Consider the following 72089-nt stretch of genomic DNA (forward strand, 5'->3'; position numbering starts at 1 on the left):
TCCCTACCCAACAACGGGCTCACAGTCTAGAAGGGGGAGACGGACAACAAAACACGTGGACAGGTGACAAGTCGTCAGAACAAATAAAGCTAGATGCACATTATTAACAAAATAAATACTACAAAATAAATAGAATAGTAAATATGTACAAGTTACTATTAAAGTCACTTTAAAGCCTTTATTCACCTTGCCCCTCCTACCTCACTTCGCTCTTCTCCTGCTCCAACCCAGCCCACACACTCTGCCCCAGCGCTTAGAACAGTGCTCAGCGCTTAGAGCAGTGCTTCGCACATAGTAAGCGCTTAATAAATGCCATCATCAGCATCTAATGCCAACCTTCTCACTGTCCCTCCATCTCCTCTATCTCACGGGTGACCTCGAGCCCACGACCTGCGACGTCCTCCCTCTTCATATCCGACAGACACTTGCTCTCCCCCCGACCCCCGTTCAACGCCTTATTGAAGGCCCATCTCCTCCATGAGGGCTTCCCTGATTAAGCCCTCCTTTCCTTTTCTCCCACTTCCCTCCGTCACGCTGATTTGCTCCTCTTATTCACGCCCCCGACTCCCAACACTTACGTACATATCCACTGCAAGCTTATCTTAATAATAATAATGATGGCATTTGTTAAGCCCTTACTATGTGCCAAGCACTGTTCTAAGCGCTAGGAGGGAGACAAGGTGATCAGGTTGTCCCACATGGGGCTCACAGTCTTCATCCCCATTGTACAGATGAGGTAACTGAGGCCCAGAGAAGTTAAGTGACTTGCCCGAAGTCCCACAGCTGAGAAGTGGCAGAGCTGGGATTTGAACCCATGACCTCTGACTCCTAAAGCCGTGCTCTTTCCACTGAGCCACGCTGCTTATTGAAGGCCCATCTCCTCCAAGAGGCCTTCCCTGACTAAGCCCTCCTTTCCTCTTCTCCCATCAATCATCAATCATATTTATTGTGCACTTACTGTGTGCAGAGCACTGTACTAAGCGCTTGGGAAGTACAAGTTGGCAACATATAGAGACAATCCCTACCCAACAGTGGGCTCGCAGTCTAAAATGGGGGTCTCCCAGCACCACACCACTTATACACATAACAAAATTTATATTAATGCCTGTCTTTCCTTCTAGGCTCATGGAGGACAGAGAATATGTCTATTCTATTGTACTCTCCCAAGCATTTAGTACAGTGCTCTGCACACAGTAAGCGCTCAATAAATGCAATCGATTGATTCAACTATTCAGACCTTTCTCAGCAGCAGAACCGTCTGATCAGCTCATCGCAAAATCCTTCCCAGGCCAGACACCATCTGGACAGGTGGGTTTTTTTATTTTGTTACTACGTTTGGTGTTGTTCTCTGTCTCCCCCTTTTAGACTGTGAGCCCACTGTTGGGTAGGGACTGTCTCTATATGTTGCCAACTTGTACTTCCCAAGCGCTTAGTACAGTGCTCTGCACACAGTAAGCGCTCAATAAATACGATTGATGATGATGGGAGAGATGGGAAGAGAAGCCAGCCCCCTCCCTCCCCTCCAAGGCCCGAACCCCCAAACCACAACTGAATCACCAGATGGTTTGTGCCTAGATCTCAGTGCCTTTCTGAGTTAAACGACGGGATTCCAAACCTATTAAAACATCTCCGGCTGAAACGTGAAGAAGAAAGATGAAACGAGGCCAGGAGAAAAGTATTTCCACTGGAGGACTGGGAAGAGAGGAAGTGGGTTCGAATATTTCACACATAGCAGGTCATCATCTAGAGTAACCGTCCGCTGGGCAAGAAAGGAGGATGGGATTGCCCTCTAGAAACCATCTTTGTGTGTGTGTGTGTGTGTGTCAGCAATCAATCAATGCTATTTATTTATTCATTCATTTGTATTTATTGAGCGCTTACTGTGTGCAGAGCCCTGTACTAAGCGCTTGGGAAGTACTGAGCTCTTACTGTGTGCAGAGTACGGAACTAAGCACTTGGGAGAGGGCAATACAACAGAGTTGGCAGACACATAAGAGTAATGATAATAATAATAATGGCATTTATTAAGCACTTACTATGTGCAAAGCACTGTTCTAAGCACTGGGGAAGTTACAAGGTGATCAGGTTGTCCCACGGGGGGCTCACAGTCTTAATCCCCATTTGACAGATTAGATAACTGAGGCACAGAGAAGTTAAGTGACTTGCCCAAAGTCACACAGCTGACAATGGACAATTGGGGGAGCTGGGATTTGAACCCACGACCTCTGACTCCAAAGCCCGGGCTCTTTCCACTGAACCACGCTGCTTCTCTACACATCCCCTGCCTACAGTGAGTTTACAGTTTAGTACAGGGCCTGGCACACAGTAAGCACTTAAATAACATAATCAGAGAAGCAGCGTGGCCCAGGGGAAAGAGCTCGGGCTTGAGAGTCAGAGGTCATGGGTTTGAATTCTGGCCCCACCACTTGTCAGCTGTGTGACCTTGGGCAAGCCACTTAACTTCTCTGTGCCTCAATTACCTCATCTGTAAAATGGGGATCACCTTGCATAGCCCCCCCCCCACGCTTAGAACAGTGCTTTGCACATAGTAAGCGCTTAACAAATACCATCATTATTATTATAGTTTAGAGAGGGAGGTAGACAAATACCATCATCATCATCATTATTATTATAGTTTAGAGGGGGAGGTGGACAAATACCATCATCATTATTATTATTATTATAGTTTAGAGCAGGAGGTGGACAAATGCCATCATTATTATTATTATACTTTAGAGGGGGAGATGGACATTAATATAAATCAATTCTGCAAGGGCTCAATTGCACAGTAAGAACTTCATTTCATTCATTCAGTTAGTGCCCCCGATCCCCCGCGTCCCCGACCCCTCTACGCCCCCCTTTCCTGCACCGCCGCCCCCCTTATAATTAAGCGCTTACTATGTGCCAGGCACTGTTCTAAGCAGTGGGGGGGGCCATACAAGATAATCGGGTTGGACACAGTCCCCGTCCCACATAGGGCTGGCTCCCAGTCTTACAACCCTACAGCGCTGATTCCCTGAGCCCTCGGTTCTCTGGGCCCCGGACCACCTGTGCCCGCATTCTTTGGACCTCCGACCCCCAGGACCCCCCATTTTCTGTGCCCCCCATTCTCTGAGCCTCCGGCCCCCTGTGCCCCCAATTCTAGGCACCCCTGGCCCCCTGTGCCCCCATTCTCTGTCCCCCGACCCCCGGGCCCCCCCATTCTCTGCGCCCCCGGCCCTCTGTGCCCCCCACTCCCTACACCCCCAAACCCCTGTGCCCCCATTCTCTGCGCCCCCGACCCCTTGTGCCCCCCATTCCCTACACCCCCAACCCCCTGTGTCCCCCTTCTCTGCCCCCCGACCCCCTGTGCCCTCCATTCTCTGTCCCACGGCCCCCTGGGCCCCCCACTCTCTGCGCCCCCGGCCCTCTGTGCCCCCCATTCCCTGTGTCCCCCATTCTCTGCCCCCCGTCCCCCTGGGCCCTCCATTCTGCCCCCCGACCCCCTGGGCCCCTCATTCTCTGCGCCCCCGGCCCCCTGGGCCCCCATTCTCTGTGCCCTCCATTCCCTGGGCCCCCCATTCTCTACACCCCCGACCCCGTGCCCCCATTCTCTGCCCCTCGACCCTCTGTGCCCCCTATTCTCTGTGTCCCCAACCCTCTGGGCCCCCATTCTCTGCCCCCGACCCCCTGTGCCCTCCATTCTCTGCTCCCCGACCCCCTTCGTCCCCCATTCTCGGCGCCCCCGACCTCCTGGGCCCCCCATTTTCTGCGCCCCCGGCCCTCTGGGCCCCCATTCCCTGTGCCCCCCGACCCTCTGTGCCCCCATTCTCTGCGCCCCCCGCCCTCTGCGCCCCCCATTCTCTACACCCCCAACCCCCTGTGCCCTCCACTCTCTGCTCCTCGACCCTCTGTGCCCCCCATTCTCTGCGCCCCCGGCCCTCTGTGCCCCCCATTCCCTGTGCCCCCCACTCTCCACCCCCCCCAACCCCCTGTGCCCTCCATTCTCTGCTCCTCGACCCTCTGTGCCCCCCATTCTTTGCCCCCCGCCCCCCTAGGTCCCCATACTCTGCCCCCCAGCCCCCTGACCTCTCTACTCTCTGCACCCCCGGCCCCCCCACCTCGCCGGCTCACCAGGACACAGTCACGATCCGGATCCTCTTCTTTTGGGGAGTGGAGGGGGGGGGGGGGTGTCCTCCTGCTCCTCCTGACCCTCCTCCTCCTCCTCCTCCTCCCCTGGAGCCCCCCAATTCCTGCGCGTGGCTCCGCCCCCCGCCCCCACCTGCGCCCAATTAACAGTGCGTGGCACATAGTAAGCTCTTGACAAATGCAATCATTATTATTTACGCACAAACCACCGGATCCTCTCCCCAGCTGTGCCCTAAATCATCCTCATCATCATAATAATAATTTTGGTATTTGTTAAGTGCTTACTATGTGCCAAGCACTGTTCTAAGCGCTGGGGGAAATACAAGGTGATCAGGTTGTCCCAGGTGGGGCTCACAGTCTTATTCCCCATTTTCCAGATGAGGGAACTGAGGCCCAGAGAAGTGAAGTGACTTGCCCAAAGTCACACAGCTGACAAGTGGCGGAGGCGGGATTAGAACCCGTGACCTCTGATTCCCAAGCCCGCGCTCTTTCCACTGAGCCACGCTGCTTCTCTAAATGCCTTTGCCTGGCTTTCCAGCCCTCCCTACAGCACTCAGACAGTAGTGCCAGCTCTCAGTACAGTGTCCAGTCAATCAGTGGGGTTGATTGAGGGCTTACGACGTGCAGAGCGCTGTCCTAAGCGCTTGGGAGAGTGCATCACCCCAGAATGACAGATAGGTCCTTTGCCCATGATGAATTTTTTACAGGGCCCGGTCCAAACTAAGCACTCAGTAGATAGCACTGATGGATGGTAAAGCGTGGATGAGCGAGACGGAGACCTCTTTGGGGTGCAAGGACGGGGTCCAGTCTGGTTGGCATCGTCCTCAGTGCTTAGCACAGAGTAAATGGCACTGTTCATTCATTCTTTTATTCATGCATTCAATCGTATTCATTCATTCAATCGTATTTAGTGAGCGCTTACTGTGTGCGGAGCACTGTACTAAGCGCTTGGGAAGTACAAGTTGGCAACATATAGACACAGTCCCTACCCAACAACGGGCTCACAGTCTGGTGGGGTGGGGGGTGGGGTTGTTAATGATGATGATGATGGCATTTGTTAAGCGCTTACTATGTGCCAAGCACTGTTTTAAGTGCTGGAGTGCTTACTGTGTAAAGAGCGCAGTACTAAGCGCTTGGAAAGTACAATTCGGCAACAAATGCACAATGCAATAGAGTCAGTAGATGCAACATTATTCATTCATTCAGTAGTATTTATTGAGTGCTTACTGTGTGCAGAGCACAGTACCAAGCGCTTGGAAAGTTCAATTCGGCAACAAATGCACAATGCAATAGTCGGTAAATGCAACATTGTTCATTCATTCCATCGTATTTATTGAGCGCTTACTGTGTGCAGAGCACTGTACTAAGCGCTTGGGAGAAGACAAGTCGGCAACATATAGAGACAGTCCCTACCCAGCGACAGGCTCACAGTCTTGAAGGGGGAGACACAAAACAAAACAAGTGGATAGGTGTCAAAACCATCAGAATAAATAGAATTAAAGCTATTTGTTATAGTGTTCTTTCCCAAGCGCTCAGTATAGTGCTCTGCACACCGAAAGCACTCAATAAATACGATGGAATGAATGAAAGAAATAGGAACCTCAAATGCGTGTCTACCCCCATGCCCTCACCTTGGCCTGAGAGAACAAGTAAGAAGCGATGCTTCCTCTCCCAATCACCCATTTCTACAGCTTGTCGGCTGTGTGACCTTGGTCAAGTCACTTACCCTCTCTGTGCCTCAGTTCCCTCACCTGTAAAATGGTCATTAAGACCATGAGCCCCACGTTGGACAACCTGATTAGCTTGTAACTACCCTAGAGCTTAGAACAGTGCACGACACATAGTATGGGCTTAACAAACACCATTTAAAAAAAAAAATTAGGAGACCTGGATTCTAAACCTGCCCCTGCCCTGCTGGGGGATCTTGCCTGTCCTTTTGCTTTACTGTGCCTCAGTTTCCTCATCTGTGAAATGGGGATTCAACCTCTAGACTGTGAGCCCACTGTTGGGTAGGGACCGTCTCTATATGTTGCCAACTTGTACTTCCCAAGCGCTTAGTACAGTGCTCTGCACACAGTAAGCGCTCAATAAATACGATTGATTGATTGATTGACTGTCCCCTTTAGACTCTCATCCCTGTGTGGAGCAGGGACTGTGCATGTTCTGACCCCCTTGTAGCTACTCCAGGGCTTAGCAGATTTATTATTATTATTATTATTATTATTATTATTATTATTATTATTATTATTATATTATCATCAGGCAGAGTATGTACTTGGGAGTTTATTTATACAAAATACCCTGAAAATAAATCCTTCTCTCTCAGGATCAAGATCAATAAAACTCCAGGATATACCAACCGCAGTCTAATCAAATGAATCAGGTTCAATCAACTGCTCTATCACCCTACATCTAATTAAGCATTTAGGATGGATTTAGGGAATGCAACTTTTATTTTATCATCATTATGGTATTTGTTAACCGCTTGCTATGTTCCAGGCACTGTTCTAAGCGCTGGGGTAGTTATAAAATAATCGGATCCGACACAGTCCCCGTCCCGCATAGGGCTCACAGCTCTAACCGTACATTTTACAGAGAAGGGAAGTGAGGCACAGAGAAGTTAAGTGACTTGTCCGAGGTCGCACAGCAGACAATTGGCAGAGTCGGGATTAGAATCCATGACCTTCTGACTCCCACCCCCGTGCTGTATTCACTAGGCCATGCTGCTTCCCAAGAGCTAATCGAGGGAAAGGGAGTTCAGCTGATTCTATAGGGTTTGCCGGCCTCCCCGCCACCTCCCTATTGACCTTACACATTCCCTTGGTTTTTCACAGGTTTAGGGGATTTGGGAAAAAGCCAAGTGACCAAAGAGGATTTTTTTTCCTGGCATTGGCTAACACGTCGGTGGAGGGAAATGTGGTTCCAATCTACAGGATGAAGCAGGGTTTGAAACCAGCTTGATTGAAAGGGTGGGGGGCTCTGGTCAGGACACCCCCGGGCTGGGGCCGAAGGGGAGCCTAGAGGATGCATCATAGACATTATAATAAAAATAATAAGGATGATGGTATTTGTTAAGTGCTTACTATGTGCCAAGCACTCTTCTAAGCACCAGGAGAGATACAAGGTAATCAGGTTAGAGAAGCAGCATGGCTCAGTGGAAAGATCCCGGGCTTTGGAGTCAGAGGTCATGGGTTCCAATCCTGGCTCTGCCAACTGTCAGCTGTGTGACTTTGGGGAAGTCACTTCACTTCTCTGGGCCTCAGTTCCCTCATCTGTAAAATGGGGATGAAGACTGTGAGCCCCCTTTGGGACAACCTGCTCACCTTGTACCTCCCCAGCGCTTAGAACAGTGCTTTGCACATAGGAAGTGCTTAATAAATGCCATTATTATTATTATTAGGTTGTTCTGTGTGGGGCTCACAGTCTTCATCCCCATTTTCCAGATGTGGTAACTGAGGCCCAGAGAAGTGAAGTGACTTGCCCAAAGTCACACAGCTGACAAGCGGCGGAGGCGGGATTAGAACCCAAGACCTCTGACTCCCAAGCCCGGACTCTTTCCAGTCATTCATTCAATCATATTTATTGAGCGCTTACTGTGTGCAGAGCACTGTACTAAAGGCGACGCTCAACTTCTTGCTGGCCCTGAGCGCCTCCCCTCCCCAGAGTCTGAGCCCACCTCACCCGCTCTAGGAAGCTTTCCCTGATTCAACCCTCCTAGAATCCTGAGCCCACCTCACCCACTTCAGTAAGCTTTTAAATAATAAAATAATAATAATGGTACTTGGTAAGCACTTACTATGCGCCAAGCATTGTTCTAAGCATTGGGGTAGATATAAGTTAAGTCTGAGCCCACCTCGCCCTCTCCACGAAGCTTTCCCTGCTTCCCCCCTCCCAGGAGTGTAAACCCAACTCACCCCCTCCAGGAAGCTTTCCCTGATCACCCCTCCGAGAATCCTGAGCCCTCCTCACCCCCTCCAGGAAGCTTTCTCTGATTGCCCTTTCCGAGAATCCTGAGCTCACCTCACCCCCTCCAGGAAGCCCCCCATGATTATTCCAGCCTTCAGCACCCCGCCCGCCCACGACGCTGACCTTCCCCGGGGAAGAAGGGGAAAACCCAGCCTGGACTTCTGTCAGGATCCCCCGTGTTCCCCAATGGGGGTGGGCACCGGTGTTTTAGAGAAGCAGCATGGCTCAGTGGAAAGAGCCCGGGCTTTGGTGTCAGAGGACATGGGTTCAAATCCCGGCTCCGCCACTTGTCAGCTGTGTGACTTTGGGCAAGTCACGGAACTTCTCTGGGCCTCAGTGACCTCATGTAAAATGGGGATGAAGACTGTGAGCCCCCGTGGGACAACCTCATCACCTTGTAACCTCCCCAGCGCTTAGAACAGTGCTTTGCACATAGTAAGCGCTTAATAAATGCCATTATTATTATTAGACGTGCCCACTCAGCAGCAGCAGCCGGCTGTGTGACCAGTGTGACCACCACAGGCCCAGTCCCCCCCATCTTCCAATACCCCCAGCCCCCACAGCCCTCCCCCGTCCAGTCCATGCCAGGAGGGTGTCTCGCCAGCCAGATGGTCCCCCTTGGCTCCGTGGGGACCCGAGGGCCAGGATGCCTGGGAACCCAGTGTGCGGGAGTGGTGAAGGTGGGCAGCGGGGAGGGGGGAGTCCAGTGGGCTTGCAGCCATACGGGGTCAGACGTCAAAGTGGCCACTCGGCCGGACAGATGACGGGCCGACTCCCCCTGCGGCCCGGGCTCTGGCCTATTGAGGCGCTTGGCGGGTGTTGTCTACCAGCAAACTTGGCATGACTCGTGTCTCTCCCCACTTCAATCCATACTTCATGCTGCTGCCCGGATTATCTTTGTCCAGAAACGCCCTGGGCATATTACTCCCCTCCTCAAAAATCTCCGGCGGCTACCAGTCAATCTGCGCATCAGGCAGAAACTCCTCACCCTGGGCTTCAAGGCTGTCCGTCACCTCGCCCCCTCCTACCTCACCTTCCTCCTCTCCTTCTCCAGCCCAGCCCGCACAGTCCTCTCCTCCACCACTAATCTCCTCACCGTACCTCGTTCTCGCCTGTCCCGCCATCGGCCCCCGGCCCACGTGCTCCCCCCGGGCCTGGAATGCCCTCCCTCTGCCCATCCGCCAAGCTAGCTCTCTTCCTCCCTTCAAGGCCCTACTGCGAGCTCACCTCCTCCAGGAGGCCTTCCCACACTGAGCCCCTTCCTTCCTCTCCCCCTCGTCCCCCTCTCCATCCCCCTCATCTTACCTCCTTCCCTTCCCCACAGCACCTGTATATATGTATATATGTTTGTACTTATTTATTACTCTATTTATTTTACTTGTACAAATCTATTCTATTTATTTTCTTTAGTTAGTATGTTTGGTTTTGTTCTATGTCTCCCCCTTTTAGACTGTGAGCCCACTGTTGGGTAGGGACTGTCTCTATATGTTGCCAATTTGTACTTTCCAAGCGCTTAGTACAGTGCTCTGCACACAGCAAGCGCTCAATAAATACGATTGATGATGATGATGATGATGATGACTGACTCCATCTTGTGCATACCAACAGTAACCCTTTATTTTGTGCAGACCGAAAGCACTCCAGTGTTTGTAAAGTAACATCAACCAAAGCGGCCCCTCTCTGTCTGGAATGTCCCCATCCTGCGTTGACCATTATCTCCCGATAACATCTTGTAAACAGGGATTTTAACACTAACCAAGCCATGACAAACAACCGGTTGCACTTTAACTCGGGATCTAGGAATGCCAAGGCCTCACGGATGGCACTACTCTCAGGAATCCTTTGTGTAGCTCGGATTTGAAACCCAATAAAAGAGGAAGAAGCGGCTGGGATCGGGGCTGCTTGTCACTCGCAGGTAGCCACTTTCCTTCTTTGCCGCTCTATCTGAACTCACGTCTCCGAGTCCCCTTTTAGACTGTGAGCCCACTGTTGGGTAGGGACTGTCTCTATACGTTGCCAATTTGTACTTCCCAATGTGTGCAGAGCACTGTCCTAAGCGCTCAATAAATACGATTGATGATGATGATGATGAGTCATTTTTCTTCTCTGCGTCACCACCCTGGGTACAAGAACCCTGCGGCCGATTTACACCGAGTTAACCTATTTTGCACCCTACTTGTCGATAACAGCGGGGAGGGGGATCTAGGCCACCCGGGGCGATGGACCAGGGGAGGGGGCTGCACCTTGGGACCTGAGGAGGTGGGAGAGGGTCTGGCTGCCCCCCAAGACCCTAGGAGAGGGGATATCGGGGCGCGGGCAGGGCTGTCTTTGGTCAATCTCAGGCAGTGTCGAATCTCACGTCCTTCCCATCGCGGGGTCGCGTCCCACGTGCTTCTTTAGCCTCTTTTTCCCCAGGCCCTTCTGGGCGCCCCCAGACCCATCCAGTGCCCCCCCTCCACAGCCCGTCCCCTTCTTCAGGGTCCAGGGCCACCGGAGTTTGTGGCAGGAGGGGCTCCCGGGGCCAGCAGCTTCACTGGGCCCACCTTGGAGGAACAGAGCCGGTGGGCGGCCTTCACTTGCCCAAGTAGCCAGGGTAGGGCGGGGGCGGGGGCAGATGAGGCTGGGGCATCGCCGTGTAGGGGGGCGGAGGGTCCCTGGGGGGCACAAGCTCGCAGTCGCAGCTGTAGGGTGGGGGGACCGCTGAAGGAGGAAGAAGAAGAAAAGAAAAGCAAGTCAGCTCATAATAATAGCAATAACGATGGTATCTGTTAGGGGCTTATTACCTGACAATAAATTCATGTGTCAATAAATACGATTGAATGAATGGTACTTGTTAAGCACTTACTATGTGCCAAGGACCGGGGTAGATACAAGGTGATCAGGTTGTCCCACGGGGGGCTCACAGTCTTCATCCCCATTTGACAGATGAGGCCCAGAGAAGTGAAGTGACTCGCCCAAGGTCACACAGCTGACAAGTGGCGGAGGTGGGATCAGAACCCACGACCTCTGGCTCCCCAGGCCGTGCTCTTTCCCTTGAGCCACGCTGCTTCTCTGAATGTGCTTCCTTCTCTGAATGAATGTGTCGAGCACTGTTCTAAGCGCTGGGGTAGGTGCCAGCTAATCAGGCTGGACACAGCCCCTGTCCCACGTGGGGCTCATAGCCTTGATTCCCATTTTAGAAATGAGGGAACTGAGGCCCGGGGAATAATAATAATATTCATTCATTCATTCAATCGTATTTATTCATTCATTCATTCAATCGTATTTATTGAGCACTTACTGTGTGCAGAGCACTGTACTAAGCGCTTGGGAAGTACAAGTTGACAGCTGTTACTATGGGCCAGGCAATGTCCTAAGTGCTGCGGTGGATTCCCGCAAATTGGGTTGGATGCAGTCCCTGTCCCACGTGGGGCTCACGGTCTCAATCCGCATTTTACAGAGGAGGGAACTGAGGCCCAGAGAAGTGAAGTGACTTGGCCAAGGACAAGTGGTAGGGCAGGGATTAGAACACACGACCCACTAGGCCACACCCCCCGCTGCCTGAATGGGGATGTGCAGGGAGCCTGCCCCCTGCCGGCTGGGTGGGGGTAATAATAATAATAATAATAATAATAATAATGGCATTTGTCAAGCACTTACTATGTGCAAAGCACTGTTCTAAGCGCTGGGGGGATGCAAGATCAATCAATCAATCAATCATATTTATTGAGCGCTTACTGTGTGCAGAGCACTGTACTCAGCGCTTGGTAAATACAAGATGGCACCATATAGAGACAGTCCCTACCCAACAGTGGGCTCACAGTCTAAAAGGGGGAGACAGAGAACAAAACCAAACATACTAACAAAATAAAATGAATAGAATATTTACAAATAAAATAAATAAATAGAGTAATAAATATGTACAGGCATATATACAGGTGCTGTGGGGAAGGGAAGGAGGTAAGATTGGGGGGATGGAGAGGGGGGCGAGGGGGAGAGGAAGGAAGGGGCCCAGTGTGGGAAGGCCTCCTGGAGGAGGTGAGCTCTCAGCAGGGCCTTGAAGGGAGGAAGAGAGCTAGCTTGGCAGATGGGCAGAGGGAGGGCATTCCGGGCCCGGGGGATGACGTGGGCCGGGGGACGATGGCGGGACAGGCGAGAATGAGGCCTAACGGTGAGGAGATTAGTGGCGGAGGAGCGGAGGGTGCGGGCTGGGCTGGAGAAGGACAGAAGGGAGGTGAGGTAGGAGGGGGCGAGGGGATGGACAGCCTGGAAGCCCAGGGTGAGGAGCTTCTGCCTGATATTGGGCAGATGATCCGGTTGTCCCACGTGGGGCTCACAGTTTTAATCCCCATTTTACAGGCCCAAGGTCACACAGCCGACAAGTGGCTGAGGCGGAATTCGAACCCATGACCTCTAACTCCCAAGCTCGCGCTCCTTCCAATGAGCCACGCTGCTTAGCCCGCCCCCTGCTGGTTGTATAGGGGGAGGGGGAGCCCGCCCCCTGCTGGCTGTATGGGGGAGGGGAACCCGCCCCCTGCTGGTTGTATAGAGGGGAGGGGAGCCCGCCCCCTGCTGGCTGTATAGGGGGAGGGGAGCCCGGCCCCTGCTGGCTGTATAGGGGGAGAGGAGCCCGCCCCTGCTGGTTGTATAGGGGGAGGGGAGGGGAGCCCGGCCCCTGCTGGCTGTATAGGGGGAGAGGAGCCCGCCCCCTGCTGGTTGTATAGCGGGGAGGGGAGCCTGCCCCCTACTGGTTGTATAGGGGGAGGGGAGGGGGGAGGGGAGGGGGGGGAGGGGAGGGGGGGAGGGGAGCCCGCCCCCTGCTGGTTGTATAGAGGGAGGGGAGGGGAGCCCGCCCCCTGCTGGTTGTATAGGGGGAGGGGAGGGGGCAGGGGAGGGGGGGAGGGGAGCCCGCCCCCTGCTGGTTGTCTAGAGGGAGGGGAGGGGAGCCCGCCCCCTGCTGGTTGTCTAGAGGGAGGGGAGGGGAGCCCGCCCCCTGCTGGTTGTATAGGGGGAGGGGAGGGGGGAGGGGAGGGGGAGGGGAGCCCGCCCCCTGCTGGTTGTCTAGAGGGAGGGGAGGGGAGCCCGCCCCCTGCTGGTTGTCTAGAGGGAGGGGAGGGGAGCCCGCCCCCTGCTGGTTGTCTAGGGGGAGGGGAGGGGAGCCCGCCCCCTGCTGGCTGTATAGAGGGAGGGGAGGGGAGCCCGCCCCCTGCTGGCTGGGTGGGGGGACTGGGCTGTCCTGGGCCCCCGTGGTCCGGCGGCCCCCGTGCGGGCCGGGCCGGGCCGGGGATGGAGGGTTAGGGGGTAGGGGGTAGGGAGGGGGTGGGGGGTGCCGGGGCTCACCGGGGCCGTGGGGCCCGGGCCCGCGGGGCGCAGGGCGCGGGGCTCCGAGCCCGCTGGGGCCGCTCCCGCTCCCGCTGGGGCCGCCGGGGCCGCTCTTCAGGCAGACGCAGAGGCAGATGGCCACCCCCGCCATCACGCCCAGGATGAACACGATGCCGAAGACGATGCCCGCGATCGCCGTGCCTCTGTCCGGGCGGGAGGGGAGGGAAAGAACACAGGCACAGTCATGGCACAGCAGGAATCAATCCATCAATCAATCATATTTTTAGACTGTGAGCCCACTGCTGGGTAGGGACCGTCTCTAGATGTTGCCAACTTGGACTTCCCAAGCGCTTGGTGCAGTGCTCTGCGCACAGTAAGCGCTCAATAAATACGACCGATGATGATGATATTTATTGAGCGCTTACTGTGTGCAGAGCACTGGACTAAGCAGTTGGGAAGTCCAAGTTGACAACACCTAGAGACAGTCCCTACCCAACAGTGGGCCCACAGTCTAGAAGGTGGGGGGAAGGGAACCATCGCTGCTATCGACTGAGCGCTTATTGGGGGCAGAGGACTGTACTGAGCGCCTGGGAGAGGTCAGTTGGGCGGAGATGGTAGACGCCTTCCCTGCCCACAGATCAATCAATCGTATTTATTGAACACTTACTGTGCTCTTCCCAAGTGTATCTACTTACTCAGATACAGATCTAAGTAGCAGGAGCTGTACTGGGCACCTGCTAACAATAACAGGGATTGGTAACAAATACCATCATTATTCATTCAATCGCATTTATTGAGCGCATACCGTGTGCAGAGCACTGTACTAAGCGCTTGGGAAGTACAAGCTGGTTTCACAGCGTGGCTTAGCGGAAAGAGCACAGGCTTGGGAGTCAGAGGTCACGGGTTCTAATCCCCGCTCTGCTGCTTGTCGGCTGTGTGACCTGGGGCAACTCACTTCACTTCTCTGGGCCTCAGTTCCCTCATCTGGAAAATGGGGATGAAGACTGTGAGCCCTAGGTGGGACAACCTGATGATCTTGTGTCTACCCCAGCGCTTAGAACAGTGCTTGGCACATAGTAAGCGCTTAACAAATGCCATCATTATTATTCTCTGGGCCTCAGTTACCTCTTTTAAGACTCAATTAAGACTGTACGTCCCACGTCGGGCAGGGACCGTGACCAACCTGATTATCTCGCATCTACCCTAGCGCTCAGTATAGTGCCTGGCACATCCTAAGGGGTTAACAAATACCATTTTTTTTAAAAAAAGACCCAGACCGAAACCACAGTGTGTGTGTTTGTGTGTTTGCCTGCAGCCAAGAGCACTTGACAGGTCAAAAACTCTTGAAGGTCTGCCGGAGTCTGAGAAATTCCGGTCAGAATCCCTCCAAGTACCACTCGGAGGGAAAGCCGAGCTCTCCGGGACGAACTTCCTCTTTGAGGAGACAGGAAAGAGAACCGCTCTTTGTCCCAGTGAAGTCCAGAGCCCCACACTGGCTACAATCAATGGTATTTATTGAGTGCTTACTGTGTGCAGAGCACTGTACTGAGCGCTTGGGAGAGAACGACACAACCGAGTTGGCAGACACACTCCAGGCACGGCTGTTCTTTTAGTGGTATACAGTGATCTGCTAGGGACTGTCTCTATATGTTGCCAATTTGTACTTCCCAAGCGCTTAGTACAGTGCTCTGCACATAGTAAGCGCTCAATAAATACGATTGATGATGATCTGCACACAGTCAGCGCTCAGTAAATACGATTGAATGAATGAATGAGTGTTAGGTGCTTACTATGTGCCAGGCACCATACTAAGTGCTGGGGTAGTTACCAGCTAATCAGGATGGACACAATCCATGTCCCACTTCCCAAGCATTTAGTACAGTGCTCTGCACATAGTAAGCGCTCAATAAATACGATTGATGATGATCTGCACACAGTCAGCGCTCAATAAATACGATTGAATGAATGAATGAGTGTTAGGTGCTTACTATGTGCCAGGCACCATACTAAGTGCTGGGGTAGTTACCAGCTAATCAGGATGGACACAATCCATGTCCCACTTCCCAAGCATTTAGTACAGTGCTCTGCACATAGTAAGCGCTCAATAAATACGATTGATGATGATCTGCACACAGTCAGCGCTCAATAAATACGATTGAATGAATGAATGAGTGTTAGGTGCTTACTATGTGCCAGGCACCGTACTAAGTGCTGGGGTAGTTACCAGCTAATCAGGATGGACACGATCCATGTCCCACTTCCCAAGCGCTTAGTACAGTGCTCTGCACATAGTAAGCGCTCAATAAATACGATTGATGATGATCTGCACACAGTCAGCGCTCAATAAATACGATTGAATGAATGAATGAGTGTTAGGTGCTTACTATGTGCCAGGCACCGTACTAAGTGCTGGGGTAGTTACCAGCTAATCAGGATGGACACGATCCATGTCCCACTTCCCAAGCGCTTAGTACAGTGCTCTGCACATAGTAAGCGCTCAATAAATACGATTGATGATGATCTGCACACAGGCAGCGCTCAATAAATACGATTGAATGAATGAATGAATGTTAGGTGCTTACTATGTGCCAGGCACTGTACTAAGTGCTGGGGTAGTTACCAGCTAATCAGGATGGACACGATCCATGTCCCACTTCCCAAGCGCTTAGTACAGTGCTCTGCACATAGTAAGCGCTCAATAAATACGATTGATGATGATCTGCACACAGTCAGCGCTCAATAAATACGATTGAATGAATGAGTGAATGTTAGGTGCTTACTATGTGCCAGGCACCGTACTAAGTGCTGGGGTAGTTACCAGCTAATCAGGATGGACACAATCCATGTCCCACAAAAGCAGCACTGCTCAGTGGAAAGAGCCCGGGCTTGGGAGCCAGGGGTCATGGGTTCTAATCCCGGCTCCGCCACTTGTCGGCTGGGTGACTTTGGCCAAGTCACTTCACTTCTCTGGGCCTCAGTGATCTCATCAGGAGAATGGGGATGAAGACTGTGAGCCCCCCGTGGGACAGCCTGATCACCTTGTAACCTTCTCAGCAGTTAGAACAGTGCTTTGCACATAATAAGCGTGGTTTTGACCCTCCTACTCACCCCCAGACTACGGTTAATGCATTTTCCGTGTTGCACACGTGTTGGATACCCAACACGTTCACGCTTTAATGGACACACTAATGACCTGTTCCTTTACCCCGAAGCGACTAATGCAGGCACGTGGCATGCCAACCTTTTTCTTAATTCATAACTCTCCCGCCGATTAGTATCAGAATTAAAAACAACGCTCACACCTATTTGCGTGTAGATTGTAGGTTCCCAAAACAAACCAAAGGAAGCATTTCTTCCCCCAGCGGGGGTGGCCATATGGAATTTGTTCCCACAGGAAGCTGAGCGGCTGAAAATAGCGGGAGATGGAAGAGGCCAGAAACAAGGAAGCTTTGATTCATGCCGGGTCATGGAGTGGGGAGAGCCGGGGGGTGTTGGATGATCCGGGCTCGGGGAGAGTCGGCACAGTGCCTTGCACATAGTAAGCGCTTAATAAATGCTATCATTTATTATGGAGAGGGGAGAGTCAGGAGGGTGGGAGGGTCTGTTCTGGGTCATTGGGAGAGGGTCAGGGATGGATGGAGCTCTATGTGTTGTCTCTATGTGTCGCCAACTTGTACTTCCCAAGCGCCTAGTACAGTGCTCTGCACACAGTAAGCGCTCAATAAATACGATTGATTGATTGATTGGACGGGGAGAGTCAGGGGTGTTGGAGGGTCTGTGCTGGCTCACTGGGGGACAGTCAGGGATGGACAGGCGAGAGTCAGAGGTGTGGGATGGTCCTTCCTTCCCAAGCGCTTAGTACAGTGCTCCGCACACAGTAAGCGCTCAATAAATACGATTGAATGAATGAATGAATTGGGGGACAGTCAGGGTTGGACAGGGGACAGTCAGGGGTGTTGGATGGTCGGTTGACTGTATTTATTGACAGCTTACTGTGTGCAGAGCTGTGAACTAAGTGCTTGGGAGAGGACGATGCGATTATAATAATGGTAATAATGGCACATATAAATATTTATATAATCAATAAATACGATTGATGATTTATTAAGCACTTACTATGTGCAAAGCACTGTTCGAAGCACTGGGGAGGTTACAAGGTGATCAAGTCGTCCCCCGGGGGGCTCACAGTCTTCATCCCCATTCTACAGATGAGGGAAGTGAAGTGACTTGCTCAAGGTCACACAGCTGACAATTGGCGGAGCCGGGATTTGAACCCATGATCTCGGACTCCAAAGCCCGGGCTATTTACACTGAGCCACACTGCTTCTCATATAAGCAAACTATGTAACAATATATGTTTGTACAGATTTATTACTCTATTTTACATGTACACATTTACTATTCTATTTATTTTGTTAATGATGTGCATCTAGCTTTACTTCTACTTATTCTGATGACTTGACAGCCATCCACATGTTTTGTTTCGTTGTCTGTCTCCCCCTTCTAGACTGTGAGCCCGTTGTTGGGTAGGGACCGTCTCTATATGTTGCCGACTTGTACTTCCCAAGTGCTTAGTACAGTGTTCTGCACACAGTAAGCGCTCAATAAATACGATTGAATGAATGAATATAAACATATATGCATATATATGTATATATATGTGTGTATATATATATGTATATATATGTGTGTATATATATACATACATGCACACATATATATACATATATATGCATATATATTCATACAATTGATTGAATATATATACGATTATACATATTGAATATATATACGATTGATTGATATATACATATATACGCATATATATACGCATATATACGCATATATATACGCATATATATATATATACGCATATATATATATATGACTATATAACAGACACATTCCCTGTACATATTGAGCTTACGGTCTAGAGGTGTGATTCATTCATTCATTCAATCGTATTTATTGAGTGCTTACTGTGTGCAGAACACTGTACTAAGCACTTGGGAAGTACAAGTTGGAAACATATAGAGACGGTCCCTACCCAACAGCGGGCTCACAGTCTAGTAGGGCGAGACAGACAACAGAACAAGACATATTAACAAAATAAAATAAATAGAATAAATATGTACAAATAAAATAAATAAATAAATAGAGTAATAAATCCGCACAAACATATATACATATATACAGGTGCTGTGGGGAGGGGAAGGAGGTAAGGTGGGGGGGATGGAGAGGGGGAGGAGGGGGAGAGGTGATCCATGCTGTGTCAGATGGGGAGAGTCAGGGAAGGAGAGTCTCCCCCTTCTAGACTGTGAGCCCACTGGTGGGTAGGGACCGTCTCTATATGTTGCCAACTTGGACTTCCCAAGCGCTTAGTACAGTGCTCTGCACACAGTAAGTGCTCAATAAATACGATTGATCGATTGATTGATCAATCAATCGATCAATCATATCAGTCGTATACTCCCCTCCCCTGAGAGGGGAGTATCAGGGGGTTTGGATGGTCTGTGGGGGTCACTGGGGGGACAGTCAGGGCTGGAGAGGGGAGAGTCGGGGGGTTGGATGGTCCGTGCTGGCTTACTGGGGGACAGTCAGAGGTGGAGAGGGGACAGTCAGGGGTGTGGGATGGTCTGTGCTGGGTCACTGGGGACAGTCAGGGCTGGAGAAGGGACAGTCAGGGGTGTCCGATGGTCCGTGCTGGGTCACTGGGGGACAGTCAGGAGTGGAGAGGGGAGAGGCAGGGGTGTTGGAAGGTCCGGGAGCTCCCCCTTTCCACCCTCCACATTCCAGGTCCAGGCTGGTCTGACCGGTTTGGAGAGTGGCCCTGGCCACTGCAACTGGGAGCGTCCCTCCGCCAGTCCCCCTGGGGAAATCAGTTCCCACCGGGAACCCTGACCACGGCCCTTCCCACAGGGCCCGAGCGCCATCCCGACAGGGCTCCGGGCCCAGCCCCCCGAGGCCTACGGACCTCACACATGGCAGCCTGGCCCATCTCCAGTGACCAGGAGCCCCGGGACCCAAAGGAGCATGGCTACAGCACATCCACACATCCGCCAAACTAACTCTCTTCCTCCCTTCAAGGCCCTACTGAGAGCTCACCTCCTTCAGGAGGCCTTCCCACACTCAGCCCCCTCTCCGCCTCCCCATCCCCCCCATCTTACCTCCTTCCCTTCCCCACAGCACCTGTATATATGGATATATGTTTGTACATATTTATTCCTCTATTTATTTATTTTACTTGTACATATCTATTCTATTTATTTTACTTTGTTAGTATGTTTGGTTTTGTTCTCTGTCTCTCCCTTTTAGACTGTGAGCCCACTGTTGGGTAGGGACTGTCTCTATGTGTTGCCAACCTGTACTTCCCAAGCACTTAGTACAGTACTCTGCACACAGTAAGCGCTCAATAAATACGATTGATTGATTGATTGATTACACTATTTATTTTATTTGTACATATTTATTCTATTTATTTTATTTTGTTAAAATGTTTTGTTTTCTTCTCTGTCTCCCCCTTCCAGACTATGAGCCCACTGTTGGGTAGGGACTGTCTCTATATGTTGCCAACTTGTACTTCCCAAGCGCTTAGTACAGTGCTCTGCACACAGTAAGTGCTCAATAAATACGATTGATTGATTGATTACACTATTTATTTTATTTGTACCTATTTATTCTATTTATTTTATTTTGTTAAAATGTTTTGTTCCCTGTCTCCCCCTTCCAGACTGTGAGCCCACTGTTGGGTAGGGACCATCTCTATATGTTGCCAACTTGCACTTCCCAAATGCTTAGTACAGTGCTCTGCACACAGTAAGCACTCAATAAATACGATTGAATGAATGAATGAATACAGCACGAGCCCAGCAATCAGAAGGACCTGGGTTCTCATCCCGGCTCCACCACTTAATAATAATGAGGGCATTTATTAAGCACTTACTATGTGCAAAGCACTGTTCTAAGCACTGGGGAGGTTACAAGGTGATCAGGTTACCCCACAGGGGGCTCACAGTCTTAATTCCCATTTTACAGATGAGGTAACAGAGGGCCAGAGAAGTTAAGTGACTTTCCCAAAGTCACGCAGCTAATTGGCAGAGCTTGGATTTGAACCCATGCCCTCTGACTCCAAAGCCTGGGCTCTTTCCATTGATCCACGCTGCTTCTCTCTTGTCTGATGTGTGCCCTTGGACAAGTTATTTCACTTCTCTGGGGCCCAATTCCCTCCCCTGTAAAATAGGGATTTAGACTGTGAGCCCCACGTGGGACGGGGACTGTGTCCAACCCGATTTGCTTGCATCCACCCCAGCGCTTAGTACAATTCTTGGGACATAGTAAGTGCTTAACAAATACCGCAATCGTTATTATTATTATTGCCCGGCCGGAACCGAGCCAGTTCTGGGATGGATTTCTGCAGTGGCCAGTCCTTGCTCCCCTCCACAGGGGCAGAAAATGGACAGTCGATACAGAGAAGATTAGCATGGCCCCTGCACAAGGATGACACGCAAATTGGTGAAGCGTTCCATGTTTTTCTATTTATTTCACTTGTACGTATTTACTATTCTATTGATTTTATTTTGTTAATATGTTTTGCTTTGTTGTCCGTCTCCCCCGTCTAGACTGTGAGCCCGCTGTCGGGTAGGGACCATCTCTAGATGTTGCCAACTTGGACTTCCCAGGCACTTAGTACAGTGCTCTGCACACAGTAAGCGCTCAATAAATACGATTGAAGGAATAAATTAATGAATTGCGTGATTGCGCTCAGGGCGGGGGAGCCCAAACAATAACAGGAAGCCCCAAGTTGGAAGGGAAATGGTGACCTGGCATCCTTCTGCGGAGGAGCATTGTTTCCCGGCCTGTTTACCGGGCCCGAACCGTTTCCTCTGTGGGTCAAAGGGCCGAGGCCGGCGTCCGGGGGTCGGGAGGAGGGGAGGGGAAGGGCCGCGGCCGGCCATCCAGGGCCGGAAATCGCAGGAGAAATCCCAGATAGACTCCGAGAGATGGACTTCCATGCGTGGAAGCCAGAGATTTGTCCTGTTATCCTCACTGGAGACCCAAACTCTGCTTGTTCCACTGTCCCGACGTCCGCTCGGGGAGGAGAGATGGGGGCGAGGCTGTCTCTATCGATCCATTGTATTGATTGGGTGCTCACTGTGTGCAAAGCACTGTACTAAGCACTTGGGAGAGTCATCATCATTATCATCATCACCAATCGTATTTATTGAGCGCTTACTATGTGCAGAGCACTGTACTAAGCGCTTGGGAAGTACAAATTGGCAACATATAGAGACAGTCCCTACCCAACAGTGGGCTCACAGTCTAAGTACAACAGTCCAGTACACAGTCCAGTACAACAGGGTTGGTAGACCGTTTCCCTGCCCATGGTGAGTTTACAATCTGGAGGGCGAGCTTAAATAATAATAATAATAATAATGATGGCATTTATTCAGTGCTTACCATGTGCGAAGCACTGTTCTAAGCGCTGGGGATCAGGTTGTCCCTCGGGGGGCTCACAGTCTTAATCCCCATTTTCCAGATGAGGTAACTGAGGCACCGAGAAGGTAAGTGACTTGCCCAAAGCCACACAGCTGACAAGTGGCGGAGCCGGGGTTTGAATCCATGACCTTTGACTCCAAAGCCCGGGCTCTTTCCACTGAGCCATGCCGCTTAAAGTCTATTGATCAATCAGTGGTATTTATTGAGCACTCACTGTGTGCACAGCACTGTACTAAGCGCTTGGGAGAGTACAATACAACAGTAAACGGACACTTACAGTCCCAAGGGAATCTACTCAAACCCTTCCTCCTCTCTGGCTCGAAAACCTTCCGTTTACTATCGGAAGCTCCCTGTGGGCAGGGATTGTCAGTGGATCCATCAGCATTCCTTACTGAGCTCCCACTGGTTGTGCATGGCACTGTACCGAGCGCTGAAAGTTCACCGGACTCCCGAAGCATCTGCTGGCCACAAAGTGCTGCCACTAATAATAATAATTATGGTATTTGTTAGGCACTTACTATGCACCAGGCACTACACTAAGCACTGGGGTGGATCCAAGCAAATCGGGTTGGACATTCATTCATTCATTCGTATTTATTGAGCGCTTACTATGTGCAAAGCACTGTTCTAAGCGCTGGGGGGATACAAGGGGATCAGGTTGTCCCACGTGGGGCTCACAGTCTTAATCCCCATTTTACAGATGAGGTAACTGAGGCCCAGAGAAGTGAAGTGACTTGCCCAAAGTCACACGGCTGACAATTGGCAGAGCTGGGATTCGACCCCATGACCTTTGACTCCAAAGCCCGTGCTCTTCCCACTGAGCCACTCCGCTTCTCAAACAGTCCCTGTCCCATGTGGGGCTCAAAGTCCGTTTTACAGATGAGGGAACTGAGGCCCAGAGAATAATAATAAGAATAATGATGGCATTATTAAGCGCTTACTATGTTCAAAGCACTGTTCTAAGCACTGGGGAGGTTACAAGGTGATCAGGTTGCCCCATGGGGGGCTCACAGTCTTCATCCCCATTTTACAGATGAGGGAACTGAGGCACAGAGAAGTGAAGTGACTTACCCAAGGTCACGCAGCAGACAAGTGGCAGAGCAGGGATTCTCTCCTTGACCCCCTCTAATCTCCCCAGATTCTCCTCCCATCTCACTGGCCATTCCAGGGCCTTCGCTGAAAAGGAGCGTGGCCCAGTTGGAAAAAGCACAGGCGTGGGAGGAGGAAGACCTGGGTTTGAGTCTCTTACCTCTAATGTCCTCCCCTGAGTGCTTAGTACAGTGCTCAGCACACAGCAGGCACTCAACCAATACCGCGGCTTAATAGGTACCACGATGAAGGCTGTTATTAGGTATTGTCATTATGATTTGTTCATATTACTGTCTGTTTCCATCTCCATTCAATCGTATTTATTCATTCATTCATTCAATCGTATTTATTGAGCGCTTACTGTGCGCAGAGCACTGTACTAAGCGCTTGGGAGGTACAAGTCGGCAACATGGACAGATGGTCCCTACCCAACAACGGGCCCACAGTCTAGAAGGGGGAGACCAACAACAAAACCAAACCTGTGGACAGGTGTCAAAATCGTCAGAACAAATAAAATTAACAAAATAAATCATCATTAACAAAATAAATAGAATAGTAAATATGTACAAGTAAAATAGAGTAATAAATCTGTACAAATATATATATATTGGGTAGGGACTGTCTCTATATGTTGCCAACTTGTACTTCCCAAGCGCTTAGTACAGTGCTCTGCACACAGTAAGCGCTCAAAAAATACGATTGATTATATATATATATATATATATATATATATATATATATATATATATATATATGTAGGGCAGGTGGAGATGGGGAGGAGGAGAGGAAAAAGGAAGACAACTCTCTTCTCTTGTCCTCTCCCAAGAGCTTAGTACAGTGCAAAGCAGCGTGGCTCAGTGGAAAGAGCCCAGGCTTTGGAGTCAGAGGTCATGGGTTCAAATCCCAGCTCCACCACTTGTCAGCTGGATGACTTAGGCCAAGTCACTTCGCTTCTCTGGGCTTCAGTTACCTCATCTGTAAAATGGGGATGAAGACTATGAGCCCCCCATGGGACAACTTGATCACCTTGTAACCTCCCTAGTGCTTAGAACAGTGCCTTGCACATAGTCAGCGCTTAATAAATGCTATTATTATTATTATTATATTGCTCTGCACACAGCAAACACTCAGTAAATACTATTGATCGATTGAGTCTCAGTCCAGCCACTTGCCTACCATCTGACTTTGGGCAATCACTTCACTTCTCTGTGTCTCAGTTTCCTCCTCTGTAAAATGGGGACTCAATACGTGGTCTCCCTCCTCCTTAGACTGTGATCCCCATGGGGGTCGGGTCTGTGTCTGACCTGATTGGGCAAGTCATTTCACTTCTCTGGGCCTCACTTACCTCATCTGTAAAATGGGGATTAAGACTCGGAGTCCCATGTGGGACAGGGATTGCGTTCAACCCTATTAGCCTGTATCCACCCCAGCGCTTAGTACAGTACCTGTCATATTGTAAGCGCTTAACAAACACCACAATTACTGCTATTACTATTATTATGGAACCTAGAGCCCGGGCCCGGGAGGTCACAGGTTCTAATCCCGGCTCCACCACTTGTCTGCTGTGTGACCTTGAGCAAGTCACTTCACTTCTCTGGGCCTCAATTTCCTCACCTGTAAAATGGGGATGGAGACTGTGAGCCCCACGTGGGACAGGAATTATGTACAACCCGATTTGCTTGTATTCACCCCAGCACTTAGTACAGTGCCTTGCACATAGTAAGCACTTTAATACAAGCGCTTAGTACAGTGCCTTGCACACAGTAAGCGCTCAATAAATACGATTGAATGAATAATAATAATTTTGTTCTCTGTCTCCCCCTTTTAGACTGTGAGCCCACTGTTGGGTAGGGACTGTCTCTGTATGTTGCCAACTTGTACTTCTCAAGCGCTTAGTACAGTGCTCTGCACACAGTAAGCGCTCAATAAATACGATTGATGATGATGATAATATCATTTATTTAGGTATTATTGTATTGGTATTGTCATAAGAATATTTATTTAATATACCACATCGTATTTAGAACAGTGCTTGGCACATATAACAAATTTAACAAATACCATAATTATTTATTGAGTGCTTACTGTATGCAGAGCACTGTACTAAGCACTTGGGAAAGCACAACGCAATAAACAGGGACAATCCCTGCCCGCAACCAGCTTACAGTCTATTATCATTATTATCATCCTGTTTCCACCGCAGCGCTTAGTGAGTTTACGGTCTACGATTATTACTCTTATTATTCATTCAATCGTATTTACTGAGCGCTTACTGTGTGCAATCATCTTGTATCCACCCCAGCTATTAGTACGGTGCCTGGCACATTGCAAGCGCTTAACTAATACTATTATTATCTTGTCTCTATTCCCTCAGGAAGCACTCAACAAATTCCCCAATAATTAATGATTATTAGGCGGGAAAACAGCATCCCATTCCTTGGGAAAACAGCATCTTGGGATGGGGGTTGGTGAGGGTTCCAGGGAGCGGGGACGGAGGGGACTCACGAGAGGACATTCCCGATGTAGGCGTAGTAGGAACAGCAGAACGGGCTGGGCCGGTCACAACAGTAAGCTCAGCACTCGAGGCCGCACTGTGCTAGACACCTTTCTGAAGGGGGGGGAAAACAAAAATTAGGGTCACCGGGGGAGGGTTGGGGGTCGGAGGGGCTCAGGGGCTGGGGACCCCACAGCTTTAGAGGTGCAGGTGCTATTTGAGAAGCAGCGTGGCTCAGTGGAAAGAGCAGGGGCTTTGGAGTCAGAGGTCATGGGTTCAAATCCCGGCTCTGCCACTAGTCAGCTGTGTGACTTCTCTGTGCCTCAGTTACCTCATCTGTAATAATAATAATAATGATGGCATTTATTAAGTGCTTGCTATGTGCAAAGCACTGTTCTAAGCGCTGGGAAGGTTACAAAGTGAGCAGGTTGTCCCACGGGGGGGCTCACAGTCTTCATCCCCATTTTACAGATGAGGTCACTGAGGCACAGAGAAGTTAAGTGGCTCAGTGGAAAGAGCCCGGGCTTTGGAGTGAGAGGTCATGGGTTCAAATTCCGGCTCCACCACTTGTCAGCTGTGTGACTTTGGGGAAGTCATTTCACTTCTCCGGGCCTCAGTGACCTCATCTGTAAAATGGGGATGAAGACTGTGAGCCCCTTGTGACCTCCCCAGTGCTTTGCACATGGTAAGCGCTTTATAAATGCCATTATTATAAGCGCTTATTACAGTGCTCTGCACACAGTAAGTGCTCAATAAATATGATTGATGATGTTAAGTGACTTGCCCAAAGTCACACAGCTGGCAACTGGCGGAGCCGGGATCTGTAAAATGGGGATGAAGACTGTGACCCCCCTGTGGGGCAACCTGATCACCTTGTAACCTCCTCAGCGCTTAGAACAGTGCTTTGCACATAGTAAGCACTTAATAAATGCCATTATTATTATTATTATTATTATTCGCTTTGCACATGGTAAGCACTTAATAAATGCCATTATTATTATTATTTGGGACTTTGAATTCATTCATTCATTCAAGTGTATTTATTGAGCACTTACTGTGTGCAGAGCACTGTACTAAGCGCTTGGGAAGTACAAGTCGGCAACATATAGAGACGGTCCCTACCCAACAACGGGCTCCTGGTGTTTGGGGGGCTCATCTGGGGTTTGTGGGGGGTCCATTCATGTTGGGCGCTCACCGCGTGTGGAGGGCTAGACTGGTAGTCTGCTGTGTGCCCAGTACTATACTGAGTACCTCCCAATGCCCAGTCTTTTGGGTGCAGGACTGGGTGTTGAGCGCTGAACTAGGGGCCTACCTAGCGTGGCTCAGTGGAAAGAGCCCGGGCTTTGGAGTCAGAGGTCGTGGGTTTGAATCCTGCCTCTGCCGCATGTCTGCTGTGTGACCTTGGGCAAGTCGCTTAACTTCTCTGAGCCTCAGTTACCTCATCTGTAAAATGAGGATTAAGACTGTGAGCCCCACGGGGGACAACTTGATCCCATTGTATCCCCCCAGAGCTTAGAACAGTGCTTTGCACATAGTAAGTGCTTAACAAATGCCACCATTATTATTATTATTATTACTGGGCATCTCCCAATGCAGAGTCTTTCGGGGGCAGAGCACTTTAATGGGGATGGGACACTGTACTGGACACCTACTGGGGGCAGAGCACTGTATGGGACACCTCCCGATGCAGAGTACTAACCAGTTGCCTTTTGGGTGCAGGGCACTGTAAAGGGTGCAGGGCACTGTACTAGACACCTCCTGGGTGCAGAGTTCCCTATTAGGTGCCTACCTATGGCTCTGTACTGGACACTCTCCGAGGCAGAGTACAAATCAGGTGCCTTTTGGGTACACAGCACTGTAAGCGCTTAGTACAGTGCTCTGCACACAGTAAGCACTCAATAAATACGATTGAATGAATGAATGAATAAATAAAGAAGCAGTGACTAGTGGAAAGAGCATGGGCTTGGGAGTCAGAGGTCATGGGTTCTAATCCCGACTCTGCCACTTATCAGCTGTGTGACTTTGGGCAAGTCATTCACTTCTCTGTGCCTTAGTTAATTCATCTGTAAAATGGGGATTAAGACTGAACCCCAGGCGGGACAACCTGATTACCTTGTATTTACCCCAGCGCTTAGAACAGTGCCTGACACATAGTAAGCGCTTAACAAATGCCACCATTATTATTATTATTACTGGGCATCTCCCAATGTAGAGTCTTTTGGGGGCAGAGCACTTTAATGGGGACGGGACACTGTATTGGACACCTACTGGGGGCAGAGCACTGTACAGGACAACTCCCGATGCAGAGTACTAACCTTTTGGGTGCAGGGCACTGTAAAGGGTGCAGGGCACTGTACTAGACACCTCCTGGGTGCAGAGTTCCCTATTAGGTGCCTACCTATGGCTCTGTACCGGACATTCTCCGAGGCAGAGTACAAATCAGGTGCCTTTCGGGTACAGAGCACTGTAAGCGCTTAGTACAGTGCTCTGCACACAGTAAGCGCTCAATAAATACGATTGATTGAATGAATGAATAAAGAAGCAGTGACTTAGTGGAAAGAGCATGGGCTTGGGAGTCAGAGGTCATGGGTTCTAATCCCGACTCTGCCACTTATCAGCTGTGTGACTTTGGGCAAGTCATTCACTTCTCTGTGCCTTAGTTAATTCATCTGTAAAATGGGGATTAAGACTGAACCCCAGGCGGGACAACCTGATTACCTTGTATTTACCCCAGCGCCTAGAACAGTGCCTGACACATAGTAAGCGCTTCACAAATACCATAATTATTGTTATTAAAGGGTGCCGGGTGGTGTACTGGACAGCTACTGGGTACAGAGCTCTGTAGTAGGTGGTTCAGTGGAAAGAGCCCGGGCTTGGGATTCAGGGGTCACAGGTTCTAATTCCACCTCCGCCACTTGTCAGCTGTATTCATTCATTCAATCGTATTTATTGAGCTCTTACTGTGGGCAGAGCACTGTACTAAGTGCTTGGGAACTACAAGCTGGTAACATATAGAGACGATCCCTACCCAACAGCGGGCTTTGGGCAAGTCACTTCACTTCTCTGTGCCTCAGTTCCCTCATCTGGAAAATGGGGATGAAGACTGTAAACCGCACAGTTTATTTTGTTCTCTGTCTCCCCCTTCTAGACTGTGAACCCACTGTCGGGTAGGGACCGTCTCTATATGTGGCCAACTTGGACTTCCCAAGCGCTTAGTACAGTGCCCTGCACACAGTAAGCGCTCAATAAATACGACTGAATGAATGTGGGACAACCTCCTGTGTCTCCCCCTTCTAGACTGTGAGCCCACTGTCGGGTAGGGGCCGTCTCTATATGTGGCCAACTTGGACTTCTCAAGCGCTTAGTACAGTGCCCTGCACACAGTAAGCGCTCAATAAATACGACTGAATGAATGTGGGACAACCTCCTGTGTCTCCCCCTTCTAGACTGTGAGCCCACTGTCGGGTAGGGACCGTCTCTATATGTGGCCAACTTGGACTTCCCAAGCGCTTAGTACAGTGCCCTGCCCACAGTAAGCGCTCAATAAATACGATTGAATGAATGTGGGATAACCTGATTACCTCGTGTCCCCCCTGCACTTAGAATGCTGCTTGGCACATAGTCAGCGCTTAAGCATTGTCACTAATTATGATTAATCGGGGTGCCAGAGAGGAGGGAGGATAGAACGGTGCTTTGCACATAGTAAGTGCTTAATAAATACCATGATTATTATTATTATTATTATTATTATTATTATTATAAGGGAGAGTTTCTGAGCACCGGAGGCCGGAGGAGCAGAGCAACCCTGAGCAGGGGAGATAGGAGGGAGGGAGGAGAGGAGGCCGGAAAAGTCCAGCTCCAGTGCCACCTTCACCTTGGCACCCAGGAGGCGAGGGGCACCCCGTGCGTGGTAGCCCAAAGGTTGGAGAAGCAGCGTGGCTCACAGGAAAGAGCCCGGACTTGGGAGCCAGAGGTCATGGGTTCTAATCCCACCTCCGCCACTCGCCTGCTGTGTGACTTGTCACTTCACTTCTCTGGGCCTCAGTTCCCTCCTCTGGAAAATGGGGATGAAGACTGTGAGTCCCACGTGGGACAACCCGATCGCCTTGTATCGTCCCCAGCGCTTCGAGCAGTGCTTGGCACGTGGTAAGCGCTTCACACATGCCGTCATTATCGTCTAGACTGTGAGCCCGTTGTTGGGGACCGTCTCTGTCTGCTGCCGACTTGGACTTCCCCAGCGCTTAGTCCAGTGCTCTGCACACCGTAAGCGCTCACTAAGTACGATGGAAGGAGGGGTGGGCTGGGGGTGGCCTCCTCCCCCCGGCGGGCCTCCAGGACTGACCTGCGCAGACAAAGAGGAGCGCGAGTCGTTGGCGCCAGCGCCCAGGGAGCCCGGCCGGGCCAGGGGGCTCCATCCGAGCGGGCCGGGCGGCGGACCGGTGGGCGGGGGGGAGGAGGGAGAGGGGAGGACGGGCAGGAGGACGGACAGGAGGAGGAGGGGGAGAAGGAGGAAGGACCGATGGACAGAAGGAGGACGGACAGGAGGGGGACGGAGAGAAGGATGGAAAGAAGGAGGAGGGAGAGAAGGAGGACGGACAGAAGGACGGACAGAAGGAGGAAGGACCGATGGACAGAAGGAGGACGGACAGGAGGAGGAAGGACCGATGGACAGAAGGAGGACGGACAGGAGGAGGACGGAGAGAAGGATGGACAGGAGGAGGAGGGAGAGAAGGAGGACGGACAGAAGGAGGATGGACAGGAGGACGGACAGAAGGACGGAGAGAAGGATGGACAGGAGGAGGAGGGAGAGAAGGAGGACGGACAGAAGGATGATGGACAGGAGGACGGACAGAAGGACGGAGAGAAGGATGGACAGGAGGAGGAGGGAGAGAAGGAGGACGGACAGAAGGAGGATGGACAGGAGGAAGGACCGATGGACAGAAGGAGGACGGACAGGAGGAGGACGGACAGAAGGATGGACAGGAGGAGGAGGGAGACAAGGAGGACGGACAGAAGAAGGACGGAGAGAAGGATCGATGGACAGAAGGAGGACGGCCAGGAGGATGGCCAGGAGGAGGAGGGAGGGTCCGGGCGCGCAGAGGCCGGGGATGGCGGGGCCGGCCGCCTCCCCCCGAGGGCCCCGGGGTCCCGGGGCCGCCCCCGTCTGTCCCCGTGGCCGGGCCCCGGGGGCCCAGGGGGCGGGGGCCGGGGGGCGGGGGGCGCTGGGCCCCGCCCGGGCCTCGGCGGGCCCCCCGCCCCTCGCCACCGCCCTGGGCGCAACGCGCCGTGCGCCCCGGCCGCGCGTGGCTCTGTCTGTGCCTCTGTGTGTGTGTGTGTGTGTGTGTGTGTGTGTGTGTGTGTGTGTGTGTGTGTGTGTGTGTGCCGGGGGGGGGCACCCTCGGGACTAGGGGCGGGGGGAGGGGGGGGGTCTTCCGCCCCACATTCCCTTCCTCCGACCCAGGAGGAAACTTGGAAGTTGGACACCAGAACCTCGCTTTCTTGGCGCGTCCCTCCTCCTCTTCACCAACCCCTCTTCTTTTCCTCCTCCTCCTCTTCCCCAATCCTCTCCTCCTCTTTTCCTCCTCCTCCTCTTCCCCAATCCTCTCCTCCTCTTTTCCTCCTCCTCTTCCTCTTTCCCAATCCTCTCCTCTTTTCCTCCTCCTTCTCCTCCTTCCCTATCCTCTCCTCTTTCCCACCTCGTCTCCTCCTCTTTCCCACCTCTTCCTCCTCTTTTCCAACTTGTCTCCTCCTCTTTTCCACCTCTTCCTGCTCTTTCCCCAACTCCTCTTCTCTTTTCCACCTCTTCCTGCTCTTTTCCCAACTCCTCTCCTCTTTTCCACCTCTTCCTCCCCTTCCCCCAACCCGTCTCCACCTCTTCCCTTCCCCTCCTTCTCCTCTCCCCTTACTCCGCTCCTCCTCTTTCCCCCTCCTTCTCCTCTCCCCGTCCTGCACTTCCCTCCTCTTTCCCCCGTCCTTCTCCTCTCCCCGAACTCCGCGTCTCCTCTTCCCTTCTCCTCCTCCGCTTTCCCCCTTCCCCCCTCCTACTCCTCTCCCAATCCGCTCCTCTCTTCCCTCCCCATCCCCCCCCGCCCCGCTGCTCCTCTTTCCCTCTCCAATCCCACTCCTCTTTTTTCCTCTCCTCCTGTCTCCTCCTCCTTTATCCCTCCAATCCCACTCCTCTTTTTTCCTCTCCTCCGCTTTGTCTCCTCCTCCTTTATCCCTCCAATCCCACTCCTCTTTTTTCCTCTCCTCCTCTTTGTCTCCTCCTCCTTTATCCCTCCAATCCCACTCCTCTTTTTTCCTCTCCTCCTCTTTGTCTCCTCCTCCTTTATCCCTCCAATCCCACTCCTCTTTTTTCCTCTCCTCCTTTTCCCCTCCAAACCTCCTGCTCTCCGCCCGCCCCCCCCCCCCCCCCATCAGAAGCAGTGTGACTCAATGGAAACAGCACGGGCTTGGGAGGTCATGGGTTCAAATCCCGACTCTGCCAATTGTCAGCTGTGTGACTTCGGGCAAGTCACTTAACTTCTCTGTGCCTCAGTTACCCTTATCTGTAAAATGGGGATGAAGACTGTGAGTCCCACGTGGGACAACCTCCCCAGAGCTTAGAACAGTGCTTTGCACATAGTGAGCGCTTAACAAATGCCATTATTATTATTAAAATAAGGATTAAAACTGTGAGCCCGATGTGGAACAACCTGATCACCTTGTATCCCCCCAGCGCTTAGAACAGTGCTTTGCACATAGCAAGCGCTTAACAAATACCATTATTATTATTATCGTCTCCTCCTTTTCCCCTCCTCCTCTTTTTCCCCTCCAACCTCGCTCCTCCTGTTTTTCTCCTCCTCCTCCTCTTCCCCCTCTCCTCCTCCTTGCCCTTCCTCCTGTCTCCAACCCAAACGCAACTCCGCTCATAACACGGACTAAATACGGCGCTCTACTCATGGCCCTAGGCCCATTACCAGCTCTTTGCACCCAGAAGGCGTCCAGAGCAGCCCTCTGCACCCAGTACAGCCCTCTGCTCCCACTAGGTTCTCAGTTCAGTCTCAGTGGAAAGAGCCTGGGCTTTGGAGTCAGGGGTCATGGGTTCGAATCCTGCTCTGCCACCTGTCAGCTGTGTGACTAAGGCCCATTTTGGCTTGTGCAGAGCACTGTACAGAGCTTCTAATAATAGTTATGGTATTTATTCAGTGCTTACTATGTACCAAGCACTGGGGTAAATATACCCAGCATCTACTGGGTGCAGAAGTCACTTAACTTCTCTGAGCTTCAGTGACCTCATTTGTAAAATGGGGATGAAGACCGTGGAACAACCTGATCTCCTTGTAACCTCCCCAGTGCTTAGAACAGTGCTTTGCACATAGTAAGCACTTAATAAATGCCATTATTATTATTATTATTTATCCCGGCTCTGCCACTTGTCTGCTGTGTTCATTCATTCAATCGTATTTATTGAGCACTTACTGTGTGCAGAGCACTGTACTAAGCGCTTGGGAAGTACAAGTTGGCAACATATAGAGACAGTCCCTACCCAACAGTGGGCTCACAGTCTAAAAGGGGGGAGACGGAGAACAAAACCAAACATACTAACCAAATAAAATAAATAGAATAGATAGGTACAAGTAAAATAAATAAATAGAGTAATAAATCTGTAAATAAATAAATAAATAAATCCGGGTCATCCCGGATGGCCGTGGTTGCGACTCACAATTGTTGAATATTTAACCGGGATTGTTGTGAGGGACTGTTGACCCCGTTGAGATTAGGATTTCCTGCTGGACAGGGACCTGTCTGATGTGTTTACCTTGTCATTAGGGTATTTTGGGACAGTGCTTGGGTCACGGTAAGTGCTCAGTAAATAGCCCTAACTGCCAAGCATTGTCATCCTTGTGAGGTTGTTTCCGCTCTATCTTCTTGTTCTTGCCTTGTGTGTCTATAATCATTCACTCATTCATTCAATCATATTTATTGATGCTGATAATAATAATAATAATGATGGCACTTATTAAGCGCTTACTATGTGCAAAGCACTGTTCTAAGCGCTGTGAGCCCACTGTTGGGTAGGGACTGTCTCTATATGTTGCCAACTTGTACTTCCCAAGCGCTTAATACAGTGCTCTGCACACAGTAACGTCATCAGTTACTGATGGGCCTCAGTTACGTCATCTGTAAAATGGGGATTAAGACTGCAAGCCCCACGTGGGACAACCTGATCACCTTGTAACCTCCCCAGTGCTTAGAATAATGCTTTGCATATAGTAAGCGCTTAACAAATGCCATTATTATTATTATTATTATTATGTGGGACAACCTGATCACCTTGTTTCCCCCCAGCGTTTAGAACAGTGCTTCGCACATAGTAAGCGCTTAACAAATGCCATTATTATTATTATTCTCCCTCCTATTTAGACTGCGAGCCTAATGTGTCCATCTGAATTCACTTGTATCTCCCCCAGTGCTTAGGACAGCGTTTGACAGATAAGCACTGAACAAATAGGTAACTGAGGCACAGAGAAGTGAAGTGACTTGCCCACAGTCACACAGCTGACAATCTGTGATTGTCAATCTGACAATTCTGACGATTTTGACACTTGTCTACTTGTTTAGTGTTGTTGTCTGTCTCCCCCTCCTAGACTGTGAGCCCGTTGTTGGGTAGGGACCGTCTCTCTATGTTGCCGACTTGTACTTCCCAAGCGCTTAGTCCAGTGCCCTGCACACGGTAAGCGCTCAATAAATACGACTGAATGAATGAAATACCGTTAAAATAATAATAAAAAATGACCGATTCACCAGGGAAGGCTTCCTGGAGGAGACATGTCCTAGCACTTTTCCCCCGTGCTCCGGCGCACAGTGAACACGCTGACCTACTGTCCAAAAAAATAACAATGATAATAATATAAACAGACTCAGAGAACGGTAACGGTTAAGTGCAAAATAATGGTAAAATTACAGAATCAACAATCCAGGATGACGCATAAAATAAAGTAATCAAAGCCAGTCCCTGGAGGGAGGGGAGAGCAGAGAAGCAGCGTGGCCTAGAGGAAAGGGCCCGGGCCCCCCACTCAGAGGGCCTGAATAATAATAATAATGATAATAATAATAATAATAATAATAATGGCATTTATTAAGCACTTACTATGTGCAAAGCACTGTTCTAAGTGCTGATCTAACCCCAGCTCTGCCACGTACCTGCTGGGTGACCTTGGGCAAGTCCACTTAATTTAGAGAAGCAGCGTGGCTCAGTGGAAAGAGCCCGGGCTTTGAAGTCAGAGGTCATGGGTTCAAATCAGCGCTTAGAACAGTGCTCTGCACATAGTAAGCGCTTAATAAATGCCATAAAAAAAATAAATCCCGGCTACGCCAATTGTCAGCTGTGTGACTTCGGGCAAGTCACTTAACTTCTCTGGGCCTCGGTTCCCTCATCTGTAAAATAGGGATTAAGACCGTGATCCCCACGTGGAACAACCTGATCATCGTGTATTTATCCCAGCGCTTTGAACAGTGCTTTGCACATAGTAAGCGCTTAACAAATACTACCAGTATTATTATTATTCTCTATGCCCTGGTTTCTTCAACTTTAAAATGGGGATTCTATAATGTGTCCGATTATTCCTTCAATCATATTGAGCGCTTACTGTGTGCAGAGCACTGTACTAAGCGCTTATAATGATGGCATTTGTTAAGTGCTTACTAGGTGCCAAGCACTATTCTAAGGTAATCAGGTTGTCCCACATGGGGTTCACAGGCTTCATCCCCATTTTGCAGATGAGGTAACTGAGGCACAGAGAAGTGAAGTGACTTGCTCAAAGTCACACAGCTGACAAGTGGTGGAGGTGGGATTAGAACCCATGACCTCTGACTCCCAAGCCTGGGCTGTATCGTACTCTCCCAAGAGCTTAGTAATAATAACAATAATAATGATGGCATTTGTTAAGCGCTTACTATGTGCTGTTCTAAGTGCTGGGGGAGAAACAAGGTAATCAGCTTGTCCCATGTGGGGCACATATTCTTAATACCCATTTTACAGAGGAGGGAACTGAGGCCCTGAGAAATTAAGTGACAGTGCTCTGCACACAGTAAGCACTCAATAAACACAATTGAATGAAACTTAGGCCGTATAGGACGCTAACTGCATCTGACTGGGTTAGCTTGCATCTACCCCAGCACTTAGAACTTAAACACCGTTTAAACAAACAAAAAAGAAAAATCGTTATTGGACCCCATTTTACAGATGAGAAGACTGGCATAGGGAAGTGACCTGGCCAAGGTCACACAACATACCAGCAGACAAGAGGCAAGCTAAAACTTGGGTAAGCGCTCAACAGATTCCACAATTCATTCATTTCATCGGATTTATTGAGTGCTTACTATGTGCTTAGAACAGTGCTTTGCACATAGTAAGCGCTTAAATACCATTATTATTATTATTATTACTATTATTATTATTATGTGCAGAGCACTGTACTAAACGGTTGGAAAGTGCGATAGAGCAATAAAGACAATCATTACCTCATCTGTAATTTACCTCATCCATAAAATGAGGATTAAGACAGTGAGCCCCCCATGGGACAACCTGATTATGTTGTATCTACCCCACTGCTTGGCACATAGTAAGCGCTTAACAAATATTCATTCAATCATATTTATTGAGCGCTTACTGTGTGCACAGCACTGTACTGAGCGCTTGGGAAGTACAAATCGGCAACATAGAGAGACGGTCCCTACACAACAACGGGTTCACAGTCTAGAAGACCATTATTATTATTATTAATATTCATTATATTATTAATATAATAAATAATATTACTAATAATAACTGCTAGGAAGCCCCTCTCCCAAGAGTTCATAGCAGCTGGCCTCATCTGGACACCGTCAGAGTAGGGGAACACAAGTTGGATACCGAGATGGAGAGCAGCAGATGCTATAATAATAATAATAATAATGGCATTTGTTGGGCGCTTACTATGTGCCAGGCACTGTTCTAAATGCTGGGATAGACACGAGGTAATCAGATTGTCCCACCTGGGGCTCTCAATCTCAATCCCCATTTTACAGATGAGGTAACTGAGGCCCAAAGAAGTGAAGTGGCTTGCCCAAGATCACACAGCAGACAGGTGGCCGAGTCGGAATTAGAACCCACATCCTCTGATTCCCAAGCCCGGGCTCTCTTCTACTAAGCCGCGCTGCTTCTCTAGACTGTAATAATAATACGATGGCATTTATTAAGCACTTACTATGTGCAAAGCACTGTACTAAGCGCTAGGGAGGTTACAAGGTGATCAGGTTGTCCCGTGTGTGTGTGTGGGGGGGGGGGGGGGGCGCTCACAGTCTTAATCCCCATTTTACAGATGCGGTAACTGAGGCCCACACTGTAAGCTCACTGCGGGCAGGGAATGTGTCTGTTTATTGTTATATTGTGCTCTCTCAAGCGCTCAGTACAGTGCTCTGCTCACAGTAAGCACTCAATAAATATGACTGAATTAATTAATTGATTCCATGTTCTTATCCCCCCTGGGGGAAGAATTGTTATCCGTGGCTTAGTGAAAAGAGCCCGGGCTTGGGTGTCAGAGGTCGTGGGTTCTAATCCCGGCTTTGCCACTTGTCAGCTGTGTGATTTTGGGCAAGTCACTTAACTTCTCTGTGCCTCAGTTCCCTCATCTGTAAAATGGGGATGAAGACTGCGAACTCCACGTGGGACAACCTGATCACCTTGTATCCCCCCAGTGCTTAAAACAGTGCTTTGCGCATAATAATATAATAATGATGACATTTATTAAGCGCTTACTATGTGCAAAGCACTGTTCTAAGCACTGGGGAGGTTACAAGGTAATCAGGTTGTCCCACCTGGGGCTCACAGTTTTAATCCCCATTTTACAGATGAGGGAACTGAGGCACAGAGAAGTGAAGTGACTTGCCCAAAGTCACACAGCTGATAGTTGGTAGAGCTGGGATTTGAACCCATGACCTCTGACTCCAAAGCCCGTGTTCTTTCCACTGAGCCACGCTGCTTCTCTAGTAAGCACTTAACAAATACCATTATTATTATTATTATTATTATTATTATCATCCACCCCCAGAGCTTAGTACAGTGCCTGGCACATAGTAAGTGCTTAACAAATACCATAATTATGATTTATTATTATCCACCCCAGAGCTTAGTACAGTGCCTGGCACATAGTAAGCGCTTAACAAATACCATCATTATTATTATTATTATTATTATTATTATCCACCCCCAGAGCTTAGTACAGTACCTGGCACATAGTAAGTGCTTAACAAATACCATAGTTATGATTTATTATGATTATTATTCACCCCCAGAGCATAGTACAGTGCCCGGCACCTAGTAAGTGCTTAACAAATACCATAATTATAATTTATTATGATTATCATCCACCTTAGGGCTTAGTACAGTGCCTGGCACATAGTAAGTGCTTAACAAATACCATAATTATGATGTATTATAATTATCATCCACCCCAGAGCTTAGTACAGTGCCTGGCACCTAGTAAGCGCTTAGCAAATACCATAATTATGATTTGTTATGATTATTATTCACCCCCAGAGCTTAGTACAGTGACTGGCACCTAGTAAGCGCTTAACAAATACCCTAATTATGATTTGTTATGATTATTATTCACCCCCAGAGCTTAGTAAAGTGCGTGGAACCTACTAAGCGCTTAACAAATACCATAATTATGATTTATGATGATGATGATCCGGCCATGGGGCTGAGGGTGCGGTGTCGCGATGCAGCCGCTGGGGGTCGCTGACGGTCTCAGGCGGAGCCTGGCGGACCGCGGAGAGAACTCGGAGGCCGTGGCTCGACCGCCACCTAGCGGCTACGAGCGGGACTGCGGGGAGTGCGCCCCCAAACCTCAGGCCACGCCCCCAACCCCCTGATAATAATGATAATAATAATAATAATAATAATAATAACATTTGTGAAGTGCTTACTATGTGCCAAGCACTGTTCTAAGCTCTGGGGGGGGATACAAGGTGATCAGGTTGCCCCACGTGGGGGTCAGAGTCTTCATCCACCTTTTGACAATCAATCAATCGTATTTATTGAGCGCTTACTGTGTGCAGAGCACTGTACTAAGCGCTTGGGAAGTACAAGTTGGCAACATATAGAGACAGTCCCTACCCAACAGTGGGCTCACAGTCTAAAAGGGGGAGACAGAGAACAAAACCAAGCATACTAACAAAATAAAATAAATAGAACATATATGTACAAGTAAAATAAATAGAGTAATAATAAATAAATAGAGTAATAATAAATAATAAATAAATAGAGTAAATTAGAACCCACGACCTTCCGATTCCCAGGCCCGGGCTCTATCCAATCAGCCACGCTGCCCTGAGTCCGTTATGTGACCCCTTCTAGACTGTTCCCCCTTCAATCAATCAATCAATTGTATTTATTGAGCACTTACTGTGTGCAGAGAACTGTACTAAGCGCTTGGCAAGTCCAAGTTGGCAACATCTAGAGACGGTCCCTACCCAACAGTGGGCTCACAGTCTAGAAGGGGCAGACAGAACAAAACCAAACATACTAACAAAATAAAATAAATAGAACAGATATGTACAAGTAAAATAGAGTAATAATAAATAATAAATAAATACAGTAAATTAGAACCCATGACCTTCCGATTCCCAGGCCCGGGCTCTATCCAATCGGCCACGCTGCCCTGAGTCTGTTATGTGGGCCTCCCCCAGGACCCATTCTAGACTGTGAGTCCACTGTTGGGTAGGGACCGTCTCTAGATGTTGCCAACTTGGACTTCCCAAGCGCTTAGTACAGTGCTCTGCACACAGTAAGCGCTCAATAAATACGATTGATTGATTGATTGATTGACCCCAGACTCCACCTTCCACTCCCACGGCCAAGGGGCATGGCTTTCCGCCCCGCGCAGGGGTAGACTAGGCCGGCCTGCGTTTTGCCAACCTCAGGCTCCCTGAAGACCCGGCGTGGGCAGGAAAGGGTTCAGGAGCAGAATTCCAGGCCCTGTCATGGGAACTCCGGCAGCGAGGAATCCGTCCCAGCTCGGCTGCCAATTTCTGTGCGGAAAAATGAGAGGAATTTGGATTTTTTCCCCTCCCTCTGCCTCATTACAAGCTGTTCTTGCTGCTGGGGGTTGGGCGGGAGGGGATGGTTTGTTGACACTGATTTGGGACGTCCTCAATCCCCCATTCCCTCACCAGAACCGGGACCCTGTCTCTATATGTTGTCAACTTGTACTTCCCAAGCGCTTAGTACAGTGCTCTGCACACAGTAAGCGCTCAATAAATACGATTGATTAATAATAATAATAATAATGGTATTTGTTGTGCGCTATGTGCAAAGCACTGTTCTAAGTGCTGGAGAGGTTACAAGGTGATCAGCTTGTCCCACGGGGGGCTCACAGTCTTAATTCCCCTGTCCGCGTGTTTTGTTTTGTTGTCCGTCTCCCCCTTGAAGACTGTGAGCCCATTGTTGGGTAGGGACCGTCTCTAGATGTTGCCAACTTGGACTTCCCAAGCGCTTAGTACAGTGCTCTGCACACAGTAAGCGCTCAATAAATACGATGGAATGAGTGAATTTATTACTCTATTTTACTTGTACATACTTATTCTATTTATTTTTATTGTGCTAGTATGTTTAGTTTTGTTGTCCGTCGCCCCCTTCTAGACTATGAGCCCGCTGTGGGGTAGGGACCGTCTCTATATGTGGCTAACTTGTCCTTCCCAAGCGCTTAGTCGAGTGCTCTGCACACAGTAAGCGCTCAATAAATACGATTGATTGAGTAAATACGATGGAATGAATGAATGAGTGAATTCCCATTTTACAGATGAGGTAACTAAGGGCCCAGGGAAGTGAAGTGACTTGCCCAAAATCACACAGCTGACAATCGGCAGAGCAGGGATTTGAACCCATGACCTCTGACTCCAAAGCCCGGGCTCTTTCCATTGAGCCACGCTGCTTCTCTAATAATAATAATAATGATGATGATGGTATTTGTTAAGCGCTCACTATGTCCCATGCCCTATTCTAAGCGCTGGGGGAAATACAAGCTGATGAGGTTGGACACTGTCCCAATCCCACATGGGGCTCAAGTCTTAATCCTCATTTGACAGATGAGGGAACTGAGGCCCAGAGAAGTGAAGTGACTTGCCCAAGGTCACCCGGCAGACCCAGCAGAGTCGGGATTGGAACCCACAACCTTTGTCTCCGAACTGTGTGTCCTTGCCACTGGGCTACACTGCTTCCAGGAAAGGGGGCCTCCCCCAAGACCCTCTCAGTGCCACACCAGTCTCCTTGTTCTACCTTCACCATGGCTTCTCTCCCCATCCCTCGGGGGAGGAAACTGAGGCCCAGGGAAGTTGAGCACCAGGGCCAAATTTGCCCTCCCCGAACCCGGGGCCAGAAAGTGGGGAAGGGGATTTAAGGGGAGGGGATTAAGACCGGTCCGGCTGGAGGGTCTGGCCCCGGTGTCCAGGGCTCCTTGTGGGCAGGGAGGGACTTTCTGCCTGTTTATTTGTCTGTTGTCCTCTCCCAAGTGCTTAGTACAGTGCTCTGCACAGGGTAAGTGCTCAAAAAATACGAATGACTGACTGAGTCCCGGCTACAAGGCCTGGGACTGGCCAAGTGGGCTAATCCAGCCGGGATGAGGGGTGGGAGGGACTCTGTCAGTCAGTCATTCGTACTTTTTGAGCGCTTACCCTGTGCGGACCACTGTACTAAGCACTTGGGAGAGGACAACAGACAAAAAAACTGACAGGAAGCCCCTCCCACTGTTGGGTAGGGACCGTCTCTATATGTTGCCAACTTGTACTTCCCAAGCGCTTAGTACAGTGCTCTGCACACAGTAAGCACTCAATAAATACGATTGATTGATTGAAGCTGGGGAGCTATCTGGTGGCCCCCATCCCCATCCCGCATGGGCCAACCTGATCATCTCGTATCCCCCCAGTGCTTAGAACAGTGCTTTGCACATAGTAAGCGCTTAACAAATGCCATTATTATTATTATTATTATTATTATTATTATTATCCCGGGCTTAAGGAGGCGGCTTATTGACTTACCTAATTAGAAGCCCAGATGACCCGAGTTGGGTGGAAATCAATTCCTCTCTCCCCTCTCAAAGCCTTATTCATTCATTCATTCAATCGTATTTATTGAGCGCTTACTGTGTGCAGAGCACTGTACTAAGCGCTTGGGAAGGGCAAGTTGGCAACAAATAGAGATGGTCCCTACCCACCAACAGGCTCACAGTCTAAAAGGGGGAGACAGACAACAAAACAAAACACGTGGACAGGTGTCAAGTCATCAGAGTAAATAGAAATAAAGCTAGATGCACAGCATTAACAAAATAAATATTGAAGTTCCATCTCCTCCAAGAGGTCTTATTGATCACCCTGCTCCCAGTCCCACACCAACAATCAATCGTATTTATTGAGCGCTTACTGTGTGCAGAGCACTGTACTAAGCAGTTGGGAAGTACAAATTGGCAACATAGAGAGATACCACTTACGTCCATATCCCTAATTTTTCATTCATTCATTCAATGGTATTTATTGAGCGCTTACTGTGTGTGGAGCACTGTACTAAGCACTTGGGAAGTACATGTTGGCAACATATAGAGATGGTCCCTATCAATCAATCAATCGTATTTATTGAGCGCTTACTGTGTGCAGAGTACTAAGCGCTTGGGAAGTCCAAGTTGGCAACATATAGAGACGGTCCCTACCTAACAGTGGGCTCACCGTCTAGAAGGGGGAAACAGACAACAACAAAAAAACATATTTACAAAATAAAATAAATAGAATAGATAAACAGAATAAACTTCACTAAACTTAATAATAATAATAATTGTGGTATTTGTTAGGTGCTATGTATGAGGCACTGTACTAAGCGCTTGGGAAGTACAAGTTGGCAATATAGAGAGACGGTCCCTACCCAACAGTGGGCTCACAGTCTAGAAGGGGGAGACAGAGAACAAAACGAAACATATTAACAAAATAAAATAAATAGAATAGATAAATAGAATAAACTTCACTAATCTTAATAATAATAATTACGGTATTTGTTAGGTGCTATGTGTGAGGCACTGTACTAAGCACTTGGGAAGTACAAGTTGGCAACATATAGAGACGGTCCCTACCCAACAGTGGGCTCACAGTCTAGAGGGGGGAGACAGTGAATAAAACCAAACATATTAACAAAATAAAATAAATAGAATAGATAAATAGAATAAACTTCACTAAACTTAATAATAATAATAATTGTGGTATTTGTTAGGTGCTATGTGTGAAGCACCGTACTAAGCGCTTGGGAAGTACAAGTTGGCAACATATAGAGACGGCCCTTACCCAACAGTGGGCTCACAGTCTAGAAGGGGGAGACAGACAACAAAAAAAAAACCATATTTACAAAATAAAATAAATAGAATAGATAAATAGAATAAACTTCACTAAACTTAATAATAATAATAATTGTGGTATTTGTTAGGTGCTATGTGTGAGGCACTGTACTAAGCGCTGGGGCAAGCATATCGAGTTGGAGACAGTCCCTAACCCATGGGGGGCTCGCAGTCTCGGGCACGTCAGTGGAAAGAGCCCGGGCTTTGGAGTCAGAGGTCATGGGTTCGAATCCCGGCTCCGCCACATGTCTGCTGTGTGACCTTGGGCAAGCCACTTAACTTCTCTGAGCCTCAGTTACTTCATCTGTAAAATGGGGATTAAGACTGTGAGCCCCCCGTGGGACAATCTGATCACCTTGTATTCCCCCAGCGCTTAGAACAGTGCTTTGCACATAGTAAGCGCTTAACAAGTGTCATTATTATTATTATTATTAATAATAACTTCACTAAATGTATTAATAATAATAATTATGGTATTTGTTAAGCGCTTACAATTATTCCCGGAACTGTACTAAGCGCTGGGGTGGATAGGAGCAAACCAGGTTGGACCCAGCCCCTGTCCCATGTGGGGCTCACATTTTAGAGATGAGGGCACTGAGGCCCAGAGAAGCGACGTGCCCCAGGTCAGCGCAGAGCTCAGCATTCGGGAGGCGCTCAGCCAATCCCACCGATAGACAGCGGGGCGTCGTGGGAGTCTGTGGCTGGGAGAGGGGGGCCGGCAGTGAGTTGGACGTCTGTCCTGACTCGCTTTGACCCCGCTGTCCGCCGTAGACGCAAAACACACAAATCCCCCGTCGCCCATGGGCCGGGGACGTGGGGACGGAAGGCGGGGAGCCGGGGAGGGCTGGACACTGCGCAAGAAATAGGACGGTGACTCACCCTTCTATGTTGCCAACTTGTACTTCCCAAGCGCTTAGTACAGTGCTCTGCACACAGTAAGCGCTCAATAAATACGATTGATTGATTGATTGGTCTCCTCTGGTCAGCACCTACGTCCGAGAGGGCCCCGCTGCAAACCAGGGGTTGCCTTTGGGGTCTCCTGGGTCCCAAAGGAGCTGGGAACGGGCCTTGGGCGGCTGGACTTAATACGTCTAAAACAGAACTTCTTATCTTCCCTTTTAGACTGTGAGCCCACTGTTGGGTAGGGACTGTCTCTATATGTTGCCAATCTGTACTTCCCAAGCGCTTAGTACAGTGCTCTGCACATAGTAAGTGCTCAATAAATACGATTGATGATGATGATCTTCCCACCCAAACCCTATCCTCCCTGGGACTTTCCCATCGCCGTAGATAATAATGATGATGACGGCATTTGTTAAGCGCTTACTATGTGCGAAGCACTATCCTAATAATAATAATGATGATGATGATGGCATTTATTAAGCGCTTACTATGTGCAAAGCACTGTTCTAAGCGCTGGGAAGTTTACAAGGTGAACAGGTTGTCCCATGTGGGGCTCACCGTCTTAATCCCCATTTTACAGATGAGGGAACTGAGGTACAGAGAAGTGAAGTGATTTGCCCAAAGTCACACAGCTGACAAGTGGCAGAGGTGGGATTTGAACCCATGACCTCTGACTCTAAAGCCTGTGCTCTTTCCACTGAGCCACGCTGTTCTAAGCGCTGGGCACCACCATCCTTTCCGTCACAGGCCCGTAAACTTGGCCTTATCCTTGACTCCTCTCCCTCATTCAACCCACATAATAATAATAATGATGGCATTTATTAAGCGCTTACTATGTGCAAAGCACTGTTCTAAGCGCTGGGAAGTTTACAAGGTGAACAGGTTGTCCCATGTGGGGCTCACAGTCTTAATCCCCATTTTACAGATGAGGGAACTGAGGCCCAGAGAAGTGAAGTGACTTGCCCAAAGTCACACAGCTGACAAGTGGCAGAGGTGGGATTTGAACCCATGACCTCTGACTCCAAAGCCTGTGCTCTTTCCACTGAGCCACACTGTTCTAGGCGCTGGGCACCACCATCCTTCCCGTCACAGGCCCGTAACCTTGGCCTTATCCTTGACTCCTCTCTCTCATTCAACCCACAAAATAATAATAATAATGATGGCATTTATTAAGCACTTACTATGTGCAAAGCACTGCTCTAAGCACTGGGGAGGTTACAATCACTCAATCGTATTTATTGAGTGCTTACTGTGTGCAGAGCACTGTACTAAGCGCTTGGAGGTGATGAGGTTGTCCCACGGGGGGCTCACAGCCTTAATCCCCATTTTACAGATGAGGTCACTGAGGCACCTCATCAAAGTCCCACAGCTGACAATTGGCGGAGCCGGGATTTGAACCCATGACCTCTGACTCCAAAGCCCGGGCTCTTTCCACTGAGCCATGCTGCTTCTCCAGTCAATCCATCACTAAATCCTGTCTATCCCACCTTTGCTACACTGCTAAAATCCGCCAGTTCCTCTCCATCCCAAATGCTACCACGTTAATACAATCACTCATCCTCTCCCACCTGGATTCATTCATTCATTCAATCGTATTTATTCATTCATTCATTCAATCGCATTTATTAAGCGCTTACTGTGTGCACAGCACTGTACTAAGCGCTCGGGAAGTCCAAGTTGGCAACATATAGAGACAGTCCCTACCCAACAGCGGGCTCACAGTCTAGAAGGGGGAGACAGACAACAAAACAAAGCATAATAACAAAATAAAATAAATAGTATAAATTCGTACAAATAAAATAGAGTAATAAATACGAACAAACATATATTCATTCATTCAATCGTATTTATTGAGCGCTTACTGTGTGCAGAGCACTGTACTAAGCGCTTGGGAAGTACAAGCTGGCAACATATGGACACGGCCCCTACCCAACAGCGGGCTCACTGTCTAGAAGGGGGAGACAGACAACAAAACAAAGCATATGAACAAAATAAAATAAGTAGAATAAATTTGTATAAATAAAAGAGCAATAAATCCGTACAAACATATATACAGGTGCTGTGGGGAGGGGAAGGAGGTAAGGCGGGGGGATGGGGAGAGAGGAAGGAGGGGGCCCAGTCTCAGGGCTCAGTTATTGAGCGCTTACTATTCATTCATTCAATCGCATTTATTAAGTGCTTACTGTGTGCAGAGCACTGTACTAAGCGCTTGGCAAGTCCAAGTTGGCAATATATAGAGACGGTCCCTACCCAACAACAGGCTCACAGCCTAGAAAGGCCGATGCAGTCCTTGCCGACCTCCCAGCCTCCTGTCTCTCCCTACTCCAGCCCAGGCCCGGATCATCTTTCTATAAAAACATTCCGGCCGTGTCTCCCCACTCCTCATTCATTCAATCGTATTTATTGAGCGCTTACCGTGTGCAGAGCACTGTACTAAGCGCTTGGGAAGTCCAAGCTGGCAACATATAGAGACGGTCCCTACCCAACAACGGGCTCACAGTCTAGAAAGGCCAACGCAGTCCTCGCTGACCTCCCAGCCTCCTGTCTCTCCCCACTCCAGCCCAGGCCCGGATCATCTTTCTACAAAAACATTCAGGCTGTGTCTCCCCACTCCTCATTCATTCATTCATTCAATCGTATTTATTGAGCGCTTACCGTGTGCAGAGCACTGGACTAAGCGCTTGGGAAGTCCAAGTTGGCAACATATAGAGACGGTCCCTACCCAACAGCGGGCTCACAGCCTAGAAAGGCCGACACAGTCCTCGCCGACCTCCCAGCCTCCTGTCTCTCCCCACTCCAGCCCAGGCCCGGATCATCTTTCTACAAAAACACTCAGGCCGTGTCTCCCCACTCCTCATTCATTCATTCAATCGTATTTATTGAGCGCTTACCGTGTGCAGAGCACTGTACTATGCACTTGGGAAGTCCAAGTTGGCAACATGTAGAGATGGTCCCTACCCAACAGCGGGCTCACGGTCTAGAAAGGGGAGAAAGAAACTCAAGAAACTCCAGGGGTTGCCCATCCACCTCCGCAATAAACAGAAACTCCTCACCGTCGGTTTTTAAAGCAGGCCACCACCTCGCCTCGCTCCTCTCCTCCTCCAACCCAGCTGGCACACTTGGCTCCTCTAACGGCAACCTTCTCACTGGGCCTCCATCTCGTTTATCTCAATCAATCAATCAATCAATCGTATTTATTGAGCGCTTACTGTGTGCAGAGCACTGTACTAAGCGCTTGGGAAGTACAAGTCGGCAACATATAGAGACAGTCCTACCCAACAGCTGGCTCACAGTCTAGAAGGGGGAGACAGGGAACAAAACCAAACATACTAACAAAAGAAAATAAATAGAATAGATATGTACAAGTGAGATAAATAAATAAATAGAGTAATAAATATGTACAAACATACATACATATATACAGGTGCTGTGGGGAAGGGAAGGAGGTAAGATGGGGGGATGGAGGGGGGATGGAGAGGGGGACGAGGGGGAGAGGAAGGAAGGGAAATATAATGGCATTTAGTAGGTGCTTAGGGTAGATGTGTACAAGTAAGATAAATAAATAGAGTAATAAATATGTACAAACATACATATATACAGGTGCTGTGGGGAAGGGAAGGAGGTAAGATGGGGGGATTAATTAATTAATAATGGCATTTGTTAAGCGCTTACTATGTGCAAAGCACTGTTCTAAGCGCTGGGGAGGTTACAAGGTGATCGGGTTGTCCCACATGGGGCTCACAGTCTTAATCCCCATTTTACAGATGAGGGAACTGAGGCATAGAGAAGTTAAATGACTTGCCCAAAGTCACCCAGCTGAAAAGTGGTGGAGCTGGGGTTTGAACCCACGACCTCTGACTCCAACGCCCGGGCTCTTTCCACTGCGCCACGCTGCTTCTCTGCCACTGCCCACCTCTCACCCACGTCCCGCCTCTGGCCTGGCACGCCCTCCCTCTTCACATCCTTTACATCAGAAAGATTAAGAACAATCCATTTGACACAATTCATTTAGACAGTGAGCCCACTGTTGGGTAGGGACTGTCTCTATATGTTGCCAACTTGTACTTCCCAAGCGCTTAGTACAGTGCTCTGCACACAGTAAGCACTCAATAAATACGATTGATGATGAATTCATTTGGATGAAAAGTAGTTTCTCATTTCATTAGACAAATCTTGGGTTGGCGTCCGTCTCCCCCTTCAAGACTGCGAGCCCGTTGTTGGGTAGGGACCGTCTCTCTATGGTGCCAACTTGGACTTACCAAGCGCTTAGTCCAGTGCTCTGCACACAGTAAGCGCTCAATAAATACAATTGAATGAATGAATGAAATCCGATTATGACTCTCCCCTCCTTCAAAGCTTTATTGAAGGCCCATCTCCTCCAAGAAGCCTTCCCTGACTAAGCCCTCCTTCTCTCTTCTCCCACCCCTTCTGCCCTACCTTGATTTACTCCCTTTATTCATCCACCCTTCCAGCTCCACACCACGGATGTCCATATCTGCCATTTATTTATTTCCATTAATGTCTGCCTCCGCCTCTAGACTGTAAGAGCAGGGAATGTGTCTGTTTATTGTTATTTTGTATTCATTCAATTGTATTTATTGAGCGCTTACTGTGTGCAGAGCACTGTACTAAGCACTTGGGAAGTACAAGTCGCCAATTGTACAAGCTCATGGAGGACAGGGAATGTGTCCGTTTCTCATTATATTGTCCTTCTAGACTGTGAGCCCGCTGTTGGGTAGGGACTGTCTCTATATGTTGCCAACTTGTACTTCCCAAGCACTTAGTACAGTGCTCTGCACACAATAAGCGCTCAATAAATACAATTGATTGATTGATTGATTGTGAGCCTGCTGTTGGGTAGGGACCATCTCGATATGTTGCCAACTTGGACTTCCCAAGCGCTTAGTACAGTGCTCTGCACACAGTAAGCGCTCAATAAATACGATTGAATGAATTGTCAGCTGTGTGACTTTGGGCAAGTCACTTCTCTGTGCCTCAGTTCCCTCATCTGTCAAATGGGGATTAAGACTGTGAGCCCCCCGTGGGACAACCTGATCACCTTGTAACCTTCTGTACTCTGTACTAAGTGCTTGGGAAGTACAAGTTTGCAACGTATAGAGACGGTCCCTACCCAACAGCGGGCTCACAGTCTAGAAGGGGGAGATGGACGACAAAACAAAACATACAAACCAAATAAAATAAATGGAATAAATACGTACAAGTAAAATAGAGTAATAAATATGTACAAACATATATACATATATACAGGTGCTGTGGGGAGGGGAAGGAGGGAAGACGGGGGGACTTGTAACCTTCCCAGTGCTTAGAACAGTGCTTTGCACATAGTAAGCACTTAATAAATACCATCGTTATTATTATTATAACGGGTTGTTCCATGTGGGGCTCGCGGTCTTAATCCCCATTTTACGGATGAAGGAACTGAGGTGCAGAGAAGTGAAGCGACTTGCCCAAGGTCACACAGCAGACAGGGAATAAAACCCATAACCTTCTGAATCATCGTGCTCTACCCACGATGCCACATGTCTGGTGTCCAGCTGATCAGGTACAGCTATGGCACCACTAATAATAATAATTAATAATTAATAATAATAGCTGAGAAGCAGCATGGCTCAGCGGAAAGAGCCCGGGCTTTGGAGTCAGAGGTCATGGGTTCAAATCCCAGCTCCACCAGTTGTCAGCTGTGTGACTTTGGGCTAGTCACTTCACTTCTCTGGGCCTCAGTTCCCTCATCTGTCAAACGGGGATTAAGACTGTGAGCCCCACGTGGGACAACCTGATCACCTTGTAACCTCCCCAGCGCTTAGAACGGTGCTTTGCACATAGTAAGCGCTTAATAAGTGCCATTATAAAAAAAATAATAATTGTGGTATTTGTTAAGCGTTTACTACGTGCCAGGCACTGCAGTAGGCGCTGGGGTAGATACAAGCAAATTGGGTTGGGCACAGTCCCAGTCCCACATGGAGCTCACAGTCTCAATCAATCAATCAATCAATCAATCGCATTTATTGAGCGCTTACTGTGTGCAGAGCACTGGACTAAGCGCTGTACTAAGTCTCAGACACCCTCATGCCCCGCAATCCAGGTTTGAGCCAACTCAGAAAACTTCTGCTCAATGTTTGAGCGCAGCATCACACGTCTGCTATCGCCAAATGACGCGCGTCCCGGCATCATTTTTTATTTTACTTGTACATATTTATTCTATTTATTTTATTTTGCGAATATGTTTGGTTTTGTTCTCTGTCTCCCCCTTCTAGACTGTGAGCCCGCTGTTGGGTAGGGACCGTCTCTATATGTTGCCAATTTGGACTTTCCAAGCGCTTAGTACAGTGCTCTGCACACAGTAAGCGCTCAATAAATATGATTAAATAAATGAATGAATCAAGGGGGTCAGCTGGGGGGAGGAGGGTCCCCATCTCCTTCTCTCAGGTTGCCCACCCGTCCCTCCGGCCCCCTGCCACATGGTCTGCCCCGGGCCCGGGGCCAGCCGGAGATTGACTTCTACTTTCCACTTGCCCGTCTGAATCAGGAATGTCTGCTGGCAGCCGCGGCCTGCCTTTCGGGATTTTCGGGGAAGGGAGGGAAAATTCCCAACGCCTTTCCGGGCCCACACGACCCCTCTGAGGGAATCTCGGGGCGTAGGTCTTCTAGACTGTGAGCCCACTGTTGGGTAGGGACAGGACCATCTCTATATGTTGCCAACTTGTACTAGTAGAGAAGCAGCGGAAAGAGCCCGGGCTTTGGAGTCAGAGGTCGTGGGTTCAAATCCCGGCTCTACCAATAGCCAGCTGGGTGACTTTGGGCAAGTCACTTCACTTCTCTGGGCCTCAGTTCCCTCATCTGGAAAATGGGGATAAGACTGTGAGCCCCCCGGTGGGACAACCTGATCACCTTGTAACCCCCCCAGCGCTTAGAACATAGTAAGCGCTTAATAAATGCTATCATTATCATTATTATTACTTCCCAAGAGCTTAGTACAGGGCTCTGCACACAGTAAGCGCTCAATAAGCAGCATGGCTCAGTGGAAAGAGCGCGGGCTTGGGAGTCAGAAGTCATGGGTTCGAATCCCCGCTCCGCCACTTGTCAGCTGTGTGACCTTGGGCAAGCCACTTAACTTCTCTGGGCCTCAGTTACCTCATCTGTAAAATGGGGATTAAGACCGTGAGCCCCACATGGGACAACCTGCTCACCTTGTATCCTCCCCAGTGCTTAGAACAGTGCTTCACACATAGTAAGCGCTTAACAAATACCGTCATTATTATTATCCCTTCTAGACTGTGAGCCCACTGTTGGGTAGGGACTGTCTCTACATGTTGCCAACTTGGACTTCCCAAGCGCTTAGTACAGTGCTCTGCACACAATAAGCACTCAATAAATACGATTGAATGAATAAATGAATACCTCGCAGTAGAAGCAAGCATGCCGTAGTGTCAAGAGCTCAGGCCTGGGAGTTGGAAGACGTGGGTCCCGATCCCGTCTCCGCCACTCGTCTGCTGTGTGACCTTGGGCAAATCACCTCATCTCTCTGTGCCTTGGTTACTTCATCTGCAAAATGGGGATGGAAACTGTTAGCCCCAAGTGGGACAGGGGCTTGTATCCACCCCAGCACTTAGTACAGGAGAAGCAGCGTGGCTAAGTGTTTTGTTTTGTTTTGTTATGCTTTGTTTTGTTGTCTGTCTCCCCCTTCTAGACTGTGAGCCCGCTGTTGGGTAGGGACTGTCTCCATATGTTGCCAACTTGGACTTCCCAAGCACTTAGTACAGTGCTCTGCACACAGTAAGCGCTCAATAAATATGATTGATTGATTGATTAGTACAGTGCTCTGCACACAGTGAGCGCTCAATAAATACGATCGAATGAACGAAAGTGGACAGCACACGGGCTTGGGAGTCAGAGGTCGTGGGTTCCAATCCTGGCTTCGCCACTTGTCTGCTGTGTGATTTGGGGCAAGTCGCTTAACTTCTCTGTGCCTCAGTTCCCTCATCTGTAAAATGGGGATTAAGACTGTGAGCCCCATGTGGGACAACCCGATTACCTTGTATCCCCCTCAGTGCTTAGAACAGTGCTTGGCACATAGTTAGCGTTAAACAAATGCCATCATTATTATTATTATTATTATTACAGTGCCTGGCACATAGTCATTCATTCATTCAATTGTATTTATTGAGTGCTTACTGTGTGCGAAACACCATTTAAGTGCTTGGGAGAATACAATATGACAACAAAAAGGCACATTCCTGCTCACAACGCGTTCACAGTCTAGAGGGGGAGACAGACATTAATATAAATGAATAAATGACAGATATATATATATGTGTATAGATATAGATATAGATATAGATAGATGATAAATAGATAGACAGATAGATAGATTAGATAGATAGATAGATAGATTGATAGATATGTGCTGTGGGGATGGGAGGGAGGATGAATGAAGGAGAAAGTAAGACTGGAGTGGGAGAAGAAGAGAGGAGGATTTAGTTAGGGAAGGCTTCTTGGAGGAGAAGTGCTTAACAAATACCTTCATTATTATTCCCCCATTTCTCTCTCTGTCTCCCCTTCCCCTATAACCTGCTCCCTCATCCTCCGACAATATCAGGAGGTAGTCTGAGGGTGGTATCCGTAAGGATCAGTGAGATTCTGTATATATGTATATATGTTTGTACATATTTATTACTCTATTTTACTTGTACATATCTATTCTATTTATTTTATTTTGTTAGTATGTTTGGTTTTGTTCTCTGTCTCCCCCTTCTAGACTGTGAGCCCACTGTTGGGTAGGGGCTGTCTCTATATGTTGCCAACTTGTACTTCCCAAGCGCTTAGTACAGTGCTCTGCACACAGTAAGCGCTCAATAAATACGATTGATTGATTGATTGATTGATTGATTGATTGGGGTGGAAACTGGCTGTGGGCAGGGAACATGGCAACCAACTCTGATGTGTTGGACTCTCCCAAACGCTTAGTACGGTGCTCTGCACATAGTAAGCGCTCAATCCGTACACTTGAATTTCCCGTCCTGAGGATGTTCCTCAGCCCGCTGATGCCCCGGCTAAGGTCCCCCTCTCCAGCGGGGGACGGTTGGGGGCCTGGAGTGGTGTGGGGAGGGGAATACCCTTGAATCAGGCACAAAGTGCCGTATTTATTCATTCAATCGCATTTATTGAGTGCTTACTGTGTGCAGAGCACTGTACTAAGCGCTTGGAAAGTACAATTCGGCAACGGAGACAATCTCTACCCAACAATGGGCTCACAGTCTAGAAAGGGGAGACAGCCAACAAAACAAAACAACTAGACAGGCACTTGTAGACGGACAGACAGACAGGGTTGGGATGATGGGAAACAGGGAAGCTTAAATTTATTTTTTAAAAAAAGTAAAATTAAAAGAAAACCACGGAGAGGGGAGGGGATGGCTGGACTTGATTACCTGGAGGAGCCTTGGCCACTGCTTGATTCATTCTGTTATCCACTGCGGGATTAAGACTGTAAGCCCCATGGGGGACAACCCAACTGCCTTGTATCTACCCCAGCGCTTAGAACAGTGCTTTGCAAATAGTAAGCGTTTAACAAATACCAAAATTATTATTCTTATTCTTATTATTCTCTGTGCCTCAGTTACCTCCTCTGTAAAATGGGGATGAAGACTGTGAGCCCCAAATACCACCCTTCTTATTACTATTATTACTATTACTATTATTACTATTTACTATTCTATTTATAATGATGTGCATATAGCTTTAACTCTACTTGTTCTGATGATGATCATCCGCCAAGCTAGCTCTCTTCCTCCCTTCAAGGCCGTGCTGAGAGCTCACCTCCTCCAGGAGGCCTTCCCAAACTGAGCCCCTTCCTTCCTCTCCCCCTCGTCCCCCTCTCCATCCCCCCCATCTTACCTCCTTCCCTTCCCCAAAGCACCTGTATATATGTATATATGTTTGTACATATTTATTACTCTATTTTACTTGTACATATCTATTCTATTTATTTTATTTTGTTAGTATGTTTGGTTTTGTTCTCTGTCTCCCCCTTTTAGACTGTAAGCCCACTGTTGGGTAGGGACTGTCTCTATATGTTGCCAATTTGTACTTCCCAAACGCTTAGTACAGTGCTCTGCACATAGTAAGCGCTCAATAAATACGATTGATGATGATGATGATGATGATTTTGACACCTGTCTCCATGTTTTGTTGTCTGTCTCCCCCTTCTAGACTGGGAGCCCGTTGCCGGGTAGGGACCGTCTCTAGATGTTGCCGACTTGGACTTCTCAAGCGCTTAGTCCAGTGCTCTGCACGCAGTAAGCGCTCAATAAATACGATTGAATGAATGAATGAAGGTGGCCTCGTTTTGCAGTTGCATCTGTTTTCTATCTTCTTATTTTCATGGCAGGCTCCCGGGCGGCCTCTTTCTCCTCTAGACTGAAAGCTCCTGGTGGGCAGGGAGTGTTTCTCAACCAACTCTGTTCACCACCCCCTTTAAAGCAGTCCACCACCTTGCCCCCTCTTACCTCACCTTGCTCCTCTCCTGCTCCAACCAAGCCCGCACACTTGGCTCCTCTAATTCCAACCTTCTCACTGGGCCTCACTGAGCAGCGTGGCTCAGCGGACTTTGGAGTCAGTGGTCGTGGGTTCAAATCCCGGCTCCGCCACTTGTCAGCTGGGTGGCTGTGGGCAAGTCACTTCACTTCTCTGGGCCTCAGTTACCTCATCTGGAAAATGTACATATGTTTGTACGTATTTATTACACTATTTATTTTACTTGTACGTATCTATTCTATTTATTTTATTTTGTTAATACGTTTGGTTTTGTTCTCTGTCTCCCCCTTCTAGACTGTGAGCCCACTGTTGGGTAGGGACCGTCTGTACATGCTGCCAACTGTACTTCCCAAGCGCTTAGTTCAGTGCTCTGCACACAGTAAGCGCTCAATAAATACGATTGAGTGAGTGATCCCGCCCGCGGCCGCCAGGGGCCGCTGTCCCCGCGCGTGCCCGCGGAGCCCGGCGGGGCCGCGCAGGGCGGGGCGCGTGACGTCACGCGCGCCCCCGGACGCACGAGGCGATGACGTCACCGGGCCCCGGCTTCGACGCCCACTCCACGTGCGCAGCGCTGTGCTAGGCCCCGGGGCCAATTGAAGCAATAGTGAAAACAATCGTGATAATAATTTATACTTTATAATGTAAATTTATTACTCTATTTTAATTACTTTTAATTAATTAATTTTAATTATAATGTTACTCTATTTATTTATTTTACTTGTACATATCTATTCTGTTTATTTTATTTTGTTAGTATGTTTGGTTTTGTTCTCTGTCTCCCCCTTTCAGACTGTGAGCCCACTGTTGGGTAGGGACTGTCTCTAGATGTTGCCAATTTGTACTTCCCAAGCGCTTAGTACAGTGCTCTGCACATAGTAAGCGCTCAATAAATACGATTGATGATGATGATTTATTTTACTTGTACATATCTATTCTGTTTATTTTATTTTGTTAGTATGTTTGGTTTTGTTCTCTGTCTCCCCCTTTTAGACTGTGAGCCCGCTGTTGGGTAGGGACTGTCTCTAGATGTTGCCAATTTGTACTTCCCAAGCGCTTAGTACAGTGCTCTGCACATAGTAAGCGCTCAATAAATACGATTGATGATGATGATGATGATGATAATAAGTATTAAAAATTAATGTGAATAATCAATTATTCATCACCATTTTTAGGCGCTTATTACGGGCCAAGCTCTGTCCTAAGCGCTGGGGTGTGACCTCATCTGTAAACCGGGGACTAAGATTGTGAACCCCACGTGGGACAATCTGATCACCTTGTGTCCTCCCCAGTGCTTGGAACAGTGCTTTGCACAAAGCAAGTGCTTAATAAATGCCATTGTCATTTAGACTGTGAGCCCACTGTTGGGTAGGGACTGTCTCTGTATGTTGCCAACTTGGACTTCCCAAGCGCTTAGTACAGTGCTCTGCACACAGTAAGCGCTCAATAAATACGATTGATTGATTGATTGATCATTATTAATAATCCCCATTGTACAGATGAGGGAACTGAGGCTCAGTGCTTGGAACAGTGCTTTGCACATAGCGAGTGCTTAATAAATGCCATTACCATTATTAATCATCCCCATTGTACAGATGAGGGAACTGAGGCTCAGTGCTTGGAACAGTGCTTTGCATATAGTGAGTGCTTAATAAATGCCATTATCATTATTAATAATCCCCATTGTACAGATGAGGGAACTGAGGCTCAGTGCTTGGAACAGTGCTTTGCACATAGCGAGCGCTTAAATGCCATTATCATTATTAATCATCCCCATTGTACAGATGAGGGAACTGAGGCTCAGTGCTTGGAACAGTGCTTTGCACATAGCGAGCGCTTAATAAATGCCATTATCATTATTAATCATCCCCATTGTACAGATGAGGGAACTGAGGCTCAGTGCTTGGAACAGTGCTTTGCATATATAGTGAGCGCTTAATAAATGCCATTATCATTATTAATAATCCCCATTGTACAGATGAGGGAACTGAGGCTCAGTGCTTGGAACAGTGCTTTGCACGTAGCGAGCGCTTAATAAATGCCATTATCATTATTAATAATCCCCATTGTATAGATGAGGGAACTGAGGCTCCGTGCTTGGAACAGTGCTTTGCACATAGTGAGCGCTTAATATATGCCATTATCATTATTAATCATCCCCATTGTATAGATGAGGGAACTGAGGCTCAGTGCTTGGAACAGTGCTTTGCACATAGCGAGCGCTTAATAAATGCCATTATCATTATTAATCATCCCCATTGTACAGATGAGGAACGGAGGCTCAGGGAGGTGAAGTCACTTTCCCCACAGCACCTGTATATTCATTCATTCATTCATTCAATCGTATTTATTGAGTACTTACTGTGTGCAGAGCACTGTACTAAGCGCTTGGGAAGTACAAGTTGGCAACATCTAGAGACGGTCCCTACCCAACAGTGGGCTCACAGTCTAGAAGGGTAAGACAGAGAACAATATGTATATAAGTTTGTACATATTGATTACTCTTTATTTATTTTACCTGTACATATTTTATTTTGTGAATAATAATAATAATAATAATGGCATTTATTAAGCGCTTACTATGTGCAAAGCACTGTTCTAAGTACTTGGGAGGATACGAGGTGATAAGGTTGCCCCACGTGGGGCTCCCAGTCTTCATCCCCACCCTGTACCTAGGTATATATGTTTGTGCGTATTTATTACTCTATTTATTTTACTTGTACATATTCTATTTATTTTATTTTGTTAATATGTTTTGTTTTGCTGTCTGTCTCCCCCTTCTAGACTGTGAGCCCGCTGTTGGGTAGGGACCGTCTCTCTATGTTGCCAACTTGTACTTCCCAAGCGCTTGGTACAGTGCTCTGCACACAGTAAGCGCTCAATAAATACGATTGAATGAATGAAGTAGAAGAAGACTGTGAGCCCCACGTGGGGAAACCTGATAATACTAATAATAATGATGGCATTTGTTAAGCACTTACTATGTGCCAAGCACTGTCCTAAACGCTGAGGTGGATACAAGTAGATGAAGACTGTGAGCCCCACGTGGGACAACCTGATAATAATAATAATGATGGCATTTGTTAAGCGCTTACTATGTGCCAAGCACTGTTCTAAAGCGCTGGCGGGGATACAAGTAGATGAAAACTGTGAGCCCCACGTGGGACAACCTGATAATAATAATAATAATGATGGCATTTGTTCATTCATTCATTCAATCGTATTTATTGAGCGCTTACTGTGTGCAGAGCACTGTACCAAGCGCTTGGGAAGTCCAAGTTGGCAACATATAGAGATGGTCCCTACCCAGCAGCGGGCTCACAGTCTAGAAGGGGGAGAATAATAATGATGACATTTATTAAGTGCTTACTATGTGCAAAGCACTGTTCTAAGCACTGGGGAGGTTACAGGTGATCAGGTTGTCCCACGGGGGGGCTCACAGTATTAACCCCCATTTTCCAGATGAGGTAACTGAGGCAGAGAGAAGTGAAGTGACTTGCCCGGAAGCCTGGGTTCTTTCCACTGAGCCACACTGCTTCCTCGTGCTTCCCCGTGCTCCTTCCTTCCCGGCCTCTCTTTCCCCAGCTTCCTTCTCTCCCGGCCTCCTGGGCTCCCTCACCCAGCCTCCTTTCCTCCCGGACTCCTGGCTTCCCTCCCACCTTCCTTTCTGGTCTCCTGGCCTCCCTCTCCCAGCCTCCTTAATTTAATAATGGCATTTATTAAGTGCTTACTATGTGCAAAGCACTTCCAAGCGCTGGGAAGGTTACAAGGTGATCAGGTTGTCCCACGGGGGGGGCTCCCAGTCTTCATCCCCATTTTCCAGATGAGGTAACTGAGGCACAGAGAAGTGAAGTGACTTGCCCAAAGTCACCCAGCTGACAATTGGCGGAGCTGGGATTTGAACCCCTGACCTCTGACTCCAAAGCCCGGGTTCTTTCCACTGAGCTGCTTCCTCGTGCTCCTTTCTTCCCGACCTCTTTCCCCGGCTTCCTTCTCTCCCGGCCTCCTGGGCTCCGTCACCCAGCCTCCTTTCCTCCCGGACTCCTGGCTTCCCTCCCACCTTCCTTTCTGGTCTCCTGGCCTCCCTCCCCCAGCCTCCCCCCTTCCCAGCCTCTCTTTCCCCAGCCTCCTTCTCTCCCGGACTCGTAGCCTCCCAGCCAGCCTCCTTTTTGGCCTCCCGGTCTCCCTCCCTCCCAACCAAGCGTGGTGTGTTGTGGCTTCCAAGGAGAAGCGGTGCTCTTTCATTAGCGGTCGTCTAGGACAACCGAACTTCCAAAGATTACAGGCTTTCCCCACCCCGTGCTGTGTGGCTAACACTCCGGGGCCCTGGCCCAGCTTTACGCTTCTCATCCCGGCTCCTCCAGGCATCTGCTGTGACTTGACTTCTCCGGGCCTCGGTGACCTCATCTGCAAAATGGGGATTGAGAATGCGAGCCCCATGGGAGACAGGGACCGTGTCCAACCCGATTTGCTTACACCCACCCCAGTGGCACATACAGTGCCTGGCACATAGTAAGCGCTTAACAAATACAATAATTATTCTTATTATAAAGCTGGGGGACAGGAGAGGAGCTGGTCACCCCGCTACCCCGACGCCATCGGTTGATTGGACAAGATGGGGCAAGGGGCACTGGAGTTGAAGGGAGAGGACGGGGAGATCAGGAGGGACAGAACCCCAATGGTGCCTATATGTACCTGTATATATGTTTGTACATATTTATTACTCTATTTATTTTACTTGTACATATTTATTCTATTTATTTTATTTGGTTTATATGTTTTGTTTTGTTGTCCGTCTCCCCCTTTTAGACTGTGAGCCCGCTGTAGGGACCGTCTCTATGTGTCGCCAACTTGTACTTCCCAAGCGCTTAGTCCAGTGCTCTGCACACAGTAAGCGCTCAGTAAATACGATTGAATGAATGAATGATCTCGTATCTACCCCGGCACTTAGTACAGTGGCTGGTACACAGTAAACGCTTAACAAATACAATTAGTATTATCATCTTCTTGGAAAGGGCCTTCCCCTCCGACGGAAGAGTCACGCAGAACGGGACTGTGGTTTTTTTTTATTTTTCTAGTGGACTCTCCCAAGCGCTTAGAACAGTGCTCTGTACACAGTAAGCGCCCAATAAATACGACAGCGAATGAATGAGTGACATTCCCAAGTCCATAGTGTCCTTTTATTACCTCTAGTAACATAGCCAGTATAAATACTCTATTCTCAGTATACGCCCCTTGAAAAAAAAAGTGATAACTTAGAAGATCGCGTTAGACGAGAAGTATAAAAATAAATACGTTCATTATATGCATTCCTTATGACAAATACGATCCTTCGTGGAAGGAAAAGGGTGGTCGCTGAATACTTATAAAGTACGGCCCCCGACCTAGAGGTACGCGTTGGACTCCACGAGTGTGGACGGCCTCGGCCCCCGCCCCGGGCCGAGGGGGGCCGGCCGTCGCCCGGCTGGCAGTTGATCTGCTGGCCCCCAGCCGGGACCGCCGCTGCTGAGAGAGTCCCCCTCACCCTCGCCCCGAGGGTGGCACGGTGCCCGCTGCCCGAGGGAGGGAGAGGGGGCCTGGTGAAGATGCCCGCTTCACCCCGACACGGCCCCAGGGACCACGGTCCGTTGAAGGATTCGCTCCCCCTTCCGCTGGAGAGACCCCGAATTTCAGAGGCAGAGCCAGGGGGTCCCCGGAGGGCACATTCGGGGCACGGTGGAAGTTGCGGGGTGCCGCCGTCCTCGGCTGTTGCGGTGGGTGCCCCCCGAGGACGGCGGTCAGCGTGGACGCGTGGACCTCCGTGGCGGCTGCGGGCCCGGTGGGCATCCCGTTCGCCGGGGAGGCGTCGAGGTGATTCCAGCTGCCAGGGGTACAGCGGGCACCTCGGCTTCCTTCTACGGTCATCCCGGCTTCCGCGGGGCCCACAGTTGGCGAGCTCGCCGGGGTTGCCGGGTGTGTGGCAGACGCCATGGTCGGCGAGGGTACAGTGCCACCGGGGTGCCCAAGGAGGAGGCAGGTGTCGCGGTGATCACGGCCGGAGAGGGTACCGGTGTCGCTAGGGCGGGCCCGACGGCTACGGGTCCAGCGGATGCTGCGGTCGCCGTGGTTACCCTCCCCGCGTGCGTCCGTGAGGTAGGTGAGCCCCGCCGGGCCCCCGGCCCCTTCCCGTCCCCCGCCGGGCCCGGTGGGCACGGGGCCGACGGCCCCTGGGGGAGCGGACGTCGGCGGCCCGGCCGCGCCCTAGCCGCAGTCCGGGGCCGAGCAGAGGTCGAGGAGGGGCCCGGGCCTGCGGGCCGGGTCGCAGCTCTCCCGCGCCAGCTCGGCGCCCTCGGGGGCGAGGCAGCGCGCCGCCCGCTTGCGGACCCCTCGCCCGCAGGACGCGGAGCAGGGCGACCAGTCCCCGAGGTGCCAGCGCGGGCAGGGGGCGGCGGCGGCGGCGCAGGGCCGGACGGCCGCGGGCCGCAGCTCGGCCGGGCAGTCCGAGGAGGGGCGGCCCCGGAGGTCGCGGCAGGCCACGGGCCGGCGCCGGGTGCCCGGCCCGCAGGTGGCCGAGCATTCCCCCCACTCCCCGATGACCCACTCGGACAGCGTGGGGATGGCGTTGAAGGGCTCCTTCTTCTTACGCTGGATGAAGTAGCTGAACTTGATTTTGGGCCGCGGGCCGTCGCCCACGGTCAGCACCTGGACCGTGAGGGGCTCCTTGAGGGGGCTGAAGCTGCGCAGGCGCTCCAGGGCGGCCGAGGAGCCGCTGTAGAGGAGGACGCTCCCCCGGTAGGTCAGGTCCCGCTCCAGGGTGGACAGCGTGTAGTCGCCGTTGAGGACGTAGGAGCCGTCGGCCGCCTTCAGGGCCAGGAAGCTGCCGTGGGTGCGGGAGCCGTGGGGGTTCCTCTGCTTCACCTCGATGTTGGTGGCCCCCGCCGGGATGGTCACCACATCCTGGTAGCCGGGCCTGTAGCGGGTGACAGGACACCGGATTATACTCCCCCGAGGGCTCAGCGCGCCGCTCGGCTCGCGGCGAGCGCCCTAGACCGTGAGCCCGCTGTCAGACGGGGACCGTCTCTCTATGTTGCAGACTTGGACTTCCCCAAGCGCTCAGTACAGTGCTCTGCACACAGTAAGCGCTCAATAAATACGATTGATTGAGCGCTCAAAAAATCTGTCTCCCCCTTCTAGACCGTGGGACCGTCTCTATCTGCGGCCGACTTGGACTTCCCGAGCGCTTGGTCCAGTGCTCCGCACACAGTGATAATAATAACGATCATCATCATCATCAGTCGTATTTATTGAGCGCTTACTGTGTGCAGAGCACTGGACTAAGCGCTTGGGAAGTACAAGTTGGCAACGTATAGAGACGGTCCCGACCCAACAGTGGGCTCACAGTCTAAAAGGGGGAGACGGAGAACAAAACCAAACATACTAACAAGGTAAAATAAATAGAATAGATATGTACAAGTAAAATAAATAACGATGGATGTATTAAGTAAAATAATAATAACGATGGCATTTAGTAAGCGCTTACTATGTGCCAAGCTCTGTTCTAAGCGCCGGGGAGGTTACAAGGTGATGAGGTTGTCCCCCGGGGGGCTCACAGTCTTAATCAGTCTTAGGGAAGCAGCGTGGCTCAGTGGAAAGAGCCCGGGCTTTGGAGTCAGAGGTCATGGGTTCAAATCCCGGCTCCGCCACATGTCTGCTGTGTGACCTTGGGCAAGTCACTTAACTTCTCTGAGCCTCAGTTACGTCATCTGTAAAATGGGGATTGAGACTGTGAGCCCGGCATGGGACAACCTCATCCCTTGGCTTGGGCAAGTCGCTTAACTTCTCTGAGCCTCAGTTACGTCATCTCTAAAATGGGGATTGAGACTGTGAGCCCGACATGGGACAACCTCATCGCCTTGTATCCCCTCCCAGCGCTTAGAACAGTGCTTTGCACATAGTAAGCGCTTAACAAATACCATTATTATTATTATTATTATTATTTTTTTAATCCTCATTTTCCAGATGAGGGAACTGAGATTTGAAGCGACTTGCCCCAAGTCACACAGGTGACAATCGGCGGAGCCGGGATTTGAACCCCTGACCTCTGACTCCAAAGCCCGGGCTCTTTCCACTGAGTCACGCTGCTTCCCCAGTGACCGCTCAATAAATACGACTGAATGAATGAGTGAAAGAATGAATAGATAATAACGACGGCATTTATTAAGCGCTTACTATGCGAATAAGCACGACTGACCGCCTCACTCGTCCGACTGCAAGGCCGGTGGGGGAAGGGGACCGGCTGATCTCGCTCCCTCTAGACTGTCAGCTCGTTGTGGGCAGGGAATGTCATTGTACCGTTGTCATCATCATCATCAATCGTATTTATTGAGCGCTTACTATGTGCAGAGCACTGTACTAAGCGCTTGGGAAGTACAAATTGGCAACATCTAGAGACAGTCCCGACCCAACAGTGGGCTCACAGTCTAAAAGGGGGAGACAGAGAACAAAACCAAACATACTAACAAAATAAAATAAATAGAATAGATATGTACAAATAAAATAGAGTAATAAATATGTACAAACATATATACATATATATATGTTGTCCTCTTCCGAGTGTCTAGTACAGTGCTCTGCACGCAGTGAGCCCTCAATAAATACGATCAAATCTCGTGCCCACCCCAGTGTGTGGAAGAAAGACCTCAATAGACGCCGCGGTTTGGATCGCTTTGTCCGGCCCGACCCCACTTGGGGGGAGTTGGGGGGGGACGGGGCGAGGACGGGGGCGTCCCCCCCACTCACTTGGCGTTGGTCAGCGACCCGGACACTTTCTTGCAGGTGGCCCCACTGCCGCCGCAGATGCCGCATTTGTCGAACTTCTTGCTGGAACCGATGACGCGGTCGCAGCCGGCTTTGATACACTGGCCCCTCACGCAGACCGAAGTGGAGTCAGGGCTGCAGGGAGTTCCGTCCACCACCTAATCATCACATGATAATCACCACAGAATTGGTAATCAATCGATCGTATTTACTGAGCGCTTACTTTGTGCAGAGCACTGGACTGAGCGCTTGGGAAGTCCAAGTCGGCAACACATAGAGACGGTCCCTACCCAACAGCGGGCTCACAGTCTAGAAGGGGGAGACAGAGAACAAGACCAAACATACTAACAAAATAAAATAAATAGAATAGATATGTACAAGTAAAATAAAGTAATAAATATGTACAAAAATATATACATATATACAGGTGCTGTGGGGAAGGGAAGGAGGTGAGATGGGGGGATGGAGAGGGGGACGAGGGGGAGAGGAAGGAAGGGGCTCAGTAAGCGCTTACTATGTGCCGAGCACTGCACAGCCATTATTTATTTTTATTCTTTATTTAAGCACAGAAGTAGATACCAGCTAATCAGGGTGGACGCACAGTCCCTTTCCCACATCATAATAATGATAATAATAATGATGATGATGATGATGATGATGATAATAATAATAATAATGATGATGGCATTTGTTAAGTGCTTACTATGGGCGAAGCACTGTTCTAAGTGCCCCATGGGGCTCACAGTCTTCATCCCCATTTTACAGATGAGGGAACTGAGGCTCAGAGCAGTTAAGTGACTTGCCCAAGGTCACTCATTCATTCAATCGTATTTATCGAGCGCTTACTGCGTGCAGAGCACTGGACTAAGCGCTTGGGAAGTCCAAGTCGGCAACGTATAGAGACGGTCCCTACCCGACAGTGGGCTCACAGTCTAGAAGACAGTGGGCTCACAGTCTAGAAGGTCACACAGCAGACATGTGGCAGAGCCGGGATTAGAACCCATGACCTCTGACTACCCCAGTGCTTATGTTGCCAACTTGTACTTTCCAAGCGCTTAGTACAGTGCTCTGCACACAGTAAGTGCTCAGTAAATACGATTGATTGATTGATTGACTCCCAAGCTCGTTCTCTGTCCACTGAGCCAAGCTGCTAGTACTTGCTAATTGCTTACTACTACTACTAATAATAATTACAGTATTTGGTAAGCGCTTACTCTGTGCTGGGCACTGTACTAAGCGCTAGGGTGGGGACCAACAAATCGGGTTGGACACAGTCCCTGTCCCACATGGGGCTCACAGTCTCAATCCCCATTTTACAGAGGAGGAAAGTAAGGCCCAGAGAAGTTGAGGGCTTGCCCAAGGTCACACAGCAGGCAAGTGGTAGAGCTGGGATAAGAACCCACGACCTTCTGATTCCCAGGACCGGGCTCTTCCCACTGTGCCATGCTGCTGCAACTATGTGCCAAGCACTGTTCTAAGCACTGGGGTAGATACAAGCTCATCAGGTTGGACACCGTCCGTCTCACATCATAATAACGATAACAGTAATACTAGTACTTGCTAAGCGCTTACTATGTGCCAAGCACTGGGGTAGATACAAGCTAATCAGGTTGGACACAGTCCGTCTCACATCATAATAATGATAATAGTGATACTAGTACTTGCTAAGCGCTTACTATGTGCCAAGCACTGGTCTAAGCACTGGGGTAGATACAAGCTAATCAGGTTGGACACAGTCCCTTTCCCACATCATAATAACGATAATAAAGATACAAGTGCTTGTTAAGCGCTTACTATGTGCCAAGCACTGGTCTAAGCAGTGGGGTAGATACAAGCTAATCAGGTTGGACACCATCTATATCACATCATAATAATGATAATAGTAATACTAGTACTTGCTAAGCGCTTACTATGTGCCAAGCACTGGGGTAGATACAAGCTCATCAGGTTGGACACCGTCCGTCTCACATCATAATAATGGTAATAGTAATACTAGTACTTGCTAAGAGCTTACTATGTGCCAAGCACTGGTCTAAGCACTGGGGTAGATACAAGCTAATCAGGTTGGACACCATCCGTATCACATCATAATAATGATAATAGTTATACTAGTACTTGCTAAGCGCTTACTATGTGCCAAGCACTGGTCTAAGCACTGGGGTAGATACAAGCTAATCAGGTTGCACACCGTCCATCTCACATCATAATAATGATAATAATGATATTAGTACTTGCTAAGCGCTTACTATGTGCCAAGCACTGTTCTAAGCACTGGGGTAGATACAAGCTCATCAGGTTGGACACCGTCCGTCTCACATCATAATAATGATAATAGTGATACTAGCACTTGCTAAGCGCTTACTATGTGCCAAGCACTGGTCTAAGCACTGGGATAGATACAAGCTTATCAGGTTGGACACCATCCGTATCACATCATAATAATGATAATAGTGATACTAGTACTTGCTAAGCGCTTACTATGTGCCAAGCACTGGTCTAAGCACTGGGGTAGATACAAGCTAATCAGATTGGACACAGTCCCTTTCCCACATCATAATAATGATAATAAAGATACAAGTACTTGCTAAGCGCTTACTATGTGCCAAGCACTGTTCTATGCATTGGAGCAGATACAAGCTCACCAGGTTGGACACAGTCTCTTTCCCACATCATAATAATGGATAATAATAATGACGGCATTTGTTAAGCGCTTACTATGTGCCAAACACTGTTGGCACATAGCTTAGTACAGTGCTTAGTGCTTAGTCCAGTGCTCTGCACACAGTAAGCGCTCAATAAATACGACTGAATGAATGAATGTTCTAAGCGCTGGGGGGATACAAGGTGATCAGGTTGTCCCCCGTGGGGCTCACAGTCTTCATCCCCATTGTACAGAGGAGGGAACTGAGGCACAGAGAAGTGAAGTGACTTACCCAAAGACACACAGCAGACATGTGGCAGAGTCGGGATTAGAACCCATGACCTCTGACGCCCAAGCCCGGGCTCTTACCACTGAGCCACGCTGCTTGCTAAGCGCTTACTATGTGCCAAGCACCGTCCTAAGCACTGGGGTAGATGCAAGCTAATCAGGTTGGACACAGTCCCTGTCCCGCATGGGGCCTCACAGTCTTAACCCCCATTTTCCAGATGAGGGAACTGAGGCCCAGAGAAGTGAAGTGACTTGCCCAGAGTCACACAGCTGACAGGCGGCTGAGCCGGGATTTGAACCCATGACTTCTGACTCCCAAGCACGCGCTCTTCCCACTGAGCCACGCTGCTTCTCGCTTGTTGGACACGGGCGTCGGGGTGAAGCTTGCCGCCACCCTCCCCACTCCCAGGGGGAAGAGGGCAAGGGGCAGGGGGTGCCAAGGAGGGCAGACCATCATCATCATCAATCGTATTTATTGAGTGCTTACTATGTGCAGAGCACTGTACTAAGCGCTTGGGAAGTACAAATTGGCAACATATAGAGACAGTCCCTACCCAACAGTGGGCTCACAGTCTATACGGCCAAATGAGGATGGGGTGGACGCCTGGGACCCTCCTGGGGGCCAGGATGGGGCAGGGAAGGTCAAAGTTCAGCCTGCCCCCCAGTTTTTCAGGGGGAAAGGAGCGTGGCCCGCTCGGAAGGCCCGCTCCAGGTTGGAAACTCATCCTCCCGAGACCAGAAGGGCGCATTCCTGCCCCGGGGAATTCAAGGAATTCTGGGCAGCGCCCCAGAGATCGCCAATTCTCGGAATACTCTAGGGACTGCGAGTCTCGGAAACCCTCGTCCGATCCCCGTGGCGTTTCTAGACGGCGGCCACCCCAACCTCTTCCCCCTCCGTCCGGTTCCCACCCACTCGACGGTATTTATTGAGCACTTCCGGTTGGCAGAGCGCTGTACTGAGCGCTTGGGAGAGTACCACACAACTAGCAACCACGATCCCTGCCCTCGGGGAGGTTAGGGGCTTGTTTCCAATTCGTCCCCGACACGACACAGCCAGGTCCGTCGTGAAGCTCACCGTGGGCAGGGAATGATGATTCTGTTGCATCATCCTCTCCCAAGTGTTTAATCATCATCATCAATCGTATTTATTGAGCGCTTACTGTGTGCAGAGCACTGTACTAAGCGCTTGGGAAGTACAAGTTGGCAACATATAGAGACAGTCCCTACAATAATAATAATGGCATTTATTAAGCATTTACTATGGGCAAAGCACTGTTCTAAACACCGGGGAGGTTACGAGGCCTTCAGGTTGTATCCCGGGGGGCTCACAGTCTTAATCCCCATTTTACAGATGAGGGAACTAAGGCCCAGAGAAGTGAAGTGACTTGCCCAAAGTCACACAGCTGACAGCGGAGTTGGGATTTGAACCCACGACATCTGGCTCCAAAGCCCGTGTTCTTTCCACTGAGCCACGGTGCTTCTCAAATCATGTTGGTATTTGTTAATCACTATGTGCACAGCACTGTTCTAAGCGCTGGGGGGGATACAAGTCGATCAGGTTGTCCCACGTGGGGCTCACAGTCTTCACCCCCATTTTACAGATGAGGGAACTGAGGAACAGAGAAGTTTGGTGACTTGCTCAAAGTCACACAGCCGACAGTCGGCGGAGTTGGGATTTGAACCCATGACCTCTGACTCCAAAGCCCGTGTTCTTTCCACTGAGCCACGCTGCTTCTCAAATAATCCTGGTATTTGCTAAGCGCTTACTATGTGCAAAGCACTGTTCTAAGCGCTGGGGAGGTTACAAGGCGATCAGGTTGTCCCACGGGGGGCTCCCAGTCTTCATCCCCATTTTCCAGATGAGGTCACTGAGGCCCAGAGAAGCGAAGTGGCTTGCTCAAAGTCACCCAGCTGACAAGTAGCGGAGGCGGGATTTGAACCCATGACCTCTGACTCCAAAGCCCGGGTTCTTTCCACTGAGCCACGCTGCTTCTGGGCTGCAGAGCGCTGCTTCTTAGTAGAGCGCTCTGCACGGAGGACTGCCTCTATATGTTGCCAACTTGTACTTCCCAAGCGCTTAGTACAGTGCTCTGCACACAGTAAGCGTTCAATAAATGTGATTGATTGATTGATTGATTAAGTACCATCACGCCGGGCCGTCACTCACCTTGGGCTGCAGGACAAAGAAGTATCCAGTGCCCTTGGCTCGACACACCAATTTGCATCGGTCCTTGGGGGACACGCCGGCGAACTTGGGGGTCCACTCGACCGCGGGCCCGCCCCCGAAGGGGGACTTGGACAGGTCGTTGTGGGCTTCACACTGCTCTTCCCGGAACGTCCTCCCTGCCGACGGAAACGGGAATCGGTTCAATCGTTCATTCAGCTGTACTTATTGAGCACCTACCGGGCGCGGAGCACCAGAATAATAATAATAATAATGATGATGATGGCATTTGTTAAGCGCTTACTACGTGCCAAGCACCGTTCTGAGCGCTGGGGAGGTTACAAGGTGATCAGGTTGTCCCACGGGGGGCTCACAGTCTTCATCCCCATTTTCCAGATGAGGGAACTGAGGTCCAGAGAATAATAATAATAATGGCATTTATTAAATGCTTACTATCATCATCATCAATCGTATTTATTGAGCGCTTACTATGTGCAGAGCACTGTACTAAGCGCTTGGTTCTAATGAGATGAGAGAACTGAGGCCCAGAGAATAATAATAATAATGATGATGATGATGGTATTTGTTAAGCGCTTACTATGTGCTGAGCACTGTTCTAAGTGCTGGGGTAGATACAAGGTAATCAGGTTGTACCATGTGAGACTCACAGTCTTAATCAACCATTTTACAGATGAGGGAACTGAGGCCCAGAGAATAATAATAATAACAATAATGGCATTTATTAAGCACTTACTATGTGCAAAGCACTGTTCTAATGAGATGAGAGAGCTGAGGCCCAGAGAATAATAATAATAATAATGATGATGATGATGGTATTTATTAAGCGCTTACTATGTGCCGAGCACTGTTCTAAGCGCTGGGATAGATACAAGGCAATCAGGTTGTCCCATGTGAGACTCACAGTCTTAAGCCCCATTTTACAGATGAGGGAACTGAGGCCAAGAGAATAATAATAATAATAATGGTATTTATTAAGCGCTTACTATGTGCAAAGCACTGTTCTAAGCGCTGGGGAGGTTACAAGGTGATCAGGTTGTCCCACGGGGGGCTCACAGTCTCAATCCCCATTTTACAGATGAGGGAACTGAGGCCTAGAGAATAGTAATAATAATAATGGCGTTTATTAAGCGCTTACTATGTGCAAAGCACTGTTCTAAGCGCCGGGGAGGTTACAAGGAGATCAGGTTGTCCCACAGGGGGCTCACAGTCTTAATCCCCATTTTACAGATGAGGTGACTGAGGCCCAGAGAAGTTAAGTGACTTGACCAAAGTCACGCAGCTGGGATTTGAACCCGTGACCTCTGACTCCAAAGCCCGGGCTCTTTCCATTGAGCCACTCTGCTTCCTATGCTAAGCGCTTGGGGCAGGATAATACGACGGCGGGGCTCCGGTCTGGGCCGGCCGCCTCTCCGGGATCCTCAGTTTCCCCCGGGCTGGGGTCTGTGAGGGATGAGGGCTCCTCCCCCCTCCCCTCGGGGGGACGGGAAGACCCCCCCAACTCACCCCCGTGATCCGGGCAGTCCTGGATGTTGCAGGAGCGATACTGAACCCACCGTCCCTCGCAGTACTTTCCGCCGTTGCGGGGGACGGGGCGGTCGCACTCCCGGAAGGTGTACTGGACGCCCCCGCCGCAGGTCCTGGAACACTCTCCCCAGGGGCCCCAGGCCCCCCAGCCGCCGTGCACCGGTGCCTGCCAGGGTGGGAGAGTCCGCTTGGTCAGCCCCTGAGGCCCAGGCCTCCCGGGGGTGGCGACCGATCCCGGGGGGCGGCGAGGGGGGTGTCCAAAAAGGGGGGCCGTCGGGGAGAAGCCAGAATGGGGGTTTCGGGGGGGGAGGGGGGTGTCCTGTGCAGAGCCCAGTTATAGGGGTCTTTCCTGCCCCTCGCAAGCTCTCGGGCCCGGTCGGAGAGAGGCTGGCGTCCCGCCGGAAGCTTTTGGGGGACAGTAATAATAATAATAATAATGATGGCATTTGTTAAGCGCTTACTATGTGCGAAGCACTGTTCTAAGCGCTGGGTGGGAGATACTAGATATTAGAGAAGCAGCGTGGCTCAGTGGGAAGAGCCCGGGCTTTGGAGTCAGAGGTCACGGGTTCCAATCCCAGCTCCGCCAATTGTCAGCTGCGTGACTCTGGGCAAGTCACTTCACTTCTCTGGGCCTCAGTTCCCTCATCTGTCAAATGGGGAGGAAGACTGTGAGCCCCCCGTGGGACAACCTGATCACCTTGTAACCTCCCTAGAGCTTAGAACAGCGCTTTGCACACAGTAAGCGCTTAATAAATAAAGGCTATTATTACACAAGGCCATCAGGTTGTCCCACGGGGGGCTCACAGTCTTCACCCCCATTTTCCAGATGAGGCCCAGAGAAGTGAAGCGAGTTGGCCAAAGTCACACAGCTGACAAGTGGCGGAGCCGGGATTAGAACTCACGCCCTCTGGGTCCCAAGCCCGCGCTCTTTCCACTGGGCCACGCTGCCTGTCTGTACTAACGGTACCGTACCAAGCGGTCAGTACGGTCCGTGGGCGCTCAATAAACACGATCCAATGACCGGTGGCTTCACCCCCACGGCCGGGCCACGGGGACCCCGGGCCACACCGCGGGAGGGCGAGGGGGGCACGGCCCACTCACGCTGCGCTTCTCGCCGTCGGGCTTGTCCACGCACTTGCTGTTGAGGCACCATTTTCCGGGGCCGCAGCCCGTGCCGTCGGCCCAGGGGAAGTGCTTGGTCTGGCAGACGAGCAGGCCGCCGCCCGCGGTGCCCGTACACCACAGCGTGGCACACGTGCTGCCTTCGTCGGGGCAGTGCAGGGACTCCTCGCCGAACGTGAACTGGCACTGGCGGTGGGCATCGTACAGCGTGCCCGGGAGGTCGGACGGCAGGCGTAGAGGCTTCTGGGGTTTGTCCAGCAAACACTCCCCTGCGGCCAGAGAACGGCAATCAATCAATCCATCGTATTTACTGAGCGCTTACTGTGTGCAGAGCACTGGACTAAGCGCTTGGGATGGACAAGTTGGCAACATATTCATTCATTCATTCAATCGTATTTATTGAGCGCTTACTGTGTGCAGAGCACTGGACTAAGCGCTTGGGAAGGACAAGTTGGCAACATCTAGAGACGGTCCCTGTGCAACAGTGGGCTCGCGATCAATCAATCAATCAATCGTATTTATTGAGCGCTTACTGTGTGCAGAGCACTGGACTAAGCGCTTGGGAAGGACAAGTTGGCAACATCTAGAGACGGTCCCTGTGCAACAGTGGGCTCGCGATCAATCAATCAATCAATCGTATTTATTGAGCGCTTACTGTGTGCAGAGCACTGGACTAAGCGCTTGGGAAGGACAAGTTGGCAACATCTAGAGATGGTCCCTACCCAACAGTGGGCTTGCAATCAATCAGTCAATCAATCAATCGTATTTATTGAGCGCTTACTGTGTGCAAAGCACTGGACTAAGCGCTTGGAAAGGACAAGTTGACAACATCTAGACATGGTCCCTACCCAACAGTGGGCTCACAATCAGTCAATCAATCAATCGTATTTATTGAGCGCTTACTGTGTGCAGAGCACTGGACTAAGCGCTTGGGAAGTCCAAGTTGGCAACGTATAGAGACGGTCCCTACCCAACAGTGGGCTCACAGTCTAGAAGGTATTTGTTGAGCGCTTACTATGTGCAAAGCACTATTCTAAGCGCTGTGGAGGTTACAAGATGATCAGGTTGTCCCCACAGGGGACTCACAGTTTTTAATCCCCATGTTACAGATGAAGTAACTGAGGCCCAGAGAAGTGACTTCCCCAAAGTCACACAGCTGACAGTTGGTGGAGCCGGAATTTGAACCCACGACTTCTGACTCCAAAGCCC

At 49.7% G+C, this 72089-nt stretch overlaps 1 protein-coding gene, 1 long non-coding RNA gene and 1 other non-coding gene across 3 annotated transcripts in view; 1 reads left to right on the top strand and 2 right to left on the bottom strand.

The window, feature by feature from the left end:
* Positions 1–13495: 13495 nt before the first annotated feature.
* LOC119945253 lies at positions 13496–29910 on the bottom strand. Its single transcript, XR_005456159.1, has 3 exons — positions 29817–29910; positions 25486–25588; positions 13496–13598 (listed from the first exon to the last, which is right to left on the bottom strand). It is a non-coding gene; the product is annotated as an uncharacterized LOC119945253 (long non-coding RNA).
* Positions 20825–20927, top strand: LOC119945323. Its single transcript, XR_005456192.1, has one exon. It is a non-coding gene; the product is annotated as a U6 spliceosomal RNA (small nuclear RNA).
* Positions 29911–59485: 29575 nt separating the features above from the next.
* Positions 59486–72089, bottom strand: part of ADAMTS1 (ADAM metallopeptidase with thrombospondin type 1 motif 1) — a 17705-nt gene continuing 5101 nt past the window's right edge. The window contains 5 exon segments of the mRNA XM_038766386.1: positions 59486–61273; positions 63103–63278; positions 68217–68392; positions 69738–69924; positions 70860–71149. Of these exon segments, the coding sequence (XP_038622314.1) occupies positions 60565–61273; positions 63103–63278; positions 68217–68392; positions 69738–69924; positions 70860–71149 (1538 nt within the window). The 3' untranslated portion in view covers positions 59486–60564.

Source organism: Tachyglossus aculeatus, chromosome 24 (assembly GCF_015852505.1).
Source record: "Tachyglossus aculeatus isolate mTacAcu1 chromosome 24, mTacAcu1.pri, whole genome shotgun sequence".
In the NCBI taxonomy this organism is placed as follows: domain Eukaryota; kingdom Metazoa; phylum Chordata; class Mammalia; order Monotremata; family Tachyglossidae; genus Tachyglossus; species Tachyglossus aculeatus.